Source organism: Quercus lobata, chromosome 4 (genome assembly GCF_001633185.2).
Source record: "Quercus lobata isolate SW786 chromosome 4, ValleyOak3.0 Primary Assembly, whole genome shotgun sequence".
Classification (NCBI taxonomy): domain Eukaryota; kingdom Viridiplantae; phylum Streptophyta; class Magnoliopsida; order Fagales; family Fagaceae; genus Quercus; species Quercus lobata.
The window spans coordinates 46,594,292-46,655,936 of record NC_044907.1 but is presented as its reverse complement, the minus strand read 5'-3'; the positions used below and the strand labels follow the sequence as shown (position 1 = coordinate 46,655,936).

General features: G+C 33.4%; 1 protein-coding gene across 3 annotated transcripts; it reads left to right on the top strand.

Moving 5' to 3' along the window:
* Positions 1-12,735: 12,735 nt before the first annotated feature.
* LOC115983890 lies at positions 12,736-35,655 on the top strand. Of its 3 annotated transcripts, none has more exons than XM_031106745.1 (5): positions 12,736-12,944; positions 23,416-23,701; positions 23,817-24,028; positions 30,565-30,829; positions 35,183-35,655. In XM_031106745.1, the coding sequence occupies exons 2-5, from the start codon at positions 23,447-23,449 to the stop codon at positions 35,477-35,479; spliced, it is 1,029 nt and encodes a 342-aa protein (XP_030962605.1). In that variant the 5' UTR covers positions 12,736-12,944; positions 23,416-23,446; the 3' UTR covers positions 35,480-35,655. The 3 variants fall into 3 exon arrangements, with proteins under 3 accessions (XP_030962605.1, XP_030962604.1, XP_030962606.1); XM_031106744.1 differs by having other exon boundaries at positions 12,736-12,983; positions 35,183-35,590; XM_031106746.1 differs by lacking the exon at positions 12,736-12,944 and adding an exon at positions 17,288-17,347 and having other exon boundaries at positions 35,183-35,590.
* The last annotated feature ends 25,990 nt before the right edge of the window (positions 35,656-61,645 follow it).

Here is a 61,645-nt window from a genome sequence, read left to right as displayed (position 1 = left end):
CAGGTGTACATGGTTTGAGTTTTGATTTGTCTGATTTCAAGTTAAATTTTAATATCCAACCATACTAAAATATTATATTTCATTAAAGTAAAACATTTTCACTACTTAAATCCAAAGAACAAAGCTATTGAGTACAAAATTTTTATAACAATTTCACAATAAAGCTTAGACATGGTTGGAAAAAAAATAATGTTTATAGTAGATTTAGATGAGAATCAGTACTTTCTCCCAAAAAAAAAAAAAAAAAAGATGAGAATCAGTAATAATTTTTCAATGAAATTTTTTTGTTAAAATTGGTTGTGAAAGTGGGTTCTAGTTAGCTCAACTAGTAAAGTCTCTGATAGTTGTATAAGAGATTTGAGATTCAATACTCACTTATTTCAAAATTGATTAGTGTCTTGATTTGATAATAAATAGCTATTGATAACTGTAAGGACATGGGTTCAGTAACCAAGGTTGGCCCGGTATTGTTGGGTTAGGCCCAGCAACTTAAAATGTACTAGTATAACTGTTATTGATGATCAATTAATTTGCTTCAAAGTCGGCATTGTGATTTCCTAGGAATTAATGCCCTCACTTTCTGTCTTCGAACAACTTCAAGAGGGCATTAATTCCCTGGAATAAATGGGGACCCTTTATTAGTGGCAAAGCCAAGACAGAACGTGGCTTCATGCAAGCCTGACTTCTAAGAAGATTATCTCTTCAAATGTGTGAGTAATGAGTATCATGGATAACTGTTATTGATGATCAATTAATTTGCTTCAAAGTCGGCATTGTGATTTCCTAGGAATTAGTGCCCTCACTTTCTGTCTTCGAACAACTTCAAGAGGGCATTAATTCCCTGGAATAAATGGGGACCCTTTATTAGTGGCCAGGCCAAGACTGAACGTGGCTTCATGCAAGCCTGACTTCTAAGAAGATTATTTCTTCGAATGTGAGTAATGAGTATCATGGATCTCACATGTTGCAAGAATGATTTATTGTTGGGTTTATTTAATAAAAATTTGTTATAAATTAATGAAGTGGCTAAAAAATATTACTAAAGTGACAAATGAAACTCAAAAAATTAGTTTTATTTGCTATATAACCTATAAAATTGGTCAAAAATCTAACATAAAATAAAATGACGTGGCATAAATTGTTTCTTAATGGACATTGTAATTGATAACACTACCCTAAAATAAATTTTAAATTTTTTTTAACAATGGTTTAAGTTGATAGGTTATAGTTATTATAAAATTAAAAATGACATCATTGGCAAACACCAAATTTTAAAAATTATGTTATAACTTATATTAATAATAATTTATCATCTCAATAAGTTATGGAAGTGAAATTTATAACCTTTTGAGCATTTCTCAAAATTTAATGATTCTAAAACAAAAGAAGAAGAGTAGATTAAATGAAGGGCAGATTACAACTTACCCATCTATGGTTTGGTTAAAATTTAAGTTGCCTACATGTGGTTTAAAATTTGACACTTTATTTACTTGAGATTTGACCGAAATTTAAGTTGCCTATCTGTAGTTTGAAATCTTATGATGCAAGTGTTCCGTTTGATTCTTTTTGATCTGATTTGATCTTGTATTTTTATTTTTATTTTATTATTTTATTATTTTTTGTTTTTAGAGGAGAGAAACATAAAAAAAGAAGCAAAATCATATATTTAACCATATTTTTAATAGACGTGGGTTAAAGAAATTTAACTAAACGAACCTCAGGTGATTAAAGTGCTAAATTTCAAATCACATGTGGGTAAGTTGTAATTTTCCCTTACATGAAAGTCTTATATGTGAAAGTCTTTATTATTTTTTTTCGAGAGCAAATTAGAAAATATGTGAAAGTCTCAAACCCACCTAAAAAGCAATATATATATATATATATATATATGTTGAATAAACGAAGGCTTTATTGAACTAAAAGAGACACACAACAGAGTTTACACTGCTCATCGAGACAACAGTAACTTACAAAAACAGATTTACAAAACAATAGCACCTGGACTACAAATAGTAAATTAAAAGACACCAATACTTGAATTACAAACACACGTAACTAAACATGGTAGCTAAGGCTTTATTTGCAGACAACTCCACGAGATGAGACAAAACTCATGAAATCCCTGTAAAGGTATTGTAACAAAAAGGCGGGGCATGTGTCATATAAAATTTCTCTCTCTGGCTGCGTTTGGTTCAATGGAAAGTCAATTCCGAGCGTAAAATGATTTCAGGGGAAATTGTTTTCCCGTAAGGAAAATGTATTCAGGCTGTTTGGTTGCACCATGGAAAATAGGGCAGAAAACAAATTCCACTGTTTGGCTGCCTCGGAATTTGTTTTATGGAAAGTCAATTCCCATGTTTGGTTTGTTCAAACATTTTACGGAAAATATGAAATGCCTTACAAAAGAAACACTTGCATTGCCTAAACAAACCTGTAACAGTACAAAAATAATTATCCACTTCAGCATCAACAAAGAGCATCCGAATATACCCATAATATTTATATCAAAATGCACATAATGTACTTTCACCATTGGCATTACACCTCCATGGTGTACAAAAATGATACCTACACGTGGTATCTAAACAGTACACATGTGCCCTACATGCCTACAGTGAACATACATAACTTGGGCAATTGTATCGTCCCAATAATACAAAAGACTACACATCCTATAGTCAAGGTACATAACTGTTATCCCTTGGAGCATAACAATTCACAAAATATATGTACCATCAGCATATGTCCAAGGTTAGAAATACATACATAGCCTGCTTACCCATAATACAATTGTGTCACATATATAATACTATGATAGGTGAATATTAGTACTACAACAGATGACAATCCCTAAAGCTACCATCATAGTAAACTCCAAATAGACAAGTTAGAGTCGAGTGAACAAATAACCATCCATCTAAAGCTTCCTCAGCTTAGCATTCTTGGCCAAAAATCCCTTAGCTGCCTTCTCATTTTCACAGAGATGGTCAAAGGCAATTGCGAGCATATCTTCACTATACCCATTCGCCACCATAGCCATCACCTCAGAGTAAAAACTGTTGTAATCAATAGGCCCCCGATTGATTTCTTTCAAGGCCACAGCTATTTCCTTAAGTTGATTAGACAGATCAGTTAGAACACTATCATCAGAGGGAGGTGCACGGCCTCTTTTGCGGGACTTTGAAATTGTGGACCCAGTGGTGGATGATTCTACCACATTCTTCCCTTTATCCACCACACCCTCCTCCCCATTGTCAGCCACCATCTCAGTGCTCTCCCCATTGTCTTGCTTTGTGTCAATATCAACATACAACTTAGCGAAGCTACCTATGGCCATATCCTTCCCCACTACAATGGCCAGCTCATCGTACATCTCTATTTTTTTGTTCAAATACTTGGCATGCTTACGATGTGCCTCTAAGGCAGAAAGGAACATATAAAAACAATGCAATAATCACTTCACTCATAAATTCAATATAGATGCCATTAGATGATTTATGTCAATGATAAACAAAAAAAAATGTTAGGAAATAGGAGACATAACCTATGATTTATGGGATAAGTACAATAGGAAATACAATGCACAAATGCTAAGACTAGATTTTACAATAGATCCACACATGAAAGTTACATTTAAAAATTGGTAAAAGCAATGGAATCCTAAAAAGAATAACACTATAAATTTCATATAAAGAGGGTACTTGAGCATCCTTGTCTTGTTCTCAATTCATAGATTATAAAAGCCAAAAAAATATATTATCATTTATATTAAGAAAATGTAGTTGGAAGCCATCCATGACTTCAACCTGATAGGTCTTCGCATTGCATGTGATCATTTTCAAGTTATCATCCCAGCCAAACCCACTCTTCTTCCGAAGAGTTTGAATAGTACTCCACATGGTCCTCAGAGTACGCAGCCGATTCTCCACATATGAGGGGTGGCACTCGACCACAAACTGAAAAGATATCTCCTTGGCTACAGTAGCAAAGGAGTTGGCCTTGAAAGTGTTTGAGGGCTTGTTGCCCTTCACGGCCTCTTCGGCAAGTAGAGTAAGCATGGTTGTGTGCATTTGGGGTAGCCACCTAAAGTGCTTAGTGCCCACCTTCTCTTTCCCTTTCGACATTACTACATATGAAAATTGTATAGTCAGAGTAGCATTTAATAATGAGAGTAGCATTTAGTAATTACACTCGGAATATGAACAACAAATCAAACACACATACAACCATGCTTATAGATGTGTACAACAGAACGAAACAACTACTGGAAATAACAATGTAATGTTGGAAATAACAATTTAATGTTGAAAATACTTTTTCCTTACACCACCAGAAGTCTATAGTAAATACATTGTCCTTACAGAAAAGAAAAATACAGCACATATTAAAATCATAGAAATCTAAATAAAGTACTGCTCTCCACTCCTGGTATAATCAGACCACATTGCTTGGCATATCTCATCTCTCTTAGCATTCCACACTCTATTGTCTTCAATGGAGTTCCGACGTGACTGTGTTTCTTGTTAGGAGCCACTAGACTCTACTTGGTTCATTGCAGATTCCATAATATAGTCAGTAGGATCAACCCCTATAATGTGATTATGAATCACACAATATGCTAATACTACTTTCACTTGGGTTTCAAAAGACCAAAATGGTTCTACATCCAACACTCGAAAATGTTTCTTCAACACTCCAAACCCTCGCTCAATAGTAGTTTTCAATGAAGAGTGTCAGAGGTTGAACAATTCTCATTCATTCTCAGGAGGACGATCATTAAATTCTTTCAAGTGATATCGCACACTCCAATAAGGTGACAAAATTTCATTTTTATTACCATACCCAGCATCACCAAGATAATATTTACCTACATATATTCAAAATAAAACCAAATCACTACTATGCTTAGGAAAACGCACAAAATTTATTAAACTAATAAACCCAAAAGGTGAAGTAATCCTATAATACCTTCGAGAATTGAAAATCCTATTGGCCTAGCAAATGCATCATTTAACACACATGAATCATGTGCACTGCATTTCCATCCAGCCAATACATAAGTGAACTTCAAGTCAAAACTAATGGCAGCTAACACATTTTGCGTGGTTCCATCTTTGCGACCACGAAACCTTCCTTGTATTTCAGGTGGCACAGATGCACGAACATGTGTACCATCTATTACTCCAACACAATTCTAATTTTCGACAGACATAATGGTTTAAAATTACACAAATCTTCACAATTTACAAAAATACACAAGTCGCAATATTTACCTTAAAATATGGATAGAACTTTCTGCTATCCCTTATCTCTTGGGGTGTATCTTCGCTAGGCAGTCTTATTAGAGTTTTATATAATTTTAGGACCCCCCTGAGGACAACCTTGAAGTATCTATGAACAGTCTCAGTTGATTTATGGAATTGACTACCTATTACACGGAACCTCACATTATGACCAATAATGTGTAAGAAAATTAGCACTTGCTCCGTAACAGACATGTTAATAGTCGGCGTACATGCTCCCCCTTAGTGAGGATGTGACACAACTGGTGGAAAGTTATAGGCTTCATCCTAATTTGATTCACACAAAGTCTCTCACTTCCATGCAGAATACTATTTATGTAATGCTCTCTTTCAACTACATGATTAACATAAAGCGCCCTAGACAGTCGTCTACGCTGCAATTTCCTTACCAATGCAACCCCCACAAGGAGGACAGATGCAACTGAGGCAAGAATTGCAGCTTTGGTTTTTTTCTTCATCTAAAAAATCACAAACACTGTGGTCTAAGAGGTACGTAAACAAGCATGCTATTGATTACACAATAAAAACAGCAACAAATAGAAAACAGCAGAGCACACCCTGTCAACCAACACAACACTCGTGATCTCTAACACAATCAGTATATATAGCCATGCTCAAAGTTTGTTAAACCATCCAAATTCACATAAATGTCATAACAAGCCTAGTTCAAGATCAAGGGAAAAGACAACCATTGTGGCAGTGTGTCCACAATATTCACAAGGTGCCATATATATTCACCAAAACATCCAAATCACATTGATAATGAGTACCAAAATTTATGCACATATATTTCTGTATAATTGTAACACCAACAAAAGTTAATTTCTTAAATCAATAATTAAATAAAAAATGGATAATTATAAAAAGTAAATAAATAAATAAATATGTATTTAAATAAATAATTTTATATATAAATAAATAAATATAAATATAAATATATATATATATATATATATATAGATCGGATCTGAGATAGTGAGAGTAGCATTTGGGTTGTTTATGGGTTTGAGGGTGGATTTTGGCTAGATGGGTTTGAAGGGATGTGAATCGGCTTTTGTAGAGGGTGGGTCGAAGGTGTGTGGATCGGAGGTGAGGTGAGGTTGTCAGACTCAAATAGAGGGTGGATTAGAGGTGAGGTAAGGTGAGGTGAGGTGAGGTTGTCAAACTCAAATAGAGGGTGGATCGGAGGTGAGGAGAGGTCGTCGGACTGAAATAAAGGGTGGGTCGGAGGTGAGGTGAGGTTGTCGGACTGAAATGAACTCAAACAGTGGAGGAAACTCACCGTGGGTGGATCGGCGGCACTCGTCGGACTGTGGGTGGAGCTTGAACTGGCGTGAGGGAGAGGGTGGACCTGTGTTTGGCGTGATGGAGAGGGTGGAGCTCGGTCACAACTGAGATTGGAGAGTACCAGTGATGTTTGTGAGGAGTGTGTGTGAGAAGCTTCGAGAGAGTGTGTGACAAGTGTAAATCATTTAAAGGTAAAATAAAACCTGAAATGGTTTTACGAGTGAGGAGGGTTATTTTACAGTCATCGTGGAAATTGATTTCCGTTTGACCCAATTTTCTGTTCTTACCAAACACATAGGCCGGTGTAAAATGATTTCCTGAAATCCTTTTCATCCAAAACAAACGCAGCCTCTGTCTCAAAGTACTTTAGATACAAAACCAACATTAAACTCTACCCTTAGTAATATGAGGGCAAGGCCCATTAGGAGAGACATTTTTGGCATGTGTGGACTAGGTCATCTTGTCCAAATAATAATATTTTATTATTTTATTTTTTGAGTCAGTAAGATTGTGCATAACATTTATTCTTGAATAGTGTATCTGTTCACTAACGTATATATTCATAGTCTCTTATTCCTAAAAATAAATTTTTGGATAAACTCTCCTAGAGAGAATATTTTGTGCATATGCATTCGAGTCAAAGAGAGAGAAAGAGACATAGTTCAGTTCGCAGAGCACAAATCTTGTATTGCTTTTTTCTTCGAGCTGTAGATCATTTTATTTTGGGAGGCAAATGTCCATGAGTCTTTAAGCACCATAGATTGTGTGAGGGGTGAAATTTGCTTTAAGGATATTGTGTCAAACATAAGACTTGATTTGTATTATTCATTCTTCACACATTTGGTTTGTGAGTTTTTAATTATTTTACAAATTTTATCTTATATATATATAGTATCTATTTATTATTTTTGTCTCTCACATCTTATTGTGTTTTGCTTATAATTAGATTTGTATGTTGTTTTAGTTTGCTTAATCACAAAAGTAAATTGATGAAATATATCCAACACCTTTTTGGTTTTTTTTTTCTTACTATAAATAGGGAACCTCAAGTTTTCTTCCATGGTAGAACTAGGTAATTATATGATTGAAAGTGCCGGCTCAAGGTATTTTGGTACCATAGGTAATATGATTGAAATCACCGACTCAAGGTATTTTGGGGCTTAAGGCGACACTATTAAAAATGGTATTTTCTATTATTTATATCTCTATTAAATTTATATATAATATTTTATTTTAAATATATTTTTCTTGTTTTTGAGGTGCAAAATTATTAATTAAGTTTTTATATTCAAGTTCTCCTAACATCTCTTTTTCAAATGATAATTTAGCTAGCTTACTTAATTTTTCATGTGACATAGTCAATCTTAGATAAGATTTTTTGAATTTTAACTTTATAATTATTTCCATTGTTATCTTCCAGCTCTTATCTATTAATTTTATTTTTAATTTTTATTTTTACCATTGTGAGGTTTTCACCTAAATTTTCTATTATATTTTGTTTATTGCTAGTATCAATTTTATCAAGAGATCCTTTTTGATTTTCAACTAATTATTCTAATCTTACTTTTTTCTTTTAAATTTTTTCATATTAAGATACATATTTTATAGCAAATATTTGTATGAAAAAAATTACAAATAAAAGAAACACTATCTATACTATAAAAAGACACCATTGAAAATTTACCTATTAATAGGATCACCTGATAGTCTCAACCTACAAAAAGAGGGAAAAATGAAAGAAAAAAAAAAAAAGAAACTCATTATATAATTAATTTGATAATTAGTACTACCCAAACAAATAAAATGAGTCTTTTTTTTTCTTTTTTTTTTTTTAAAGAACAAAATAATTAACAAAAGCTTTTTTTTTTTTTTTTTGGGGTGAATAACAAATAGGAGTTATTGAGTTAGTGTTTTATTACAAGGGTTTTATTAACGTGTGCCCTTAGGGCATACATTAGTAAACAATTTTAGGAAATTTTTTATAGAAAAATGAAAAAGTGATTAACTGTTTAGACAGCTTTTTCAATTTTTCATAAAAATTTTCTTAAAATAGATAGTTAATGTATGCTTTTAAGGCATACATTAACCGGACCTTATTACAAATAAAATTAGTGCAATAATGTGACAACACAATAATGATATAAATTGAGTTGTTAATAGTCCAATTGACAGCAAGGTGCAAAGTTTTTTTTTGAGAAACAAGACACGTACATAAGGGAGAGGGAAATGAGTTCTAAAAAGCAAGGTGCAAATTAAAGTTAAATATGAGTTATAATTTAGGGAAATAATCATACATTTTAAAAATTTAAAGCGGTAAAGTGTAATTTTTTTTTGGTTTGTTATTTTGTACTTTTAAGTCTCCTCATCTATATCATATTATATATAATAAAAGTTGGGCTTAGACGCTGTGGTTGCGCCACGTGACTTCACCAAATTGTAGAAATTTTAATAAATTTTTAGATTTTAAGAATAGATATATACATATTTTTTGGATAAATATGATAAATTAAGTAATGAAAAAAGGTAGTATTTGATTTACAACTATAACAGTTGTGTCTATCTAAAATGTTATCAACAAAACCTAAAATCAATAGAATAGAATTACCTATAGATAGAATTTAAATAAAAAAGTGAGATAAAAAAAAACATGAAAGAAAAAAAAAATTGAATTTGCATTTTTTTTCCCTACATTGCTTTAAAAAAACGTAAAAGGATAAAAAAAAAAAAATAGTATTTGAAACCGCGGAGATAGTTTACTGTATGGCCGACTACGTTGAGCTTCCTGCTCGCGCAAACACTTGACATTTGCTGTTTGTAGTAGTTGGAACTTGGAAAAACGTTATCACCATTCACGAGCTTCGGCAACCGTAAACTCCAATTTGAGATGAAAAAACTGATAAACGTTCCAAACTTCTCTCTTTTTTTATGATAAGTTTTAAAAAAGGGTAAAGGGAAAAAAAGATATAACTTGCATTTTTTATTTCCTACGTTTTTTTTTTCTTTCTTTTTTTATAAATTTGCATCTTATGTTATCTTTTTCCTAATAATAAAGTAAAAAAAAAGTATTTGAATTTCACCTAAACTACTTTTTTTTATTCATATCATCTTCTTCACAACCTAAAACTTCCACTATATATACACACAGTTTTTTGGTGTTTCATTATTTCTACTACATACTTTACAATTATTTGCTATATTCTTCCTTTTTCCTCTCTATCCTACCTACAACCTTGCTGGTAATTTTTTTTTTCTTTTGTCAAATTGAATAGATTTTGTATATTTGTTGCCTTTTTATCATATATAATATGATTTTTATCAACAAGTTTAATAAATAAGCTGAAATTCTATGTTTGATTACACCTTTTAGTGTTTTTTTTAGAAGTCAATATAGCAAGCGATATATTCGTATTTTTTAATTTATTATTACATGATTATTTGTTGTTGACATCAATATTTTATAATGGATTTAATTTGTTATGGCTTTTGTTTGGTGCTTTGTTCCATATAATCTATATTATTTAATTAAAAGAAAAATTTGTTGTTGTCAAACATGAAATTGGATACAAGAGAATCCATTTGTCCAAATTTCTATGTAAGTCTATCTTTACTTAACTCTATTTTTTTTTAAGTTTAAAATTTTGGATATTTTTTCATTAATGAATTGAGGTTTTGGCTTAAATTTTGTTTTCAACCGTTTCAATTATTCAATTCATTATTTTTTTCATGTGTAATATTAATATCTATGTTTTTCTTATGATAAAAAATATAATATATGTGTTCTTAAAGGCTAAAACACAATACAATTACAAACATTACTTTAAGTTAGGGTGTTATATTTTTTTATTAGTAAGTTAGAATGTTACATTAAGTTAGAGTATTATATTTTTATTTATTATAAATTTAGAATGTTACATATAGATACATATGCTGGTTTAGGGTTGATATAACTTATAACAATTTGAATGAAATCAAAACTAAAACAAATGATTTAAATATCAAAATAAGAAATAAAAAATAAATTTCTTTTAAGTGTACAAGTACAATTTATTTTTTAATCTTAAATTATGAATTAATTCTTTTTTTCATTTTATTTTTTATTAAATTTAATTATATTATCAAAATATTTTTTATTAAGCTGTGCATCGCACGGGTATAATACTAGTATATATATAAAACTGAAGTTTTTGAAACTCTCACAATTTTCCACATCAGCACAATATTTACAAAAAAAAAACATAAAAAAAAACATAAAATCAAAATAAAGCTTTTTGAAAACCCGATAAACTTTTCTCCCCCAACGCTCCTTCTTCAGTCCCACAAAACCCGATAAACCTTTCTCCCCATCGCTCCTTCCTCAATCCCACGGCAAAGCCCACCTTCCATCCAAAGACACATCACTTCTTCCATCAAAAACAAAAATTCCTCAATCAAAACCTACCATACCCACAAAAAGTATGCTCTTCTCTTCCTCTCACTCTCTCTGAAATTATTTTTCTGTCCACAACTTTGAAACATTTCTTTGGTGGTCCAAGGCCAATTTACTCCAACCCACAAATCTCCACAAGAGAAGGACAACAAAGAGCAATACTACAAGAGAAGGATTGGTGTAGAAAAAAGCACTACTACAAGAGAGGGATAACAAAGGATTTGATTGTGGGGAAAAGAAAAAGAAAAATAAAGAGGCAAGAAGAGATAGTTATAGAAGATACGGTGAGAAAGAGACAAAATTTTTTGTACCGATACCTTGACATCGTCCTACCGTTCTTCTTCTTCTTTCTTTTTTTTTTTGTTCCTTTTCATGTTGCAGCTGTTGCTTTACCCAGATGTGTAGTTTAGGTTTCCTTTTTAACTTTTTTAGCCTTTTAGTTTATAATAATATAAACTGTGCTTTTAGCCTTTTAGTTTATTATTATTATTATTATAATTATAAACTATTTTTTAATTAGTATAAATATAATACTTGTAAGATCAACGTGTAAGGTTATATTGTTGCTTTCAGTGATAGTCTGGAAGCAAGTGCTTTTAGCCTTTTAGTTTATAATAATAATAATAATATAATAATTATTATTATAATTGTACATAAAAATATTTTTATTGATAATATTGAAGTATATGAACTATTTTAAATCTTAAAGTTTTTAACAATTTATTTAAGTTTTGCCTAATAAACACATAAATGCATAAATAAATATTTATATCTATTTATTTATATATAAAATTAGCGGTAACTTCAAAACAATTTAAAGGTGTTATCAAAACGTGTTTCTATTCAGTATTGACTCTCTTGAGATAATCTTGTGGGTAGTGGTATATTTTTGCAAAAGTGAAAAATGAAGCTTTTTGGAAGGTGCATGATTTACAAACACCATTCCATACTTATTTACATGGGTACCTTTTCATTCAATAAACATATTTTTAGTTAATAAGTACATTTTTATTCAATAGGCACTTTTCAGTATATCTAATACAAAGAGTTATGACATTTTAATAAGCACATTTTTAGTATATATATTACAATATATATTTTATATACCTCTATATACAACACAAATTAAATTAGAGATTCAATATTCTGTCCCTAATTCCTTCTCACAAAAAACTAATAAATAAAATAACATTTCTTTTTTCTGTCTAACTAATAAAACTTTGAGCTATTTCTTTTAATATATATATATATATATATTTTAATTTTATGCATTTTTGCTTACTACTCCAACTAAAAAATAATAAATAATGATTTTTTTCCTAAAACTCATTCAAAATCTATTCCCGTGCATTGCATGGGTTAGCGACTAGTATATTTTAAATTGAAGGTCTTCTTCTCCATGGGCCTTCACCACCCAATTTGAGTTAATGATATAGGCCACAACCATTCCTACCAATTGTGATACGACGCTGCTGGAGTCAGTATGAATAGTTGTAAATTAAGGATCCAACAGCTATGTATAACAGATTCACAGTTGGTACGAATCTCGTGGCCTACATCATTAACTCATAACTATTCATACTTTTTTTTTTTTTTTTTTTGAGAGAAAGCTCTATTCATACTTATACAACAGCTATGTATAACAACTTTTATGGCTATTCAGATATTAAAAAAAAAAAAAAAATTGCAAAACTCATTCTAGAGGCCGGGGTCTTTATATCCCGGATCTCTCCAGGTTTTTATCTCCCATCTTCTTACCCACTCCACTCAGTCACAAATTGATAGTGCAATAACTCTTTTAATTTTTCCTGTTTTATTTCTCTTCTTCCGATCCATTATAACATATTATTACAAATTTTCTCGCTTGTCTATATATCTACAACTGCCCATATACTCTATGCATTGAGCTGTAGAGTGAGCAGATAGAGGTACGCTGCTGATCAACAACTCATTTCAACTTCTTTCAGGTTCTCTTTCCAATCTTGTTTTAGTACATTCCTCAAAGAATATCAATTTGTACTGGAATCCACCCATTACTGTCTTCTTTTTTAATACCATACTCATTTCAAGTTTCAACTTCTTCCAGGCTCTCTCTAGGTAGGACATTCCTCAAAGTATAACAGTTTGTCTTTGCCATAAATTACTGTCTTTATTTTAACAAAGCCATACTTAGGATTTTGCTTTTCTTTCTCCGTTCTCTTTATAGTTCTGAGGCTGAATAATGTTAAGGTCAGTGTAGAGTCTAAACTTCAGATGATGGAAACATGTTTAACTTGAAGAATAGCTTTGTCTTACCAGTGCCACCAAACAAATTTGAACAAGGTTTAGAAGGTGCACTCAGTCCAGATGTTTCTATTCCAGTTTGATTCATAAAGTAATTAGAGGGTACTTACATAGTTTTTATTTTAGTTATATAAATATGATACAATTCTTTTGACATCTGTTTTATGATAATTAGTCGCTAACCCGTGCGATGCACGGGATAGTTAAATAAAAAATAAAAAAATTATTTTGCTATTATAACTTGGCTATAAAAAAATGTTATGGTGATGATTTCACACAATGCTCAATTGCAATTAAATCTACTATTCATCACTAATATAATCTATGTTATCTTGCACATTTGTTTGCATAACAAATAGGTTGTTTTCATCTTTTTAATAAAACAATTTATGATAGAGGAAAGAGATAAACTGTTCCATTGCAAGATGCATGATGAATGTCAACTTTCCCAACTTGTTTAGTGTAAAATGATGTTCTCTTTCCTCTTTTTTTGCACTGCACTACATTTGGGTAGTGTTCAGCACAAAGGATTGTGCAGAACTTCTCGTAATCACAAATGTTTTGGTTGTAAACCTATGCACATATCATAAAGAGTAAATCCTACGTTGGATAGATATATTATACAATTATTCAAATGGTTAAATTAAGCAGGAAATAAAGAAGAAAAGTTGCAACAGCCACAAACTCAATTAGATTTCTCTTGAATAAAATGGCGTTATAAAGTGTTATAAAAAATGAAAAAAAAAATTGAGAAAGGAATTAGGAATACTTACACTTGAAAATAGAAAAATTGAAAATCTACAAATTCAATGCTTGATAATAGATCTACATATTGCATTCTCATATCCTCCATTTTCTGCAAGTTAATTGGATATAATTAAAAAGTTTTCCCAATAGAATGCTCTTTCCTTTCCATTATGCTTTGCATATTTTCATCCTTACCAAGTTTAAGAAAAGCTCTGTGGTCACTACATAAAGAATATATGCACAAGTTTTAAATTAGTAATAGAATTAAGGTTAACTATTAAAAAAACCTGCAAATGCCATAAAAAGGATTAGTAAGGATCAACTTAATAATCAACCTGCAAGAATCACCAGTAAAGGATCTTCTTCATCAGCTTCCTCTTTCCAATTACTGGTAACATAAATGGGTCACTATGTGCAAGAAAATCTATAATTGTTAAGGCTGGATTGAGGCATTAAAAGATAGAATACATAAAAAGCATCTTTCCAATATTTGGGTCCTAATGGTACAATGCAAAGATGGTGACCTGTTACACAAAATGTTTTTTTTTATTTTTTTTAATTATTATTATTTTTATTATTACAATGAACATCCTAAAGCTGTTAACCAATATAGAAACTTGTATCCAATGGTATATACCAAGTGGGGTAAATGCCTCTATATCATCTAGAGACCAATTGTTTTAAAGCATTTTGAATCACAAAAGCATCTGATGGCTAAAGTGCTTTTGCCAAAAATGATCAAATAGTTCTAAGCAACAAACTTTTAATATGCAATCATAGTTCTTGTAAATCTGACAATCTTGGGTAACTGATACTGAATCAATGGATTATGGATCATCTTTGCATACAATCTATAATAAATATACGACCAAAAAAGGAAGAAAGAAAAGCATTTATATTAATCAATAAACAAATTAGGCTAACTAAGTTGGAGAAACATGTTTCATAGAAAGAGAATCTTGTATTTGCTAATTAACCTTTCATGGTGCTACCTCAATACACAACAAAGATATGAAATTTTCATTGATCTAAATGCTGAAAGAAATATAGAGAGTTGAGAACTATTATATCATTTAATTATATGTGTCTCAAATTACTTCTATAAGGTTTTGATCTTCACTACTTACATCAACAGAAGAATTGCTTAGCATGAACCACCATTAAATTTTGGCTTCAAAAAGATTTATATGCTTATATAATAGTGGCTGTGAACATTAGAAAGTGCTGACTATTATAATAGTGCATTCTTTTGCTTCCCTCTACTTTTCTAGTTCCATCAATAGACTCAATCTCTATTTCATGCAATTCAGCCTCAACATTGTAAAACATTACCGTGTCTGCATATTTGTAAATGTTTTTTGCAAGCATATAAATGTTCAACTTGTAGTATACTTATAAAAAGATGGAAAATTGTGGATTTAATTTTTGCAAGCATAGATATTTGTAATTTTAAATCAAATTTAATTTTAAATCAAATTAGATTTAATTTGGTGGGGGTAGAAATTAGATTTAATTTTAAATCAAATTTAAAAAATAGAAGAAAAAAAAATTAAATACTGACGTGAAAAATTGTGGAAGCTTCAAAAGTTTTGGTTATATATATATAGATTATTTTTAGCCATCAGTCCAAGATATACTAATTGACTTTTTTCTTTTTCTTTTTCTTCTTTATTTTTATCTTTATTTATTTTTTGTGGGATTCGAACTCAAGTTCTCTATTCATTAATAATAAACATTACTAATTAAGATAATTGAAATTCGCAAGATCTTATTGACTTAACACTAAAAAGTAAATGTCAAAAGCCTTGTAGGTCGACTACCATGGTGTTTCATTTGATGACAATTTTATTGAACTACAAACCATGCAAGCTACAATATTGTTTCTACTTTCTAGAAGACGTGATTCTATAATATGCTAAAAGAAATAGAATGCTAGCTTGTATGGTTTGTAGTCATCCTTATCTTTATATCTTATGGTTAACAAGTATCATTCTTATCTTTATATCTTATGGTTAATAAGTACGAGTTTTTTTTTTTAATATATATATATATATATATATATGAGAGTTTACTATTCATTAATTTAATTATATTTTTAAGTAAAGAATAAACTAATTTAATCAAGTGCTAGATTCCTTTCTTGATCTAGTAATCAATGAGTTCTAATTGATTTGATTGACATATAACATATAAAAAATTAATATGTATATATGATTCTAAAAAATAAAAAAATTGTATATCATATTATCATATTATATATAATAAAAGTTGGGTTTAGACGCTGTGGCTACGCCACATGGCTTCACCAAATTGCAGAAATTTTAATAGATTTTTGAACAATAAATATAATTTTTTCATGCTCTTATCTTTTTCTCCTATCATTTCTAAGTTGATAAAAATTTTATTTTAAAATCACTTCTTTAGATAAAGTTTGATAGACACAAAAACTCAATAATTTAATATAAACTTAACTTCTTCTCATCCATTAAGAAAAAAAAAAAAAAAATATATATATATATATATATATATTCTTAAGCTTCACACTTTCATGAATTTTTATAGATATATATATATATATATATTGTTCTTATCTTCTTAAATTGCAGGATTTTTATTTTTTAGATTTAAAAAAAATAGATATATATATATATATATTTTTTTTTTGTTCTTATCTTCTTCTCCTATAATTTTTTTTTTTAAATTTCAGCTTCACACTTTCATAAATTTTTACTACACGTAAAAAAATTGAAAAATTTTGTTTAGATTTTAAAAATTGCAATATTTTGGATAAAGTAGAAGTTTAGTTATTATTATCAACTTAAACTCTAATCCTTAATCAATTTTTAGGTCGTACACGAAATCTTAATCAACCATTGAATGTTTATCAATTTTATTTAAATTACCATTCATTTGTAGTTTTGTACTATAATTGATTAAAATAAAAACGTCTATCCTTATTAGTATTTTCTTTCTTTATACTAATATTAAATTCTATCCATATTTATCCAATAAAAATGATCAAAGGAGATTTAGTTTAAGTATAAATCATCTAAATTCAAACTTTATCGGATTAAGAAGTTACCTCCTTATAAAAGCAAAGATTTAAAATCTTATCTCACTCTAAAATACAATACAGGTATTATTTTGCTTAGCTGTGTTTCTCTCTTTACTTTTTGTTTTTTTTTGGCTTTAACAATGTTGGTGTGGTAATGCTTTTCATGAGTACTTATTTTTGATGTTGCAGCTTTCATAATAGAAAAGTGCTACGTTTCTCCTCTCTTCCCTACCTACAACCTTGTAGGTAATTTTTTTTTTCTTTCATCAAATTGAATAGATTTTGTGTATTTGTTGCCTTTTTATTATATATAATATGATTTTTATCAACAAGTTTTATAAATAGGCTGAAATTCTATATTTGATCACACCTTTTAGTTTTTTTTTAGAAGTCAATATAGCAAGCAATATATTTGTATTTTTTAATTTCATATAACATGATTATTTGTTGTTGACATCAATATTTTATAATGGATTTAATTTGTTATGGCTTTTGTTTGGTGTTTTGTTCTATGTAATCTATATTCTTTAATTAAAAGCAAAATTTTTTGTCAAACATGAAATTGGATACGAGAGAATCCATCCGTCCAAATTTCTATGTAAGTCTATCTTTACTTAACTTCGGAGTTTTTTTTAAGCTAAAAAAATTGGATATTTTTTCATTAATGAATTGAGGTTTTGGCTTAATTTTGTTTTCAACTGCTTCAATTATTGAATTCATTATTTTTTTCATGTGTAATATTAATATATGTTTTTTTTTATGATAAAAAAAATATATATGTGTTCTTAAAGGCTAAAACACAATACAATTACAAACATTACTTTAAGTTAGGGTGTTATATTTATTTATTAGTAAATTGGAATGTTATATTAAATTAGAGTATTATATTTTTATTCATTATTAATTTAGAATGTTACATGTGGATACCTATGCTGGTTTAGGGTTGATATAACTTATAATCATTTGAATGAAATCAACACTAAAACAAATTATTTAAATATCAAAATAAGAAATAAAAATTAAATTTCTTTTAAGTGTACATGTACAATTTATTTTTTAATCTTAAATTTTAAATTAATTCTTTTTTTTATTTGTTATTAAATCATATTATATCATATCATATTATATATAATAAAAGTTGGGCTTAGATGTCGTTATTGAGCCACATGACTTCATGAAATTGTAGAAATTTTATTAAATTTTTAAAGAACTAAAAAAGAATAGTATACTAGCTACCAGGACTCTAATTTGTTCTTATCATTAAATAAAATTAGATTAACATTATTTTTTATTTGTTAGGATATATTTCTTAAATTAAGGGATAATATTTAACATACAAAAATTTAATTTAGATAATATTTATCATCTAATTAACTTTATTTTTTTATTTGTTAGGATATATTTCTTAAATTAGGGGATAATATTTAACATACAAAAATTTAATTTAGATAATATTTATCATCTAAATTTTCAAAATTTTAATATTACTAAATTAATATTATTTTATCAGAATATCAAGCTACAAAACTTGATTATTAAGGGATAAACACAATCCAAACTCTTTAAGAGGTGATTAATATAAATCAATCCCAAGAAACAGTATATATCTCCATTAATTTGATAATCTCTATCTATTCCAAAAAATAATATATATCTCTATTAATTTGATAATTTATTAATATATATATATATATATCAAAATTCCTTATAGCTATTAACCACGTTCTCTTTCTTTTTTTTTTTTTTTTTAATTTTTAATTTTTTATATGTTACGTTATGTTGAATCAACTCTTTATTTTTTTTCTTTTTTCTTTTTTTCATTCTATTCATATGACCTTTTTTTAATTCCAATTTTTATGGGATAAAAACAAACAAATTGATTAGATATCTTTAATTTTAATAAGATTTAAATGAATTATATTTCAAATGGAACTCTACCAATATCTATAACCCTATATATCCTTTTTGGAGTGAAACTTATTTCAATATGTGAATGCCTAAATCTCATGACAATGCAGGTATGTATTCTTTCTTCTTTTATTATTATTATTTTTATTTTGTTTATTGTCTTTGGTGTTATTATTGGTTTTTTTTTTCTTCATGTAATTTTAATAAATGAATTCAAAACATTCGAAAATATTGTCAAGTTTCTAAAGGCTCCTTCTTTGTTTTTGTATTTTGTTTTTATTAAATTGATTAGGTTTTGTGTATTGGTTGCCTTTTGTTTAAACTAATCTTCTTAGCTTTGATCTAATTTATATGCTTAGGGTTAGGGTCTTAGAATTAATGATTAAATATGGTTAGAATTAATAGATTAATTTTAACAATTTTCTTATTTGATTTTTATGTTACATCAAATTATCAAGATGTTCTACACGTGTATTCTTGAATTATCAACTTTAATTTTAATTTATAATATTATCAAGATTATATTAATTTTAGATTTATCAATTGTTTAGTACTTTTAAAAATAATTATCGATTTAAAATTTAATTTGGAATTATCAATTTAATTTAGTTTTAGGAAGAAATCTTACCCCTTATTTTAGTGAGGTAATTATTTACACTTGATAATTTTTTCTTTTATCTTTATTGAATCTATTAAAATATATAATTATTTATACATTTATTTTATAAGCTTTTTCATAAAACCGTGCAACGCACTGGCCTATAACTAGTATATAATAAAAGTTGGGTTTAGACGCCGTGATTACACCAAGTGGTTTCACCAAATTGCAGAAATTTTTTTAGATTTTACAATAAATTCATTCACTTAAGTTTTTATATAAAAACAAAAAGTTTTTGATCTTTCATCTTTATCAACTTCTTTAGATAAAGTAACAATAAATATTCTGATGAACTTCTTCTTCTTCTTTTCATTTTTTTTATATAAAATTTTATAAAGTAACAAATTTACTAGCTTACATGAGTATTTTATTTTTTTATTTTTTTGGGATAAACATTTATCCTGCATCATTTATTTCCTAATAATAAAGTAACAAATTTTAAAGTATTATTTTTAAATTATTACTTGATTATTTGATTTATTTTCTTACATTCTTTGATGGGTGTGTGATGTTATTGAAACCTTTGGATTTCTTAAAATTGTTTGCTTTTGGATTTGGGCTAGATCCAATAGATAATATATAGTAAATGGAAATTGAAATTCGTACCATACAATCATATCGAAATTAAAATCAAATAACAATTACCAAGTTAAAAAAAAATAAAATAAAATAGAAAGATAAATATTGAAAAATTAAAAAGAGATTGTCTATCATTCAAATTCTAATACATCCAGGAAAGATAAATATTGAAAAATTAAAAAGAGATTGTCTATCATTCAAAGTCTAATGCATCCAAGAGTTTACTATAAATACTACTAATTTTCGGCCCAAGAAGAGTACAGCACACCCACAACTCCACAACACAACAGTTTTATGATTTATCTACCAATCTCCTTTCATTCTCACTCTCATGCTTTTGCACACAGAAGAAATCAAGAAACCCAGAAACCGATCTCCAATTCAGCCTAGACTGCGATTGCAGAAATGGGCAGTAAGTTTGAAAAAACTGTCATAATTGATGGCAAAGTATATGAAAATATAGTAAAGCGTGAAATGACCAATGAAGAAATCAAGCATTATTATGATTAGGTTAATAAGAGTGGGGTAAGTCTCTCTTTCTTTTCTCTCTTAAAAACAGTTCATATACATATACATTTTTTGTAAACATCATGACTCCGTTTATAACCCGATTGGTGTTTTGGACTAATGATAAAGAGAAATAAATCATGGTAGAGCTTATGATAAAAATATTATTATAAAAATGAATGATTAAAAAAAAAAAAAAAATAATTGTGTGGTGACTTTGCATTGCAGGGTTTTGATGTGGAGAATTGAGCCCTTAGATCTTTCTGATGACTCAAACAATTTAATGAAGCCACATGGTTATGCCACGTGGCTTCACCAAATTGCATAAATTTTAGTAAATTTTTAGATTTTAAGAATAGATATATACATATTTTTTGGATAAATATGACAAATCAAGTAATGAAAGAAAGTAATATTTCATTTACAACTATAACAGTTGTGTTTATTTAAAATGTTATCAACAAAGCCTAAAATCAATAGAATAGAATTACCTAAGGATAGAATTTAAATAAAAAAGAGAGATAAAAAAACTTAAAAGAAAAAAAAAAAAGATCGAATTTGCATTTATTTTCCTACGTTTCTTTAAAAAACGTAAAAGGAAAAAAAGATAGAACTTGCATTTTTTTTTCCTATGTTTTTTTTTTTTTTTTGGTGGATAAATTTGCATCTTATGTCATCTTTTTCCTAATAATAAAGTAAGAAAAAAAAAGTATTTGAGTTTCACTTAAACTACTTTTTGTTCATATCATCTTCTTCATCACCTAAAATTTCCACTATATATACACAGAGTTTCGGTGTTTCATTATTTCTATTATGTACTTTACAATTATTTGTTATATTCTTCCTTTCTCCTCTCTGCCTATTTTTTTTTCTTTCATCAAATTGAATAGATTTTGTGTATTTGTTGCCTTTTTATTATATATAATATGATTTTTATCAACAAGTTTTATAGATAGACTGAAATTCTATGTTTGATCACACCTTTTAGTGTTTTTTTTTAGAAGTCAATATAGCAAGCAATATATTTGTATTTTTTAATTTCGTATTACATAATTATTTGTTGTTCACATCAATATTTTATAATGGATTTAATTTGTTATGGCTTTTGTTTGGTGCTTTGTTCCATGTAATCTATATTCTTTAATTAAAAGCAAAATTTGTTGTCAAAAATGAAATCGGATACGAGAGAATCCATCCGTCCAAATTTCTATGTAAGTCTATCTTTACTTAACTCTGTTTTTTTTTTTTTTAAGCTAAAAAATTTGGATATTTTTTCATTAATGAATTGAGGTTTTGGCTTAATTTTGTTTTCAACCGTTTCAATTATTGAATTTATTATTTTTTCATGTGTAATATTAATATCTGTTTTTTTTATTTTTTTTATTAAGTGTTCTTAAAAGCTAAAACACAATACAATTACAAACATTACTTTAAGTTAGGGTGTTATATTTATTTATTCGTAAGTTAGAATGTTACATTAAGTTAGAGTATTATATTTTTATTTATTATTAATTTAGAATATCACATATGGATACATATACTGGTTTAGGGTTGATATAACTTATAACCATTTGAATGAAATCAACACTAAAACAAATGATTTAAATATCAAAATAAGAAATAAAAATTAAATTTCTTTTAATTGTACAAGTACAATTTATTTTTTAATCTTAAATTTTGAATTAATTCTTTTTTCATTTTATTTGTTATTAGATTTAATTATATTATCAAAATATTTTTTATTAAGCCATGCATCGCACGGGCATAGTACTAGTATAGATATATATATATACACACATATTAATAATGATTTGAAAAATTGTTTGGTTTCAAAAACTTACCTACCAATATAAAGAAAGCTTATTCATGTCTACCTTATTAATATTGAATAAGTTACCTCATTAAGAATAGCAAAATATCTCCAACCTATCTTGTGCGGATATTTTGTTTCTGCTTGAAAAGCTTGATCCAACTCAGCTCAACCCTATTATCATCCCTATCTAACTTGAATATAGGGACGAAAGACTAAGTGAATCGTTTAGTAATTGATTCCCTCCGATGTTTTCCTTACTATAGTTGGAGCCCATACCTAGGCATTTGTATGCTCCACACGTACGTTGGCCTACATGCTCTCTATTAGGCTGGTCTTGAAATGAATCCTTTATAAAAAGAAAAGAAAAGAAACGAAAAAGTGATGATTATCAAAACATGACACAATTTCAGATTATCAAAACATGACACAATTTCAGTTAAATTGTGAAATTGTGTATTCAAAACGTAATTTCATGATTTCAAAATTATAATTGAAATCATGCTTTGAGCACAAGATTTCCAAGTCTGATATATGCAACAAACATTGGCCCAAAAAAAAAATCACACATATAGAGCACTCGAGATCCATGTCTTATTCCCTTTAGATTGTCATAATTATTTATCTAGTAGTTCATATCTCTCTTTGTTTATTATTTTCATGCTTTTCTCTCTCTCTCTTCAAGCAATTTGTCCACGATTCTTAAGCAAATTCTGAAGTTTTATATGATGGTTGATCTCACTATAACCAAACCATGTTAATCATCCCGGTCTCCTCCCAAATGTGAAGTAATAGAAAGATGTAGTCTCCACTAACCTGATTTTCCTCTCAACATATGTACTGTGATTTCAGGGTACTCCGCATATCTCAACCCTAGGCAAGGATGTTTGTAGTGGTCTTGTTGATTGGATTATTGCTGGCATGGGCTTATCGAGCCACCCGCCCTCTGCCTCCCAACATTTGTGGCTCGCCTTGTGGCCCGCCTATCACAGCACCTAGAATTAAGCTTAGGGATGGAAGACATTTGGCCTGCAAGGAGCATGGTGTGCCAGCAGAAGTGGCCAAATATAAGATTATCTATGTTCATGGCTTATTTACTTGCAGACATAGTGCAGTGATTGCAAAAAATCTCCCGCAAGTACTGTGTTATTTACTTATTTGTTATGATTGAATTTCTAATTTTCTATTGATTTTGGCCTCCAAGACTTTATCAATGAAAGTTGTATTAGCTCACTGGTGGAAATAATTTTCAGGAACTTGTTGAAGAATTAGGACTATACATTGTGTCATATGATAGACCGGGTTATGGAGAAAGTGATCCAGATCCAAAACAAACGGTGAAAAGTTTGGCTTTAGATGTTGAAGAGCTTGCTGATCAATTGGGACTCGGTTCCAAATTTTATGTAATTGCTTATTCTATTGGATGCCATGTGGTCTGGGGCTGCCTCAGGTACATTCCTCATAGGTAAGACCATATGCCAAGTCCGTTTATTATAAACGAGGGTTTTGCCTTTGGAATAAAACTTGAAGTAAAAAAAATGAGAAGTTATACATCCACAATATATTTATAATACTTTCACAGCAAATCATAAGATGTAAGTTGTTATTAGTTCTAATTTAAATTTACTACTGAAATCACTTTTTTACTAGCCAATAATAACCCGAAACAACCTATTATTTATGATTTGTTATAAAAATATTATGAAAATGTTGTGGATATAGCATTTCTAAAAAAAAAAAATAGGGAACAAAATTAAGAGAAATGCTATATTCACAATATTTTATAACAAATCTTAAGTGACAGGTTGTTATTTGCTGTGTAGGTGGACACAAAAGTAATTTAAGTTGTAAATTCAAATTAAAACCAATAACAACTTACCATCTATAATTTCTTATGAAATAACTGTGAAAATATTATGGATGTAACACTTCTTCAAAATTAAAAATTAAAAAATGTTGTGAAAATATTACAACCAAGTTTATAACTAAATTTTGTCCAAAAATTTTTATCAAAAAGAGTTTAAAGATAATGAAATAATACAAGAGAAAGTGAAAATTGAAAATAATTCTAATGATATTCAAATATGTAACATTACAATTTTTTTTGAGAGATTTTCAACCTATGACGTTTTGATAGTTCTTTATCATCAGGTCAAGACACTAATTGGCTTTTGGTGTAGGCGAGTATTGAATTCTAGATCTTTTATTCAACCATTATAGGTTTTACCAGTTAAGCTAACTGAAACCCACGTAACATTACAATTCTTAATTATGTAAAATAAGTCTAGATATATATAATTTTTTTTTTCAAATCAAATGTAAATATCACTTGCAGAATGGTATGGTAAAATTTTCTTTTTAGCAGAAGCATAATGTTATGGTAATTTTATTTATTTATTTATTTTTAGCAAACACATATTGGTATGGTAATTCTCTTTTGGGAAATTTTATTAAAAATTTTATCTATATATATATTATATAAAACCGAAATTTTTGACTTTTGGTTGACTTCTTCATAATTTTCCGCATTAGCATTTTTTATTTATATTTTTTAATTTGATTTAGGACTTTTAAGATGTATTCAAATGCAAACACCTCCTCTCTCATACAGTTTTCTATTTTGTTTTGGACTCTTCCTTCTCTCATTTTCTAATTCTTCGGTCACTACATCACTACTAGGGTTTTTTTATTATATTTTTATTGTGTTCTTTATGCAAACACATCCTCTCTCATTCAGTTTTCTAATTTTTTTTTTGACTCTTCCTTCTATCCTTCTCTAATTCTCTGGTCACTAGATCACTATTAGGGTTTTTTAATTATAGTTTTACTGTATTTTTGTTGATAAGAATTGTCAATTTTTTTCTGTTATGTAGTCATATGTTTTTATTATTTTGTTTTTTTTAAAAAATAATTTTTAGGCACAAAATCTTCTGATTCTTTACTCTTTCTTTTGGCTTTTTAGAAGTTTTAACATCTAAATTTTGAGTTCATATTTTGCAATATATGAAATTGTCTTGACAAATTTCAATTGCTATAATCATGGATTATTCTTTTGAGGTAACCTATCTTTCTCTTATATATTTTCTATTATGTAGTCATATGTTTTTTTTTGCTGATTCTTCAATTTTTTAAGCCTTTAAGAAGTTTTAAAACTTAATTTTTTGATCCAATTTTTGCAATATTTGAAACTATCTTGCTGCTTTCAACTGCTAGCCAAGGATAATAACCCATCTTTCCCTTATATTTTTGTTTCTATTATGTAGTCATATGCGCTTTTTTTTTTTTTTTTCCAAATAATTTCTAGGCACTGTATCTTCTGATTCTTTACTCTTTCTTTTCACTTTTTAAAAGTTTTAACATCTAAATTTTGGGTTCATGTTTTGCAATATATGAAATTGTCTTGACAAATTTCAATTGCTATGGTCATGCATTATTCTTTTGAGGTAACTTATTTTTCTTTTATATATATATATATATATATTTTTTTTTTCCTATTATGTAGTCATATATTTTGCCTTACTATTTGAATTAATGTGATTTAAGAATTATAAATTACTGTTATTAAAAAAAAAAAAAATTATTTTTCATGTATTTTTTGCATTTTTACTCTATTTTTTATATTGTTTTTTACGTTGCTAGGTCTTGAATCTTGATGAACAAGCTTAGGTTATGCGTTAACCTCATAAATTTGTTTTTTAAATTTTTATTATTTAAGAACCAAAAAGGGTGTTGATATGTTTCTTGTGGCATTTTTCTCAATTACATTACTTGAAGGCAAGAGCCCCTTTCTCTCGCCAAGAATAAAAGTTGGAATCATAAGTAGATGAGAGGCAAGAAAGTGGCAGCCAAGGCTAGGTAAATTATAGGAGCATTCCAAGTGCTTCCTAAATTGGTTATCTTCTATCTCGATTAAAACTTTATGGCCTTTCAACTGGTACTTCCTTCTTCTTCTTTTTACATTCATATATTCCGAAATCTATTTTTTTCGGTGCATTTATTTGTCTTCATTCTCTAAAGAAGTCAATTTATTCATCTGATACGCCTTGTTGTTGTTGTTGTTCTACGTGTTAAAATATTATAACTATTACCTATAACACTAAATTAGCTTTTCCAATTCTCAAAAAAAAAAAAAGAAAAACACTTTTCCAAAACCTATTCCTCTAGATTAATGACTCTTTCTGAGTGTCAATGCCATTTTTGAGTATAATTAATTCCTATTTTCTATGTAAAAACTTCTATAGTTTTTCTTTTCTTCTTCTTATTTTTGGGTTTTTTGGTTGCATTTTATATGGCAAGAAAAAACCTAGGATTTTGCAAACAAATTGAGCAATGGGAGGGATTATATTATATTAAAAAATGATTGAGACCTTAATTTTCATTAAAGAAAGGATGCCATTGATAATTGACTTGGCATGCCTAACATTATTGGTGTAGTATTTTTTTTTCCCTCTTAAATTGTAACTTATTTTTTTAAGTGATTATAGCTCTAGGTAAGTTTAAAATTTAAAATTTTTGTTCAACTAATCCGTGCATCGCACGGGTTAGCGACTAGTATAATATAAAACTGAAGACATTTGACTATTTATTGACTTTCCTATATTGTGCCACATAAGCTTTAGAGCTTCCACAATTTTTCACATCATTATTATTTTTTATTATTTGGCTTTTTACTCTATAATCTGCCTTCAAACCGTACCTAACGCAGCCCTATTGTTGTCCCTCTCTTAGCCAAACATTACAAATTAAAACTCCTACAAATGGTTCTCACTATCAGATTTATGAATTGGTACCAATATTGTTTCTATAAGACTGTTTTTTTTGCTTCTACGTCCGTCTTTTCTTTTATCAAATTCAAATTTTTAAACACTAAACCCCACACACAGTTGAGGCGGCACAATAAATGAGTCTTCACAGTAAGAGTTTGTTTTTATTTTTTTTACAGTATGAGGTTGACATCCTTTTGGGGTGAAAGTTTGCTTGAGTAATTTTGGTAGTTCTATTTTTTTTTTTTTCTCTTTCTTCCTCTAAGTGCACCACGCTATTGTAATTGCATCTTTATAAGAAAAAAAGAGAGACTATATTGCAACTTTTGTTGTGTTTAAATTTCTATCTTTAATTTTATAATTCAGGTTTGTATTTTACTGAAAAATAAAATAAAAAATAAAAATTTGAGAATCATAAATAAACTATAGTTGACATGGTATCACAAGTTCGGGTCAATTAATATAGGTATTGATTTCTTTTGAATTGTGTGTACCTAGCTGATTTTTAGTGACTGGTTACATTGAACCTAAACTTTGCATTGAAAGACTATTTGGGATTTTATGTGAATCAAATTAGAGAAGATTTTTAGTTGAAATTTCGGACACAATAAGTTTGGAATAGATTGTATTATGCAAATATTGATAAAAATTCCAATTCACAAAATAGTTCATTCTACATAAGATCAAAATTCCACATATATCAAAAGTTATAGTTTGCAATGGATTAAAAAAAGAAAAACAAAATTTTCATGGACTTAAAATAGTTCAAATATTCAAACAGATTCATGCTCTTAACAATCTTATATGACTATAGTCACACTATATCATCTTAACAAATCATCGTCTCTTTCTTTCTTCGATTGTTTTTTTTAATTGTCTATTTACCTCCTTTTATCAAGTTTAGGATTTAATCCCAATTTTTTAAATTTATTATAGAATGGTTTATCAAGTTTAGAATGATTGAATTTCATTCATTTTTATCTAATTGTAGCATTGAACACTATATTTTTGAGATATTTAACATTTGCTAATTATTCGATGCATCGCATGGGTTAGTGATTTGTTAGTACTATAATAGTAGTATATATGATTTATGGGTTTTCTTTTTAGCAAATGCATAACCTCATTAGCAAACGCATAGTGATGTGGTAATTTTTTATTTTTAGAACATTGCCTTCAATTTTTTACTTTAAAAAAAAAAAAAAAAAACCACTCAAAATTTTATTAGTACTATAATGGTATGGCAAATTAAAAAGAAAAGAAAGAAATTGTACTCAAAATTTTATTAATACTATAATGGTGAGGTAAATTGTGGGTTTTCATTTTAGCAAACGCATCACTAGCAAACCCATAATGATATGGTAATTTTTTTATTAAAAAAGAAAAGAAAATTGCGCTCAACATTTTATTAGTACAGTAATGGGTAAAGGTTTTCTTTTTACTACTATAATGGTATGGTGTATTATGTACTTGTTGTATTTGTTTTAGTAAATTTTATTTCCCAAACTCAAAATTGATAAAATCCTACTTTAAATTGATTGAATTAGTCATATTATCAATTAAAAAGGAGATGTTAACAAAAACTAAATAAAAATACTGTATTAAGATGCAAAATTATTAATTGAATATAAAAAAGCCCCACTTAATTATCAGTTATCACCTTAGGTCCAACTGTATTGAACCAAACTACAAAAACGTATGGCAAAAAATAGACTATTCTAGGGTTTATAGGGTTGAACTTTCCCTTAATTTTCTTACAGTATCATATATTTATATAGATATAAACACATTTATAGATATACCCTTGAACTTTATGAAGAACTAGTAAGTTGTTCATGTGATGCACGAATAATTCTGTGATATTTTATGTAAAACGGTTTTGAAGAATATTGTACATATATTATAAAAAAAAAGTAAACTAAATTGGAGTAAAGAAATATATAAATTTTGAGATATTAAAAATTAGTTTTATAGTTTCACTACACATTTGTAGCCCTTCTCAAGGTAAGATTAATTTAAAAAAAAAAAATCATGAGACCAAAAATAAGTGCAAAAGAGTAACAGGACCATGAAAATCAACTAATTTGTGTTATATTCATAGATTACATACAATGAAATGAAAGTATACCCAACTCTCTTACTGTCTTCTACTCATTGATAGTGTGACATTAAGGCATGGTGTGGGTAAGTGCGTATGCATGTGCTTTATAGATGATTAAAACTATGATAGAATATGTCTTTACATTGCGTATCAAATACTCTTTCGACTTATATACCCAAAACAAAAACTATTCAACCAAATTACCCAAACCTAAATCATATTTAAGCCCCTAATTAATAAAAAAGGAAAAAAAAAAAATTCGTAGGGGTTTTGACAACTTGATAGTGGTGGGAGACCAGTATGATGGAGGTGGCAACCCCTCAAATTCTTTTTTCCTTCTCTTACAAATACTTTGTCAATCCCAAGTCTTTTATTTTGGTAATAGTGAAACAATTAATGCATTTCATTTAACATTCCATAACGTTTTTGTGTCTCTCTATCTCTCTCCAGTGCCTTATCTTGTTAGTTATTACTATTAGTCCTTAATTATTATTATTATTATTTTTGCTTTTGTTTTTAATACTAAAATGGTGGAAATGCTAAAAGACATTGAGAAGAGAGAAATGTGTCGTGTAAGTTCAGGCAATTAATGAGATAATGGTAAAAATAAGTTAATGTGGACTTTTAGATAATAGTTAAAAAAAAAAAAATCAATGAAAAGAGGGAAAAAAGAAAGCATATATATATATATATATATATAATATAATATATTTTGATTGATTGATTGCATTTCAATGTGAATGAATTCTTTCCTTAAATATGTATGATCTATTATATTTTATCAATTGGGTCAAATGCTTTTTTTTGGTGTCGATGTAATAGCTATGAAGAGTCATTGACTTCCGGTCAAACATAAAAAAATAATTTTATCCATCGATAAAGTTATTTTGTTAAATATGTATAATCTGCTATTCTATCAATTGATAAAATTATCTTTTTATGTTTAATAATTTTTTTATACCACTTTAGTGGAAGGGAGAAATTCAAATCCTAGATGTAATATTCCTTAAAAAAAACTATATAATACCGTTGTCCTAAAAGTCATTTGGCTTTTTTTTTCTTTTTTGGATTGAATTTACAAGGAGATTATATATATATATATATATATATATTACTGATTTTGTGATATGTCAATAGGCTATCAGGAGCAGCATTACTTGCTCCTATTATCAACTATTGGTGGCGAGGTTTGCCTTTGAACTTGTCTACAGAGGCCTACTACAAACAACCGCCTCAAGACCAGTGGACACATCGAGTTTCTCACTATATACCATGGCTAACCTATTGGTGGAACACACAGAAGTGGTTTCCTGCACTTAGTGCTGTACCCGGAAATCCTAATATTTTCTCTCGTCAAGATTTAGAAATAACGTCAAAGAAGGTTGGGAAACAAATAAACAAGGTACTTGATGTTTTCTTCTTGATTTTTCAAAGATTAAGTATTTTCATTAGCATCAGTTTAGATTTATATAACCAAAAGTATTAATAGAGACATTTTTGTTGGCCTCTCTAAGAAACTCCTATGAATAACAGAACAAAAGCAACGTAGTCGATCAGTTTATTCAACAATATTCTAGACATTTTTGTTGGTTTCTTTTTGTGAGCAGCACACATGTTTTTATACTTTAATAGTTAGATTCATGTTCTTTGAAGTATAGTTGGGTTAGATCCCTATCAAAACAGTGATAAAATCTAAAATATTACAAAGGGAATCGTGATTATAAATATACACATGATTATAACAATTGTCCCAACTCCTAAGCATACACATGTAACACATGGGCAATAGAGAGTTGATTTCTATTTTCTCCCATATATATCGTCCAAATCACTAGTCCCAACAGATCCTCTATGTGGCATGGTCGGCTTGGACTTTGGATCATGCAATCAAACCATTCAATATCATAAGTTTAAATCATCCATTAATAAGTTAATGTCTGATTTTGGTGAGGTTACTGTTAGGAACCCGGTGATTCCTAATGGAGATCGATGGGAATTGTAGTTAAATTGACTTAATTCGAGGTAGTCATCCTCCATAGAGAAAGAAAGAGATTAAGAAAGAGAGAGAGAGACGCACTAATACACTAAGAAATTGGTTTATTCTTCCATTATATCTAATGTTGAATTACAATAATGTATTTATAGGAGATTAGCTTTAATGTTATTGGCCCACATAGCTCAAGATAATTGATTAATTAATTCAACATATGTTCTATGAATTAAGCCATGTGTTAAATGAATTACATGTGCTCAAATCCTAACTAATTCATCCTAATCTTAATCTCAACCAACTAGCTAACTACTTAACTAAAGAGATTACAACAATTATTTCATATTCCTAACATTTTCCTCTCCTGTGAAAACACCTTGCCCACAAGGTGTTGTTGTGAAATGACACCTTCATTCGGGAAAACCGGCCACTAACCCAATACGCCAAAGTATCTTGATCGTTGATTACACGAATAACTCCAAAACAATTAATTACAGCCCATGACATAGGAGCATAACACAAAGCAATCGTATTGAACTTAACCTTTAGCAATATAGAACTCAATTTCTTATAAAAAGTGTGATCATCTCGGCTATGAAATCCATCATTTATCTCACAACTATCACCAAGAAAAGAAGCATATAGTTCCTTGGCTTTGTGATAGTCACTAAAGAGCAAGATGTGGCCCCTATAGCAAAGTCCAAATTCAATGGAATTGCCACCAACATGCATGACTATTAAGTCCAAGCCTACATTCTTGATTACATGAGTAGCCCCATTTGTTGAAGCATGAGTTTGGCCAATGTCAAACACCATTGGATCACTTGTATTCACACCAACAGTGTGTTCTTGCTCCACTCCAACAACAACAAGTTCCTGTATTGTGGATTCTTGGTCAGTCGAATCAAAAGATTGTAGCTCCTCTTTCATCATATTCTCAAGAACCTCTTGCAATCTTGAGAGCTCTTCATTCATGACCTTGTTAGATTCAGCCAAGGCCTTGACTTTCTTTGAAATAGCCTTGTGAGATTCTGTCAAGGCTTTAACCTTATTTGAAACTTCATTCACCATTTTCAAGATTTCTTGCTGATCATATTCATCCGTCTCAAGATCGATGGCTCTGATACCAATTGTTAGGAACTTGGTGGTTCCTAATGGGGATTGATGGGAATTATAGGGGAATTGATGAGAATTGTAAGGAAATTGGCTTAATTCGAGGTAGTCATCTTCCATAGAGAAAGAAAGAGATTAAGAGAGAGAGAGAGAGATGTACTAATGCACTAAGAAATTGGTTTATTCTTTCATTATATCTAATGTTGGATTACAATCATGTATTTATAGGAGACTAGCTCTAATTTCATTGGCTCAAATGGCTCAAAATAATTGGCTAATTAATTCAACATATGCTCTATGAATTAAGCCATGTGTTAAATGAGTTACATGTGCTCAAATCTTAACTCATCCTAATCCTAATCTCAACCAACTAGCTAATTACCTAACTAAAGAGATTACAACAATTATTTTATATTCCTAAGAGTTACAATGCCCAATTTATTTCTATAAGCACAATTTAGGCATTATTTATTGGATCCTAATATTTTTTGATGATTGCCATGTGACATAATTAAAAAAAAGGCCAAAATGCAAAACTTATTCTTTAAGTTTTATCTTTTGACATTTCAATCTTTTAAATTTTAATCAAACTTAATTCAGTCATCTATTTACTATCCGTCAAATTGCACAATTAACTTACCAAACGACGATTGTACACTTTAGTTAATATTTATTTATTTATTTAATTTTGGAAAACTTTAATTAAAAAATAATAAAATAATAAAACATAAACTAGACTGAAGAACAAGATCATAAACCCAATAAGGCTTTGAACACTCAGTATTTTTGAATTGCCACAATTAGTTACTCTACCCCAATGGCTTTTAGGATCTGCCAACACTCTGCAGTTTTTAGATATTCCTTATTGTGAGAACTTGGTGGTATTGCTGGAGTGGCTTCATAATCTTATTTCACTTTGCAAACTTCAGATTTGGTATTGCCCAAAATTATCATCTCTCCCAGAACTTTGGGTAAGTTCTTAAAACACATAACTTAAACTGAAAACCCAAAGTCTTCAGAACTTACCCAAAGTCTACTTTTTTCTAGTGAACCCCAGCAATGGTTACTGGTCGGAGCCATCTCCTGAAGCAGTGGAGTGAAGCAGAGGACACCCCTGGACAGAGCCCAGCTGTTGAAACTGTAAACCATTGGACGAAGCCCAGCTGTTGATCTTCCTCCTTTTAGTCTCGCTCTCTCTTTGTACCTTGCAATCTCCCTTTCTCCCTCTCAATCTCTCTTTCTCTCTCTTACCCCTTCTCGATCTCTCTTTCTCCTTTTCTTGGTTTCTCAGTTATCGAGTGGGGTGGGGTTTCAGTTTTGTTCTTTGGGGGTGGGGAGGGAGCACACCGTTTAGTTTATTTTGTTCTTCAATCTAGTATATGTTTTATGTTTTATTTTTTTCATTAGCGATTTCTAAAATTCAGAAATAAAAAAATTAAATATTAACTAAAAGTGTAATACGACGTTGTTTGGGTTAGTTAACAGTGCAATTTGATGGATAGTAAACATATGACTAAATTGAGTTTGATTGAAACTTAGAGGACCGAAATGACAAAAAACAAACTTAGAGAGTTAAAATGAAAAAAAATGTGAAACTTAGAGAGTGAATTTTGCATTTTGGCCAAAAAAAAAAAAAAAAACCCCTTATAATTACTTTATAACATTTAAATTTCTAAAAACCCCTTTTCTACCTCTTGCTAGAAGCCTCGAAACATACCTTTCAAATGTAGTAGTATAAGAATGAAAGTAATTATTCCGATTCTTTGGTGTTAAGGTAATAGCCATGACTAAATAGGAAGCATGGACACATGATTTAGAGTGTCGTATCCATATTGGACACATGATATGTTTAGGACACTTCTACACCCATGTTTCAGCTGTGTCTTTTTAAAAAAAAAATATATTTTAATTTTAATTGTGAGACATGAGAGGAATACTTATCTTTAATTTCTATTTGGTTTTAATCTTGAACACTTATCTAGTTATATTTTATTTACTCATTTGTTTCTTATTCCTAAGTTTTATTCTAATTTCTAACATAATTGATTAGTCATGAATTCACTTTATTATTATATTCATTATTACTCTTAAATTGATATATGTTTAACATTATATAAAAAAAAAAGTGCTTAAAAATATATAATAATTAATAAATATGTGTATCCCTACTGTGTTGTGTCCTAATTTGAAAAAAAATTGTTGTGCTGCTGTGTTGTATCTGTACCTGTGTCCATGTTTATATCCGTAGTCATCCACTCATATAAATTTTAATTTAGTATTTTCTTAGGAATCTATTTATCTTATTAAGTATCAACCAATGGAATGAGGTCAACCTATGCTTTAGTGACTATCGACGGGAGAATCCACGCTATTTAGGAAGAATCACAATAATTTTCTGAATAAATTTTTTATCCTCCAAGGGAATATATGTTATAGGCCTTCATCCGAATAAGCATATTAGGAAGTCTTGTCATATGTGAAATGCATGATAGTGTTCATTCATAAGAGGGGGGAAAAAAAACACTGAATATCAATATGTTTGTAAAATAGCATTTTGTTCAAAAATTTTGCATGAGACGCACACATCATTATTAGGAAAATAGTTTCTATCCAATAGGCATTTACCATGTACTCTTCAATAACTCGTTGCAGGCACACATAACCCAGCAAGGAGAGTTTGAGTCCATACATCGTACCATAATGGTTGGATTTGGGAATTGGGAATTCAGTCCTATTGATCTTGAGAATCCTTTTCCTAACAACGAAGGTTCGGTTCATCTATGGCAGGGTGATGATGATAGGATTGTAGCAATTCCTTTACAACGCTCTATTGCCAAAAAACTTCCATGGATTCAATACCATGAGTTACCAGGTGCTGGACACTTTTTCGCATATTCTAATGAAATGAGCCAAGTTATCATAAAGACACTTTTATTTGGGGATAAATAAGCATGTTTGTTGCTGCAGGGTTACTACTTTCTATTTTTTCTTTTTCTAGTTTCTTTCACCTCCTCTTTTTCTTTTAGTTTTTCCCCTCTTTATCATTGTATTGGTGGACAATATGTACTTCTATATCAGTTTGTTCTAAGATTATCAAATAAAATATCAGTTTGTTTTAACAAAACTATACCCATTTAGCAACCCTAGTTTATCTCACAAATTAATACTAGCTTGTAATCCATGCATACACATAAATGTATTTAAATAATTAGTCATATTATTAGAAAAAGTAAACGTAATTAGTTCCATGTTAAAATTCTTGCTTAAATTTAATACTACTTATGATCATTTTTTTCTTCTAATTTTTTAATAAGATAGAACGTGTGGTGATCTTTGTTGTGTGATGATTTTTATTGAGTAGATTTATGATTGATTTGTTATTTTTATTTTATAATTCATTAATATTAGACTCTTAGTATTCTGCACTTATTAACTTACTTGGTACAAATATTAAAAAAACTTTTTTTTTTTGAGAAAGAAATATTAAAAAACTTAAATGGACACAAGACACAAAATTAGTCCATAATTAAAATCTATTTTAGAATCTAATTGTTTTTTTTTTTTGAATTTTTTTATAAAAAATATAGATTTGTTAGAACCGTTTTAGAACTCAAGAAAAAAAGAAGTACAAACTTAAAGGTTTGAGATTTTGACTACAAGTCTACAAGTGCGTTCAACATTTTAGAGACTCTAAGAGTCTATTTGGCATTAGCTTTAATTTTTAGCTTTTAGTTTTTATGTACAGTTTTTTAAAACTTCATATTTTCCTACTTTTTCTCACTTTTTCAAAATTTTTTAAGCTATAGATTTACTTTAGCATACTTTTAGTAAAAAGCTAGATAAGCTGTTTCTAAACGGATACCAAATCAGAACTTGATGTTGCACGTCTATAGTGTCAATAGACAATAGATTCTAGCTTAGAACGCCTCCAAATTTGCACAACTTTCTTGGGACTAGAGTAGAGACACGGGTTGTTTGCAACTGCTTGTTGGCTCAAGTTAGAGTTCAAATCAGGATTATTCAAGTATTGGACCCTTTAGAGTTTTTAGAGTACTATATTATATAGATTTCTTTTAATCTTGACTCTTCATTTCTTAATAAATAGTTCATAAGATGCCACATCATTAATCTAATAGCAAAACCTTAAAATAATGATACCATGTCAACTAATTAAAAGAAACAAATATTATATATATATATATATATTTAAAAAAAAACTTAAAAAACATAGATCTAAAATCGAATCTCACAATAATCGTGACTCTCGTCGGAGGTAAATTGATGCCATTAGTGTCCACCAATTTCATGATCATAACATGTCCTTAATTTCATGGTTACATTTCAACTTTTGCTTCTTTTCAGACTCACTTTTGTCGGGAGGTGCACGACACCTAATAGAAGTCCAACCCATGTAGAATTTGTGCCCAAGATAATGAGCTTGCCATGCAACCATTGATGGAATTCTATTTCCATTAGAAATAGGTGAATGTGATTGACAAGTCCTAGAATACTACTCCAAATGTAAGTAGGAGTTGTGTTTAATAATTAATACTTGTAAGAATCCTAACTCAAGTCATGTTAGGAATTCATATTATGCTAGGAAAAGAAGTGTAAGGCAGTTGAAGCTTTTTTTGTGTATAAAAAGCATGTGGGTGTGCTGCATATAGAATAGAAAGCAAAGAAAGAGAAAGCCGCACAAAGAGAAAAGAGAAAGCAGTCAAGAGGGAGTTGTTTAGAGAAAAAGAAGACAACCAAGTGAGAGAGCTGTGCATAGAGAAGAAAATAGAAAGGAAAGTGCAAAGTGTTGCCGCATTTTGAGAGAGATAATTTGTATGTGTGAGAGTAAAGAAAAACAATAGAGATTTTTCTTTAGTCATGAGACATACACAAGAATTATTGTAATTGATTAGATAATAGTGAAATTATTCGGAGTTTTTCTCGTGGTTCCTCATTCGAATACAAATTGCAACGTATTATACCAACAAAGGTGTTCGTCGTATCAAGTAAAAAGCAAACACAAAATAAAGATATAGTTGGTTTGGATTTGGATTTTTTCGACTTAAAATCTGATGTGATAATTTTATTTTTTAATGGCTGATGTGTCACTCATATTTTAAGGATATTTTTAATTAATTAAAGATGTAATATAATTTGATCATTCACTATAAAATTAAAAGTCAAGGTTAAAAGAAATCTATATAGTAAAATACTATAAGAAATTTAGAGAATCTTGATCTCGATCTATTTGAGTTCAATTGTGTGTGTGTCTATATATATATATATTATGATCAGTTGAGAACTTCAACAATTGAGGTCATTTTCGATTTGATCAGCAGTACAAGTACTGTGTGCAATTGCAATAAATGGTTGAAATTGAGAGTTGAAAAAAACAACTTTGAATCATAACTATTAAATAAAAAAAAGGTTAAAAATGTAAAAAATTTTGTGAATGAAATGGGTTAATTGCATCAATTGCATTTGGATCTCAATCCAACACAATGTACAATGATCAACAGTACTTATGTAACTTAAAAAAAAAAATAGTACTTATTTACCCTTCTAATTTGCTTCACAGTCAGCCATGTGATTTCCTTGGGAATTTTTTTTTTTTTTTTTTTTTTTTTTTTTTTAGAAATAAACTAACTACTAAACACACACACATAATTACACTCTCTCACCAAGCTTAAATACATTACTTAACTTAAAGTACAACTACAAAAGGAACAGCAGAGTGAGCTTTGAAAAAGAGGTTGATTAAAGATTGTGAGATTATTTCCAATTCAGGGGGTTCCACACTGGAGCATAGGGCACAAAAGTGGCAGTACCTACTACTACTAGCTAGCTAGTCTGAATTGTTGGGTTAAAATGAATTGACCTCTTGCAAATTAATTAATTATCCAAGTCAATTAATTAGGTTCAATTACTTGTAATAGTGTGGCAACACAAACAAATCACCAATTATACTAATGCAGCAGAAAATAAATTTGACACAAGTGATTTGTTTACGAATAGGGAAAATTGCCGAGACAAAACCCCACTAGGTGATTTTAAGATCACTTCCAAGAATCCACTATTATTAATCACAAGCGGTTACAAGTATAGGGAATCTTACAAAACCTTTTGGCTTATCCTGAAATACCAATTTACAGTTGAACCCTTACCCCAATACCCAATTGGACTTGTATTGTAGCGGCAATCTTTCCATTCAATGCACGAATCCCAGTACGTGACTAAATGCATGGATCCCAGTACGTGACTAACTCACCAACTTGAAGAAGATTGTTGGCTGCATAGTTCTTCAGTTCATCAACAATGAAGATCAGGAAGCTCCTTGGTCACAAAACCCTTGGCATAAAGATGCAGTAGCTTCTTCAGAGAGAATAATGAACTAGGGCACTTTTTGCATGAGCGATGGCCTTTAAAATAATCTTTATATATGTCTAGGGTTGTGAGAAAAGAAACCTTATATAAATATACAAGCATGAGCCGAAAATCAGATCTGGAATTTCTGATTTCGTAAGTCTCGATAGAAACAGCTTGTGTTGAGCTTGTGTCGAACTTCGACTTTAAATCTCGATAGAAGTCTTTTTGTCGAGATTGCTGTCGAGCTTTAATGAGCAGCTCTTCTTCACTTGTTTCTTGGTTAGATTTTCATGGCTATAACACCTGACTTGAACAACATATTTCTTGAAGTCCTAAACCCAACCTAGATCTACCTAATTACAAGTAAAATGCATTTTGTCAAAGGATTAGCCAATTATATAAAACATGTCCCTAACATAAATTATTGATGGGTCCTAGTTAATAATTCACTTGAATAATAAATGACCCTTTATGAATTGCCAGACCAAGACTGAACATAACTTCATGCCGATGCAAGCCCAACTTCTAAGAAGACTACCTCAAGGAGTATGTGTGACCATGTGAGTTCATGATCTCACATGGTATAAGAAGCTAGTGTCATGAAACTTTTAGAATGAGATATCCTCTCAACTTCTAAGATAAAACTTATCAATAAATCTATTAGGAATACTCTTTTGGCTAAATAATTAAAGGAAAATTGAGTCGTTTCGGGAGGGCTTGGAGAACTTATTTACTTGTAGCCTTGTAGGGCAATTGGATCATTTTTGTTTTGTTATTTTTGGTGGAAATACCATTTTAGTCCCTACGTTTGGATCCTATTCCTATTTTGATCCCTACTTTTTAATTATATCGCATTTAGTCCCTAAAATAAAAAAAAATGATCTCGTTTTTGTCCCTACTGTCATCTCACTAAGGGAAATTGTCTATGTGAAAGATGGAATGCACTGTTGGCACAATAAATGTTGTCGTGGCCATTAAAATAATATTTAAAAAAATTTATTTGACATTTAACAATGCCATGTCAAATCCACGTCATATTCTAAATTTAAGAAACTAATTTATAAATTTGAACTAAATAAAAAAATTAAAAACGTAATTAAAAATAAAACTCACATGATTTGAGATCTAGGTTTATCTTGAACAAGAACACATAAGAACACAAACCCAGATTTAAACACAAAAACAAGTAGAGTATTTTCCTTTATTTGAAAATTTATATTTGTTTTTCTTAAAAAACAAACACAAAAATAGACACACACAGACCCAAAAAATTAAACCCACCCAACACTCCCACTCCTTCTCGTTCAAATTCTCTCTCTCTCTCTCTCTCTCTCTCTCTCTCTCTCTCTCTCTCTCTCAACTGGTGTTCAACGTCTCTCTTTTCCTCTCCTCTGTCATTAAGCCTGATCCCTTTCATGAGAGATGAGAGGAAAAGAAACGAGGAACTGCCACTCATTGAGCTCAATCCTAACTCCAATCGGACACGAGCAAGAAGAAAGAGCGGCAGAGGCAGAGGCGGCTTAGAGAGGAAGAACTACCACTTCAAATCTAGCGCTTTCAGATTTGAGAGACCTAGAAACCAAAACCAAAACCAAACAACCAACGAAACCTTTTTGAAAATCAATTAACAAACCAAGCCTAGATAAACCTCAATCACAATAGTGGAGGACTTGAGGCGAAAGAACCAAAGACCCATTGCTGTTCATGGCAGTGGTGGTCAATAACGAAGGATTGAAGCTGGAGGAGCTTTGGTGTGGGTTTCTCGCAGTGGAACAGAAGTAGAGATCGGTGGTGGTGGATGTGGTGGTAGCAAATCAAAGGTTGGAGTAATGGTGGTGGTTAGTGGTTGCGAGAGGAAGAGATTGTGGGTGTTGTGGTTATGAATCAGTTTGGATATTTTGAGTTTGTTATTGATGAAAAAATCACCAGTGAGCCACACAGTTCCAACACACTCGATACCAGACCTGCCCAACATAGAAAAAGACCTTACAAAGAGTATCGGTGTGGTGCCGACCAAAGACCCTCCGAAGGTTAAGTTAGAAGAGAGCTCCAACAATGTTAGAGAGTATGAGCTTTAGAGAAATTGTGTGTACCTTTTTCTTGAGGGTCTTTGGGTTTTTATAGTCGCGTAGGGCCAGACTCCTTTGCTTGCGGAACAAGTCTTTTCCTTATGGGGAAGATACTCATTAATGCGTGTATATTCTAGAATTCTACTTATGTTGGGATTCTACAAACCAGGGCTAATCGTGTGTCACAAGTATTTTCCATTTAAGGTTCCTTGGAGACCACATAATAATGGGCTGGATGCCACGTGGCCGTTCGGTTTGTACATGCCACGTCTGTCCGTGCCACCTCCATCCAGATAGCTCAGTCATGCATAATTTTTCCTCTTTAGTTGCCCCTTTCACCCTATGGGTCCGTGATCTCGAAGTGGAAGGACCTGTGGGGTGACGGTTCAATTTGGATCCTGAGAGACTTGTTAGTCTTTGACAGGCTGGCCTGAAATTATTTATGGCGTAGGGGACTTAAATTTTGACCAAGACCCTTTTGGGTGAAATGGCTTGTCTATCCTCCTGTAGGTAGGAAGACTTTAAATTTTCACCAAGGCACTCGTGGGCGACTTGGTCCTTCCACCCGTAGGTAGTAGGACTTAAAATTTTCACCAAGGCACTTGTGAGTGACTTGGTTTGTCCTTCCACCCGTAGGTAGAAATTAAATTTAGACCAAGGCACCCGTAAGTGACTCGGTTCGTCCTTCCACTTGTAGGTAGAAGGACTTAAATTTCGACCAAGACACTCGTGAGTGACTTGGTTCGTCTTTCTACCCGTAGGTAGAAGGACTTAAATTTTGTACCAAGGCACTTGCTGGTGGCTTGGTTCGTCCTTCTACCCGAAGGTAGGAAGACTTAAATTTTGACAAAGGCACTCGTGAGTGGCTTGGTTCGTCCTTCCACCCGTAGGTAGAAGGACTTAAATTTCAGCCAACACATTCGTGACGTGGTTCGTCCTTCCATCCATAGGTAGAAGGACTTAAATTTTGTACCAAGGCACTTGTTGGTGGCTTGGTTTGTCCTTCCACCCGAAGATAGGAAGACTTATATTTTGACCAAGCCACTCGTGAGTGACTTGGTTCGTCCTTCCACCCGTAGGTAGAAGGACTTAAATTTCAACCAAGACACTCGTGAGTGACTTGGTTTGTCCTTCCACCTGTAGATAGAAGGACTTAAATTTTGACCAAGACACCCGTAAGTGACTCGGTTCGTCCTTCCGCCCGTAGGTAGAAGGACTTAAATTCTACCAAGGCACTCGTGAGTGACTTGGTTCGTCCTTCCACCCGTAGGTAGAAGGACTTAAATTTTGTACCAAGGTACTTGCTGGTGGTTTGGTTCATCCTTCCACCCGAAGGTAGGAAGACTTAAATTTTAACCAAGGCACTCGTGAGTGACTTGGTTCGCCCTTCCACCCATAGGTAGAAGGACTTAAATTTCGACCAAGACACTCGTGAGTGACTTGGTTCGTCCCTCCACTCGTAGGTAGAAGGACTTAAATTTTGTACCAAGGCATTTGTTGGTGGTTTGTTTCATCCTTCCACCCGAAGGTAGGAAGACTTAAATTTTGACCAAGACACTCGTGAATGGCTTGGTTTGTCCTTCCACCCGTAGATAGAAGGACTTAAATTTCAACCAAGACACTCGTGAGTGACTTGGTTTGTCCTTCCACCTGTAAGTAAAAGGACTTAAATTTTGTACCAAGGCACTTGTTGGTGGCTTGGTTAGTCCTTTCACCCATAGATAATAGGACTTTAAACTTCAACCAAGGCACCCATAAGTGACTCGGTTCGTCCTTCCACACGTAGGTAGAAGGACTTAAATTTTGTATGAGAATCAGGTGCCGTTGGCATCCTTGATCGTCGGTACCCTTCGTTGTCGATGCATCCCATTAGGATGAGGATTAGGTGTCCGTCGGCTTCCTTTTGTAGTGTTTAGCCTTGAGGTCTTGCTGCAGCGTTGGCATTTGTTGTATGCTTATATGTAGGATCAGGTATCCTTCTGCATGGTAGGCCATTGATACACTGCCTCTGGGACGCGTGATGCCCGAACTTTCAACCTTCGGGACGTGTTGTAGTCCTCTATTAGCGTCCTATTCTTAAGGCATTTTGTTTGTCTACTTTGGGTCGTGGACTTGCCGACATGACTGAGTGTTACCTCGTCATCAATTTTTTTTTTTTTTTTGTCCGTCCACTTTGTTCATGGACATGCATCGTCAATTTTTTTTTTTTTGGTGTCCGTCCACTTTTGTTCATGGACATGCATCCGTCCTTCCCTCTCTTCTTCTTCTTTTTTTTTTTTTTTTTTTTTTTTTTTTTTGTGCACCGTTAACCCATCACTTTTAGATAATTTTTCATGTATCTGTCCACCTCGTGGACGTAGTTAATGTGGATACCTTTTTCATGTGTATCCGTCCACCTTGTGGACCCAGTATTTATCGGTCACATTTATCCCTCACCCGTCCTTCTTGCGGACTCTTGCTAGACCAGATAAACATCCACACGCACAGTCACACCTTAAGCTTTATTGAAGGCATCGAACTTGCGCGTTCAAGAGTTTACCTTTGCTCTTTCAAGAAGCCGCTTCATTATAACAGCCCACGTAATGGGCATATTGCCCCCTAGGCATCTGGATAATGCTTTCACAAGCTTGTAAAATTGTTGGAAAGCATGTATACCAATTGTTTATTATATGTACTTTATTCAAGATACATTCAAGTATACCACACACCTTTTTCAGGTGTATCCATCCACCTAGTAGATTTGTTTAAAACCGAATCTTTTGAAACTCCCACAATTTTCCACATCAGCATTTATTTATTTATTTTTTTTATTTTTTAAATTTCGCTTTTAAAAAAAAATTATTTTTATTTTTATTTTTTTCAATCTTTTATGCGACTCACTCATTCACTCTCTCTAACCTATACGCAGTCTTAAAGGTTAAAACCCGAAACCCTAACTTTTGAGCTCTCTCTCTCTCTCTCCGCTTTGTCTTAGGTTCTGCCGTTTCCCCTTTCTCTCTTTATTCCTCAAACCTCTCCCTTACAAGCCATCCCCATTCGCTCAGTTTAAAGCTTTATCTCAGCTTGCTTTGCTCGCTCTTCGCCGATTTCGGCGTATTTTCAGGTAATCTATATGATTTCACATTGGATCTGAAATTTTTTGCATTTTTTCATTAAAAAATATACAGATTGCATCAGATGGTTGAATTAGAACTTTGTTTCAGAAAATTAGGGTTCGTTTTCTTCTTCTTCTTCTTCTATTTCTTATTTTTTGAGATTTTCGATCAAAATCGCATAAAGTTGATTTTTTTTTTCTTTATCAAACCTAGGGTTTGATTCGATTAATTAGCAATCGATTAATACTGAGTACTTCAACTTTTTGTGTGTGTGTGTGTGTTCGAATCTGTAAAACTATTTGTTGATTTGAGTAAAATCTCTATGGATTTTCAAGGGACTAGAAATTTAACTAGGGTTTTGTAAATTTTGTTTCGTTACTGAACTGCTTGATTCTGATTTGATCATTTTTTTTGTTGGATTTTTTTCGATGAACGGTTTGGTCTTCACTACTCATTTGATCTGTTGAGTTGATTTTGCTTTTGAGTCCGTTTGATCTGTATGTATATTTATATTCTGTTTGTGTGTATGTGTACATACTATTTGTGATTTTATTTTTTGAGATTTTCGATCAAAATCGCATAAAGTTGATTTTTTTTTTCTTTATCAAACCTAGGGTTCGATTCGATTAATTAGCAATCTATTAATACTGAGTACTTCAACTTTTTGTGTGTGTGTGTGTGTGTTCGAATCTGTAAAACTATTTGTTGATTTGAGTAAAATCTCTATGGATTTTCAAGGGACTAGAAATTTAACTAGGGTTTTGTAAATTTTGTTTCGTTACTGAACTGCTTGATTCTGATTTGATCATTTTTTTTTGTTGGATTTTTTTCGATGAACGGTTTGGTCTTCACTACTCATTTGATCTGTTGAGTTGATTTTGCTTTTGAGTCCGTTTGATCTGTATGTATATTTATGTTCTGTTTGTGTGTATGTGTACATACTATTTGTGATTTTTTTGGTATAAATAGTTATGTGGTTTGGTATTTGCTGTTTCATATTTTGCAGCAAAGTGAAAAAAAATCAAGTTAATGCTTCTATGTCATCGTAAGATTTTTTTTTTTTGATAGATTACTTCATGCTTCCTGAATCTCATTTGAAGTAATTTGTTGACTAATTGATATTTTTTTGGCAACATGTAAAACCCAAAAATATGGAATCATTGATTCAATGAAAATTATTAATGCAGAAAGACTGATTGCACAATTTTTATGAACATTTTCCATCAAATGTAAAATAGCATATATAGCCACCAAACACTCTACAGCTGACATGAAAAACAAATCAACATAAAACAATATACAAAGGCTGAAATTCAGTGCCACCAAAATTAAGCCTTTAATAGAATGGAATGGAAAGCTCTGTTTGTATAGAGGATAGGATGAAGGAAATGAAGGTCATATTACTTGAAATTGATTTACTTAATATTGGGTTTCTTCCTTTTAAGACTTGTATGAGCTTTATTTTAGAATTGCTTGAATTAGTGTAGGATATCTGTGGCTGTCAATACATGAGGTGAAATTAGCCTAATAGTCAGTTTGCTTAGCTACAGGCTATTTGATTAGCATGGGCTTTAGGAGATGATGACTAAAAGAAATTGACCATTAACCTAGATTTTTGGGTGCAAATTGGTTACATATGCATAGCAAAAACAAAACTAACGAATGTGTGCTAAAAAGGTGACCGTCATAGTAAAACAAGCATATATGGGGTCTATAAGATAAACCTCTAATGTTCTCTGCTAATTCTGGTACTTAGGACACCAGTTGCCTCAATTGTTGCAACTCCAAGTTGAGAGATCTGTTTTGCCAATTAAGTCCATGAACTTCTTGCTTGAGATTTCTAATTTCCTGATTAAGTCTATCCTTATGGAAGTACAATATCCAATTTGTCTATGTATAATTTTATGATTTTTGAATTTAATGTAAGAAACAATCACTTCCAAGTGATTCTGAATTGTAAAATATCAAAATGATTTGTTTCTATAATATTCCTTAAGAATGTTTATTTTTTTGGCAACATGTAAAACCCAAAAATATGGGGCCTTGCATGTCCATGAGAAAGGTTTTTAGAAGTAGAAGTTATGAAATCAATGATTCCATCAGAAGTTCATCCTCTTGGGGTAAGTTTCTGTGTCTAAGCCTTTTAAAGTGGTACTATATTGTTCTATCCCGTACACATCCATGACTTAGATTTGCTACCAAAAGAAAAAAAAAAGCTTTAAGTGGATAAGCATAGGATGAGTGAAGATAAAATTTCTTTGTTAATGTTTAAGACAATAACATGAAGAAGTCTATTTAGTATTTTTGCACACTGTTTGTGTAACTTCTTTTCTTTTTTCCAGTACAGATTTCTTTTTTATTATATTAATTGGTTTCTCAATTCTAAGAAACTCTTTTTTTCCCTTTGGTTTCTCAACTCCCCTGAAAGTGTTCAAAGAAATGCTTGAATAGAACTTTTGATCACCATATTTGATTGGATTGGTGTTGATTGCTTGCTTTCTAATTTTTTGGGTTGCATATACTTTAAATTTGTAGGATTTTAGTGTTTTGACTATTTTCAGTTCAACTAAAATAAGGAGGTTGTAATCAGATTATAACATATAATTTAGCAAATATAAATATTCATTAGGTTAGTTGTAATCAGATATAATATATAGTTAAGCAACTAAGAGATCAATTTAGTCCAATATTAACAAATTAAATGCAAATCATATTCATTTTAAAATATAATGTTATAGTGGCAATATAAGCCATGCATTACAAGGTTTGACACATTTTACACTTAGAAAAAGTAATGCAGCAAAATGGTTGAAATCATGACGAATCCAATCAGATTTTAAATTTATTAAGAGATTAGTAAGGACTCTATAGATGTTCACAAATTCAATGGCCCACCACTACAACCAATGGATCAGATAGATAATTAGATTGCTAGGATAATATTGATGCTACATCTTGTGCTACACTATCTATAGAGGTTTGCTTTGGTATTTCAGGTTCTGCAGTTGAATCTAGACATGTACATTCATTTGTTTTACAAGTTTTCAAAAATAACTATTAGTATGTGTAAGTACAGGTATGGTGGAAGATATGAAGCATTCATTTTTAACAATTTTTTTTTTCTTTCTATTTCTTCTATATTATTTTCGTGAATAAAAGGCAGTAGAACAAATTAAGATTATATACGCTACACAAATCTGTTTGAGAAATTTTGGCTCTTTCTTTGTATTCAATATTTGAAGTTAGGGTATGTAGATTAGTAGATATATAGTTTAGTGATCTAAGGAGGTGGATGAAAATTGTGACTAAGATACTTGGAAGATTCTTCCAAACATTGTGCTTTCAACCGGGGTGAGTAATTGGTTGCCATACATAGAGCTGAACTTGGAAATTGGTGCTGAAATATGTTCGAAGAACTTCATCTTTGAGACTTATTTAAGTTTTTATGTCGCTCCTCTTTCAGATAATGATTTAAAGTAGTTGATTCTTCAAGTGGTTTTTATTTGAAACTGATGTAAATTACTTATAGTTTTTAATAACGTTTTAGAGAAAAAGAATGATTGAACTTTTACTTTTAGTTTTAATGTAGAGCTATATTCCATTTGCAATAAGATGCTGTCGCAAATTCCATTGATGACTTACATTAGTCCCCTCTCTATACCTGTCATCAATAAGTTATTTATGGAATGTTTTCCATATTATCATTTGACCTTTTTCAAGTTTTATACAGATAATTTCCATTATTAGCAAGTATGCAGCCATGAAATGCAACAATGACTTTTGTTCATGAGCTACAATGCCACTTGGGTTGATTACTTGATGGACAAAGTAGTCTCTTAATAGTTCTTTTAGCCTTTTCTTTTACTATGAGGTTGATTAATTATCTTTTTATTTAACTATCCCGTGCATCGCACGGGGTAGCGACTAGTTATATGTACTTCGTTACAAATCTTTCATCCGTCCACCACGTGGACTCAGTCAATGTATCCGTCCATCTTGTGGACAAACTTGGATGCTTTTTGACACACCTATTCATTTTGTGTACTTAGTTCATATATCCGTCCATCATGTGGACTTATAACATGAGTTGGCATCCGTCCATTTTTGTTCATGGACATGCATCCGTCCTTCTTTTTTTTTTTTTTTTTTTTTTTTTTGTGTCCGTCCACTCTTTTTCATGGACATCATCCGTCCTTTTTTTGTGTGTGTCCGTCCACTTCTTTTTCATGGACATGCATCCGTCCCTTTTTTTTTGTCCATCCACTTTTTGGGTTGTCATTTTTTGGTCGCGGATTTGTTGAGGTAACTAAGTGTTACCTCGTCGCCTTGTTGGTCGTTCGCTTGGGGTCGTGGACTTGTTGAGACTAAGTGTTACCTTGTCACCTTGTTGGTTGTTCACCTTGGGTCGTGGACTTGTTGAGGTGACTAAGTGTTACCTCGTCACCTTGTTGGTCGTCCACCTTGGGTCAGCGACTAAGTGTTACCTCATCACTTTGTTAGTTGTCCACTTAAGGTCGTGGACTTGTTGAGATGACTAATTGTTACCTCATCACCTTGTTAGTCGTCCACCTTGGGTCGGGGATTTGTTGAGGTGATTAAGTGTGACCTCGTCACCTTTTTGGTCGTCCACTTGGGGTCGTGGACTTATTGAGGTGACTAAGTGTTACCTCGTCACCTTGTTGGACGTCCACCTTGGGTCGTGGACTTGTTGAGGTGATTAAGTGTTACCTCGTCACCTTTTTGGTTGTCCACTTGGGGTCGTGGACTTATTGAGGTGACTAAGTGTTACCTCGTCACCTTGTTGGGTGTCCACCTTGGGTTGTGGACTTGTTGAGGTGACTAAGTGTGGTGATCGTCCACCCATAGTTGACTTTGGTCATGCGTCTACCTGTAGGTGACTTAGCGTAGTGACCGTCCATCCGTAGGTGACTTTGGCTATGCGTCTACCCGTAGGTAACTTAGTATAGTGACCGTCTACCCGTAGGCAACTTTGGCCATGCGTCTACCCATAGGTAACTTAATGTAGTGGTCGTCCAACCGTAAGTGACTTTGGCCATGCGTCTACCCATAGGTAACTTAGTATAGTGACCATCTACCCGTAGGCGACTTTGGCCATGCGTCTACTCGTAGGTAACTTAGTGTAGTGGCCGTCCAACCGTAGGTGACTTTGGCCATGCGTTTACCCGTAGGTAACTTAGTATAGTGACCGTCCACCCGATGCGTTGTACAAATATTCCTCGTCTATTGCCCCCCCTTCCATGTTTGCCTTCGCTACTTGAGTTGATCATCTCTCAGATTGTTCGTCACCGTGGCGACTTTGATGATCGGTACTACCTTGGAGATATTGTAGAAGGGTAGGTGGTATTGGTTGTTCGCTTTTTTTTTTTTAATCGTAAGTAGAGTAAATATTCTTCAGGCATTCGGTATTCTAAGGGTGAGGTAGCTTCTGCCCATCAAGTCTCTCTTGTAGGGTGGTTGTCGTCCAAAAGGCGCCTTTTTCGTGGAGAATTGGTCTTCCGTCTTGCTGGGTTGCTCCAGTTCGTTGCAACTTCCCTTGGCTTACAAGGATCTCTATTTGTTGTTTCAGATCATAACACTTCATTGTGTCATGTCCATGTTCATGGTGGTAATGTCAATATTTGGTGCTTTGATTGCTTGCTTGGATCCCCATTCATCCTCCTCGGCCATTCCAACATGGGGTCGTCTTTGGTAAGTGTAAGTATATGGTCGATAGGAGCGTTTAGTGGGGTGGAGTGAAGAGTGTCTAGGCCTCTTGCTTTCTTTTTGGCCAATCGTTCGTCGTCCTACAGTATTGTAGTCGTCAGTCTTCTCTTCTATTTGTTGTTCCTTTCTGTAATATTTCAAAGGGGTGGATAGTGATTATGACCGCTTCTATTTTGATCATGCGATAAGACTTGATGTTCTTGCGGATGCTTAATTTGCACTTCCAAATCTTGGTTTTGTAGCATAAGAGCTTTATTTTGTTGAGTAAGTCGCTTAATCGTAGCCAAGAATGTTTGCAGTTGCCATTCTACAATAGCGGGGGGATTTCCAGTTTCTTGGTTGGCTGATGCCATCGATTGAGTTTGGACCGTACGACCTTTTGTCTCAGGGATAAAGCAATGACTGATTACTCGTATTCCCACAGACAGCGCCAACTGATGATGCCGAAAAAATCACCAGTGAGCCACACGGTTCCAACACACTCGATACCAGACCTGCCCAACATAGAAAAAGACCTTACAGAGAGTACTGGTATGGTACCAACCAAAGACCCTCCAAAGGTTAAGTCAGAAGAGAGCTCCAACAATGTTAGAGAGTATGAGCTTTAGAGAAATTGTGCGTACCTTTTTTTTAAGAGTCTATGGGTTTTTATAATCGCGTAGGGCCAGACTTCTTTGCTTGCGGAACAAGTCTTTTCCTTATGGGGAAGATACTCATTAATGCATGTATATTCTAGAATTCTACTCATGTTGGGATTCTACAAACTAGGGCTAATCGTGTGTCGCAAGTATTTTCCATTTAAGGTTCCTTGGAGACCACATAATAATGGGCTGGATGCCACGTGGCCATTCAGTTTGTACATGCCACGTCTGTCCGTGCCACCTCCATCTAGATAGCCCAGTCATGCATAATTTTTCCTCTTCAGTTATAATCTGGGGATGTGCTGGGTTTACCAATGATATTTTGAGTTTGTTCAAATTTGGGTGAGAGTTGTGTTTGTTGTTGTTGGTATGGTTGAGGGATTGAACTGGGTTTGTTTGTTGTTTGGTTTGGTTAAGAAATTGAAGATCTAAGATGGGTTTGTTTGTTGTTGGTTTGTTTTGTTCTAGGTTTGTATCATGTTTTTGTGTTTGATTTTCTAAGTTTGGATGAATTTTGTCAGGGCCATTTTGTGACAAGGGCTAAAAATGCAAGATTAACTCAAATCTTCCCTTGGGTTCTTTAGAAATAAGTATTTGTGGAGAATCAAGCCCAAAATTCCATATGTATAATAAACAAAAGGCTAATGGTGCTTTAACAAGAGAGAAATCAAATGCCACAATGGAAATACAAGAAAATGCAAAAAAAAAGTACACAAGTCTGAAACTTCGATACATAATCACTGAGAAGAGGAAATTGAGAGAGGTTGTGAGGAAGAGAGGGAAGTTTCCCCTGTACCCATATTTCCACCCTTAAGTTTTAGAATTGTGAGAATGTTAGGTAGCTGAATGGGACTTTGCTCTAAAGTTTAAGCTCTAAGGGTAAAACGTAGTGGGTTAGGTTTTGAGTTGAAGGGAGAGTTTTATATTGAGTTTGGGGTGCTGCTAATGATTCACTTTTGGTCAATAGAAAATTCTACCCCAAGGTGTTAAGCAAGTAGTAATTTTTAGGTTTGCTTTTGTTTGGATAAGAGGAAGGCTTACTTTTATCATCATTAAAGGAAATGCTTGACTAAACCCTCATTTGGTGCTGGGACGCCCGTGGCTTCATAAACATCGCCTTATTCCATCTACGTTCCATCAATGCATTAAAGGGAGACTGAATGGGAGGCCCATAAGGATTCCTGCCAACCGTAATCCTTTCAGCCAAGGAGAAGTGAACTTTGCAAAAACGATGTTCTATGATGAATTGGAGCCAGATGATGAGAGCCCTGCCCTGGGGACCCCAGGGGCACCCATCCTAGAAGAAGAAGAAGGAAGGAGGGGCACCCGTGACCTGAGGAACCTTCTGGAAAGAAAAAGACAAAAGAGGGAGCCCAGCTCTTCAGGATCCCGAGAATGTGTGGTGGTACGGGAACCCGGAGGGAGGCTAATCTACCGTTTGTGAAGGTGCACAGGACCTGAATGCATTATGCAGGAAGGTCCCGGACTACCAAGCTGCATGATGGCCCAAGAAGAAATTCCAGAAGAACCAGTTAAGGAGGCCTAGATTCAGCCTGAGGAAGAATTAAAGGAAATAGATTTGGGAACCGAACCGGGATCCCAAAAGCCTGTCTTCATTAGCAGTCAACTAGTGGCACAAGAAAGGGAACAACTGGTAACCTTACTTCAAAAATACAAAGATGTGTTCACATGGACCTATGATGAGATGCCTGGCTTAGACCCAGGATTGGTAGTCCATTCTCTTAATGTGGACCCAGGGATGAGGCCAGTAGTTCAACCGGCTAGGGTCTTCCACACCGAGGTAGAAGTTCAAATAGTTCAAGAGGTCAAAAAGTTTCTAACAGCTGGTTTTATCAAACCCATCCAACACCCAAAATGGCTTTCCAACATTGTACCTGTGAAGAAGAAAAATGATCAGATCCGTTGTTGTGTGAATTTTCATAGCTTGAATAAGGCATGCCCTAAGGATGAATTCCCCTTGCCTAATATCGACCTCCTTGTAGATTCAATTGCAGGAAGCTCAATGTTCTCATTTATGGATGGGTACAGTGGGTACAACCAAATCCGCATGGCTGCCAAAGATGCAGAGAAGACGGCATTCAGAACTTCAATTGGGAACTTTTACTACACTGTAATGCCCTTTGACCTCAAAAATGCGGGGGCTACATATCAGCGAACCATGACAGCCATTTTCCATGACATGATACATGAGGAGATGAAAGATTATGTAGATGACATTGTGGTCAAATCAAAGACCAGAATAGGACATTTCCAAGTACTTGAGCAAGTCTTTGAAAGATGCAGGAAGTACAAGTTACGTATGAACCCTATGAAATGCGCCTTCGGAGTGTCTGCTGGAAAGTTTCTTGGGTTTCTGGTATATCACAAAGGCATAAGTGTGGATCCAGCCAAGGCCACAGCTATTGCCACAATGAGAAGACCAACTACTGTTAGGGAACTCAAAAGCTTTCTGGGAAGGGTCTCCTATATTAGGAGATTTGTGCCTGGTTTGGCCTCAGCTACAGCAGGTCTATCCAAATTGTTGAAAAAAAGGGACTGAATTTACCTAGGGAATGGAGCAGCAGAAGGCTTTCCAAAGAATTCAGGGTATCATGAATCACTTGCCCACCCTCCAGGCACCAGTACATGGGTGACCTCTGCTGTTATACTTAGCATCAAACTCCCAAGCAATAGGAGCTTTGCTGGCACAAGAAGACAACCAGGGGAATGAGCAGCCTATATACTATGTAAGCAGAACACTCAAGGATATCGAGACCATGTACCCCAGAATAAAGAAAGCCTGCCTAGTAATCATCTACGCGTCCCAAAGGCTAAAGAGGTACTTCTCAGCTCACCAAATCCTTTTGGTAACCAAGTCCCACCCCATAAAAGCATTCCTGCACCAGCCCCTTCTCACGGGAAGAATAGCACAATGGCTAGTTTTGCTTTCTCAATATGACATAGGCATCAGAACTCCCAAGGCTGTCAAAAGCCAGGCCATAGTAGATTTGCTAGCTCAATTCCCAGGAAAGGAGGAAGGCTCGCTGAGCGAAGAAATCCCCGGTGAGGTAACAGTAACAGAGATCCCAGGAAAGAAATGGACCATGAGGTTTGATGGGTCGGCTATAGCAACTTCAAATGGGGTGGGAATTGTACTAAGTTGTGAAAATAGGGACATCATATTCTTGTCTTTCAAGCTTGGTTTCTCGTGCTCTAATAATGCAGCTGAATATGAGGCATACTTAACCGGGTTGACTATAGCACTCAGCATAGGAGTGAAACATATGAGAGTGTTGGGGGATTCCAATCTTGTAGTCTCCCAAGTGAAAGGTGACTTCGCGTTACGGGAACAAAGCTTAGCAGCTTATAGAACTTGGGCACAAAGGCTGGAGCTGGAATTTCAGACCTTTAGCATAGAGTACACTCAAAGAAGTGAAAACAGGTTTGCTGATGTGCTTGCCACTCTGGGATCCCAAATACCATTTAATGGGAGAGACACGCTGATAAAAATAGGAAGACAGAAACATTCTATTGTAAGGATCCTCCAAGGGATGTACCCTGGAGAATCCAAATAGTGGGATTGGAGGAGCGAAGTCAAAGAAAAGATGAAAGAGGCAGGGCCCAAAGGGAACATCAAAGAACTAATGGATTACACTCAGATAGAAGGGGAACTATATAGAAGGCTGCCAGGTGGAATATTGTCCAGATGTATCACCGAGAAGGAAGGAAAGCTGAAGCTGGAAGAATTACATACCCAAGCCTGTGGAGTTGCAGAAAAGGTCAGCCTATATAGAAGGATGCAACATATGGGGTATTATTGGCCAAATATGGACAAGGAGGCAGCAATTATACAGGAAAAATGTCAGGAGTGTCGTTTGGCAATAGATAAAGAAGAAAGCTACGCTGTGTTTGTTGCAGAAGATTGGCGGGTTCCTTTCATAGGATACCTAGCTCAGGGGATCTTGCCAACTGACAGAACACTAGCCCACAAGCTCAAGAAACTGGCAGATAGATATTTCTTGCAGAACGACATCTTATTCAAAAAGGGATATAGTGGGGATCCCCTAAGGTGCCTGGGACCAAAGGAAGCTAGAGAAGTAGTCAGGGAAGTTCATTTTGGAGATTGTGGAAGTCACTCGGGGAAGAGAAGGCTGTCTAAGCAATTACTGTTGTTGGGATATTACTGGCCAACGATGAAAAGGGACTCTGAGGAGCTAGTCAAAACATGCCATGCCTGCCAAGTCTTGGGAGATGCAATTCACACTCACCCAAATGTTCTACAGGATATGACGACACCATGGCCTTTTCATACTTGGGGGCTTGATCTCATAGAGCCTATAAATCCTCCATCCAACGGTTACATATGGATCCTGGCAGCCACCGAGTACTTTACAAAATGGGTAGAGACCATCCCTTTGAAAAAAGCTACTGGAGCAGCCGTAGCAAATTTCATTCGAAACCACATCATTACAAGGTTCGGGATCCCCAGAAGATTGATTAGTGACAATGGAACCCCATTCATAAACAAAGATATGAAAGGGTTAACTGAAACATATCACATCAAGCATGGGAGGTCTACCCCATACTACCCACAAGGAAACGGCCAAGCTGAAGCTACCAATAGGGTAATGTTGAAGATCCTTAAGAAGATGAAGCATGAGTATGGAGTAAAATGGAGTGATCATCTGGTAGATGTACTCTGGGCATGTAGGAGCTCTGTAAAGACAGCCACAAGATTCTCCCCATTTTCCCTAGTCTATGGAACAGAAGCTATCGGCCCTGTGGAGTTAGTCATTCCTACACCAAGGGTAGTTTTGGAAGAAAGCTAAGAAGAGAGTGAGAACACAAACAATGAAAGGAGGTTGGCAGATCTGGAAGGGGTAGAAGAAGAAAGAGAGTTGGCCAAGAAAAGAAGCTAGAGGTACCAGCAAAGAATGACTAGAGCATATGCACAAGCAGTATGCCCAAGAATGTTCACTGAAGGGCAATTGGTACTAAGGATGGCAGAACACGTAAGGAGGAACCTACCAGGGCCCTCCAAGTTCACCCCAAAGTGGGAAGGACCCTACATCAGTGCAGCTCATGAGAGCGGGTATTATTATCTTACCAAGGAAGATGGGACAGTCCTGACAGAACCCATAAACAGGAAATGGCTGAAACAATACTATGCATAAGGACGAAGGGATCCCGGCACATCAGGATCCTTTTACCAGCTTCACAACCTGCTAAGTGTTTTTTATTTTTATCTTTTTTATTTCCTTTAGCTTTTGTCATGAATTCTGGTCTAAATGATTTTGTTCAGGAACCTATGATAGATTGACACTTTGTGGTCAATACTACACTAAATGATTTTCTTTGTTCCTTAAAAGATGACCATATTTTAATGAAGTTCCTTTTCCTTCAATATTTAAGTCTTTCTTTTAACACTGCAAAATCCAAGTTTGGATAGATTTAAGGAAGGATACCTGAGTCAAAAAAAGAAAAAGAAAAAAGGTATGTAATACCCTTTTACATATGGCCCAGGATTCACCTCACAGATGATTTCAGATACCCCACAAACAGTTCTAAGTGCATAGGTCTAGGATCACAGGCAAAAGTAAAATACTCAAGATACCTAGCCTAGCACTTGGCAAAAGAGGGGAACCTGTCAAAGTTCATGAACTGGGACCGTATCTCAAAAAAAAAAAAAAAAAAAAAAATATATATATATATATATATATATATATATAAGGGAAAAGATACCAGTGTACCCAGTTCAGTACTTGCACAATAGACCACCGGGTATCTGGACCAGAACTTACAGTAAAGCCTATAGGAACCATGGTCCAGGACTCAGGTAAGAAAAGAGAAAAGTCATATATCAAAGAAAAAAGAGAGGGCAATATATTAAAGAGAAAGGCAGATTCACACACTAAGAAATTAGAAGCAGTTTTGAAACACAAGCAAAAAAAAAAAGGAGAGCAATGTTCAAAAAAAAAAAAACTTATACAACCCCAAATTTGTTTATATAAATCTAAAGTAAGCTAAGGAATGAGGCCGGCCAACAAGGAGCCATCCGGAGGAATGACAGGCATAGTTGAAGCAGAAAGAATCCTCTGCCGCTTGACCTTCAAGTCTTGTAAAACCTTGTGAGCACGAGCCAAAGTTTCCTCAGCAGCAGCTATCTCAACGTCTATGCTCTTGAAAGATTGCCTCTGAAACAGCATATGAGCCAATAGGCGCAAGTGATCCAACAAAAAAGACAAATTGAACTTGGCCTCCAGAAGGTCTTGGACCACCCCTCTCCACTTCGGAAGCTTTTCTTCAGACAAAGAGTCCACAGAAGAATTCCTCAGGGAAACCAGCACAGCACATAACAACTCCATCAAAATATTACCCAAAAAAACGCCTCCCTTGAAGCCACTGGTGAAATCCCTGTGACTTTTGAGTAGACTCTCTAACAGCGGCAGGCCTTCAGCAGGAACAGAGAAACGCAGGAAGCTACCATAAGAAGGCGCAAAAGAATAGAAGTGGCTGGCAGGAAGGCTATTAAACTCCAAGAGGTCAAAGCGAGTTAGGAAGGAGGAAAGCCTTGAATTAAGATCTGAGGCAGCCACTCCCGAGGCGTCCCCCATTGCTGTGTCACCACCTGCAGAGACTGGAGGACTTGCAGCCTTTTGCTTTGACTGAAGATCAGCAATTCGAACGGATCTCACAATTCCTTCAGGGATAACAGGCTCAGAATCTTTAAAGCCTGTATCAATATTCGTAAAAGAAAAGGAAAAGGAAGAATAGATTTAGTCTTAAAAAAAAAAAAAAAGAAAAAAAAGGGGGAAGAACAAATCAGTACCGGCTTCTTGAGGCAGAACCTTTTCTTCCTGATTCCCTGATTTCCCCGAAGATTCTGGGAAAGAACATAAAGCAAGTTGAAGAAAGGGTGAAGAACCAGTGGCAAAACGGCTAAAGGAAGGAAGAGATGCAGGGGGCTTCGCCATGGAAGAAGGAAAAGAAAAGAGGGTAGGGAAAGAAAGAAAGAGAAAGGAAAACACAGTGGAAGCAGCTCGCACTTACCTTCTGAGCTTTCTGATTCCAAGAAAGAGGCAACACTGGGAGCAGACCTCACACTGGCTTGACCTAAAAGGAGAAAGAAAAGAAGGAACTCAAAAAAAAAAAAAAACGGGAAAAGAAAAATAGAGATGAAATGCTATTTTAAGGAAAACATGGCTCACCTGTTTGTTTGGATAAATGAGTGTCTCCCAAAGTCCTTTTATCTGACAATGTTTGAGGAAACACAGTTCTAATGGGACTGGGAGTGCGCTCAAGATGGGGACTTTGAGATGCAGGGATCTTAGAGGTTTCGGGATCCTGAGAATCCTGGGAACCCTGCATCAGTTGCTCAGTCTCCTCAGCCAGGCCACCACTAGGGGGCTCCTCTCCTACAATAGGAAATGCAATGGAAAGGGCAGTAACAGCTTCTTCTGGAATTTTGCCAGTCATGGGAGGAGACACCTCCACCTAAAAAAAAAGAGGGAGAAGCAATGCTAAGTGAAAACAACGGGGTAACGCTAACAACGCAATGCCAGAGCAAAAGGGAGAAAACGTGAACAAAGAAAAACACATACCACGTCGTCACCAGAAGATTGGCTTTTGCCCTTCTTGTAATCAGACTGGCGTTTGGACTACAAAGGAAACCATCACTCGTTAGCAAAGAAGAAATAATTGCAATATGAACAAGTGAAAAAAAGAGAGAAGAAGGAAAGAAGTCTTGCCCTTCTCTCTCTATCTACAGATTCTCTGGAAGTCTTTTGTTTATTACGAGTACACCCAGAGGGTCCTAAAGGGGGCTGGGATACAAAACCAGAGGAGCTTAAAGAACCATGGACTGAAGCAGTCACAGGAACCTGGGAAAAAGAAGACCCTACCTTGGTCTTCTTCCGGGTCCTTGAAGCCAAAGGTTGCCCGACATCCTTGCCTTCCTGGGATACCAAAGGTGTTTGAGATTTCCCAGTTTTTCTTCTTTTCGTCTCAGGACCAACCTTCACGCCCTCTGTACTTTCCTCAACATCAACTGCTTTCATTTTTCCTCGCTTGACATCCTTGCCTTTGCCTGAAGTGGTAGCAGTACCTATTGTCTCCACTGCACCTTTCTTAATAGGTACTCCAGAGGAAGTGCTGATAATGAGACTGCAACCCAACCAAGTCTCAGGAAAATCTTGCGCATAAGTCACCCAACCTCCCTTGGAGGCATGCCACTCTGCGAACCCAACCTTGCTGCTTACGGTAGCAGAAACAATTCCAGCTGTAGGAAGGGATAAACGCCTATTGAATGTCGGAGCAAAAGCAATACCAAGATTCGGGGTTTCCTGAACTAAACCAGAGCCAACATAGTCAATGAAAGACTTCTGTATTCTTCTCCAATAACTAGTATAGCCACTAGAAGCAAAAACTCCTCTCTGGGAGTTAGGCACTGCAAATTGGGGGCTCCTCCATGACCAATAAGAAAAGGCCTGCAGCCTCAAGAAAGGATCCAAAGAAGGAAGGGACGGCACCACGTCCTTAAAAATTGGAGGAATGTCTTAGTCAAAACCAAACTGCCAGAGCACTCGGTGTGCTGAATAATGGTTATATTTTGGGCCACTCAAAGAGGGCACAGGAAGTCATGAGGAGCTAGTGCAGGCAAGATAAGCCAGACTGCCCTCATCACCACGGTGCAAGTCAAAAGTATTACCTGTAGAAGATAAAAAAGAAGACAACACAGAATCACATGCAAAGCCAGGGCCAAACTCACGAGGAGATCTCCAATGTTAGTTCCCTGCTTGATCAAATAACTCCACAAGATTGAGGCCACCACCTTTCAAGCTAATCCAACTAAAAATAATGGGAAAAGCATTAGTCAAATTGCCACAAAGACCCTTCACTATGTCAAGGGATCCTTGGAATTTATCCTTCACAAATTTCAAATTCCTGCACTTGGCTAAAGTAGCTGTAGAACGGTCCCACATAAAAATCTGAAGAATAGCACAATGAAGAGACGAGGTAATCACATAACAAGAATCACCCTCGGTTTCATCTCCATGAAGCTGGTCTAATTGAGAATACACATGACCCAAAAACAGAGGGGCTAAAGGATATTGGGTACCTCAAGCCAACTTGATCGCTAGTGGGAAAAAGGAAGACTTAACCCCGTACCCAGGAAACTCGCTGAACAAGAACTTGCTAAGCCAAAATGCCAGAAAACTAGCCCACCTCACTTCCTTATTCTTCTCACGAGAAAGGGTCATCACCCATCTCCCCATCCTAGCCGGCTTACCACCAGGAGAGGCAGCACGACCACCAAAATGGCCAAACAGTTTATCTTCCACCACGAGATCCTCTTCAGAAAGGTTGATATCAAAGGGACTCTCATCACCAAACACCGGGAGAAGGAAGTTGTTAACCACGTCCTCTAGGGAAATCGTCAATTCACCAACAGAAAATAAAAAAGTATGAAGGGAAGGGCACTAATGACGTACCAGATGCCTGAGCCCTTTGGCGTCTCTAAAACTCTCAAGATTTCTGGAAATAGCCACTGCCTTTAGGATACCGGCGCGCTCTAGGTGACCCACAAACTCCACATCAGACAGCTCCTTGTCTACCCAAATGGGCCAGCCTTGGATTTTTCCCGGGACAAAATAAAAAAAGATAGGCACCACCTCTCGAATTCCTTGTCTAATCTGAAGGTCAAAAATCTCTCTAGGGTCTGGAACCTGGGCGGAACCGGCAAAACCCGCTTGGCCAGAAAACATCCAGGCATGAGGAGACGGAGGAGTCTCGCCATGAGATACATGAGGAAAAAACGGACTGGGAGAATACCAGGGATCCCATAAAGGGAAGGCCGGACGTTTAGTAACCTCGCAAGAATCACTCGGAGCGGAACCAGAAGAACCTTCGCCCTCAGAAGGACTGGGGGTACGCTATCTCCTTTTTCGAGAAGAAGAAGAAGCCATTGGAACAACACGAGTAATGAGAAGAGAAGAAATTGAAAGTGCGAAAAGGGGAAAGACTGGAATAACAGAGAAGAAAAGAAAAAGAAAGAGAGATCCAAGAATGAAAGACTTAGAGAAGCAAAGTGATAAGGTGAAACGGCTACAATAAAGGCGCAAAGAGCAGTTGGAGAAGACAGTGTATGGAAAGACGTGCCAGTAACAAAAAATTTAATTTTGAAGAAGGGATTAATCAGCGGTTATTAATGAAAAGTAACGGGAAACGAGAAAAGTGGGTAGAGGAATTTTACCTCAATTACTCAACTGCTACGTCCTGTGCAAAGAGAAAATTGCAAAATAAGGGAACGCAACACAAAAAAAAGAACTAAGGTGACCAAAAGCAGCAGAAAGAGGCTTCGGGATCCTAAGTAAGAAAGAAGGGAACCCAGGAGAAGTTAAGAAAAAAAAAGGGGGGATCCTAGGAAAATCCTAGAAAACCTGAATTACTCACGCGTGGGTTTCAGGCAACCCACGAGCTCGGGGGGCTAAATGTTGAGGTCTAAAAAGGATCATAGTAAGGGAAGCCCAAAAAGAGTGAGCTAGGCCAAAAAGGTAAAGAACAAGCTAAGTCCAAAGAAGCAGTTGCAAGCGGACCACAAAGGAATAAAGAGGCCCAGGAGGCTTGAAGCCCAGACGAAGAAGCATCGAAAAGAAAAAGAAACCCACGGCAAGATGATAAGTAGTCAGGATCCTCAGCAACCATCAAGAGGCGCGGATCCTTCCAGGCACACAATCAAAAGAAAGACTAGGACAGTGTTGAGGTCTAAAAAGGATCATAGTGAAAGAAGCCCAAAAAGAATAAGTCAAGCCCAAAAGGAAAAATCAAGCTAAGCCCAAAGTAGTAGATACAAGAGACCCATGAGGGAATAAAAGAAAGGCCCAGAGGATCCTGAAGCCCAGACAAAGAAGCATCCAAAAAAAAAAAAGAACCACAGCAAGGGATAAGAAGCAAGGATCCTCAGGAACCATCAAAAGATGCAGATCCCTTCAGGCACAAAGACAAAGGAAGACTAGGACAGCTCGATAGAAAAAGATAGAAGGAGAAAACAAGAAACAAAAGCAAAAAGAACGCGAGCGACCTCTCATGGCACAGACAGAAAAAAGCCTCGGGGAACCAGAACAGGGAAGCACAAAAAAAGAAGAATGATAACAAACGACTTTCAAAAATGGCAGAATAGGATTCCACCCAGATGGGAAAGAAAAGGGAAAAAGTGAAAGACGC

Excerpts from the sequence above, each read along its gene's own strand:
- LOC115983890 (XM_031106745.1), top strand. The coding sequence starts at position 23,447 with ATGTTTGTAGTGGTCTTGTTGATTGGATTATTGCTGGCATGGGCTTAT. Across the intron at positions 23,702-23,816 it reads TTGCAAAAAATCTCCCGCAA|GAACTTGTTGAAGAATTAGG; the intron begins GTACTGTGTTAT and ends AATAATTTTCAG. Across the intron at positions 24,029-30,564 it reads CTCAGGTACATTCCTCATAG|GCTATCAGGAGCAGCATTAC; the intron begins GTAAGACCATAT and ends ATATGTCAATAG.